Raw genomic sequence first — 72089 nt, 5'->3', positions numbered from 1 at the left:
CCCAGCTGATACTTAAGATGTTTTGAAGCAGTGTTGATGGAATGTTTCAAGTGCCTTCAGATGTCGTCAGTATGTTGTCCAGGAGCGTTGGGATTACCACTGCTTTGTACACTAACATTTTGGTGTCTGCTCAGATGTCACAATCATTAAAGACTCTTGTTCGGAGATGTCGAAAGGCTGTTCCAGTGCATTTAAGACGATGTTGGATCTCATCGTTAAGGTCGATATTGGAGGAGAGGTGCCTTCCAAGATATGGAAGGTGGTCCACGTTTTCCAGGGTTGTTCCGCCAAGTTGAGTTGATGGTTCTATCCGATTTGTCTCAATTTGTGATGGTTGATGGATGATCTGAGTCTTGTTGGAATTGATGGTAAGTCCAAGTTTCGTGTATGCACGGTTGAAGGCAGTAGTTCATTTGTAATGTGATGTGCCATATGATATGGGCAACCACGGACTTTCTATAACCATGATTGTTCTGGGCAATTTTTCTGCAGAAGTGGTTTGCCATTGCCTCCTTCAGGGCAGTGTCTTTACAAGCTGGGTGACCCCAGCCACTATCAATACTCTTCAGAGATTGTCAGTGGTCACATAACCAGGATTTGCGATATGCACCAGCTACTCATACGAACATCCACCACCTGCTCCCATGGCCTCACCTGACCCTGATCGGGGAGGGCTAATCAGGGGCTACACCTTGTCCGAGGGTGACCTGCAAGCTAGCAGAGAGAAGGGGTGCCTTACACCTCCTTTGATAGAAACATATCTCCACCCCGCCACCCAAGTCAGCAGTATGGAAGGCAAATGCAATGTTAATGTTCATTTCCAGAGGACTAGAACATGAAATCAAGGGTATGATACTGAAGTTGTACTTGGTGTTGGTTGGACCATATTTGAACATTGTGAGCAATTTTAACCCCCTTATCTAAGGAAGCATATGCTGCAGAGAGTCCAGACAAGGTTCACATAATGATCCCAGGAACGAAAGGGTTAATGCATTAGGAGAGTCCTCATTCTCCTTTCCACTTGTGTACAGGAAATGACATTAAACAATCTTGAATCTTGAATGTATGTTGTCTCTGGGCCTGCACTCAATGGAGTTCAGTAGGATGAGGGGAATCCGGTTGAAACCTACCAGCCTGGATAGAGTGGACATGGAGAGGATGTTTCCATTGGTAGCAGAGTCTAGGATTTGCGAGCATAACCTCAGAAAAAATGGATATCCCTTTAAAACTGAGATGAGGAGGAATTTCTTTAGCCAGAGAGTGGTGAATTTGTGAAATTTGTTGCCACAGAGGGCTGTGCAAGGCACATCATTGGGTTTATTAAGGCAGAGGTTAATAGGTTCTTGATTAGTAAGGAAGGTAGAAGGCTGGGGCATGAGGTTGAAAAAAATCAGCCATGATTCAATAGCAGAGCAGACTTGAGGGGCTGAATAACCTAATTCTGCTCCTATATTTTACAGTTTTTAGGTATACTTACTGTTATTCCTTGTTGATACAGCTGATGGGGTTGTTTTGTACTGGGTTAGGAGTTATGGATTTAGCATCAGGTTTTTATGCTTTCTTTCCCCATAATTTTGTCGATAGAGTAGAATCAGTGCAGTGCTTGTGAGTCTGTGTGCAGTCGGCTAATTCCAGCCAAAGACTAGACCATTAATGGGCACTCAGTAAAAATTAAACCTACTTACAGACATCCCAATCAGAATCAGGTCACCAACATATGTCTTGAAATTTGTTAACTTTGCAACAGGAGTACAATGCAATATATAATAATAAAAACTATAAATTACAATAAAAAGTATAGGGAAAGTCTGAGACACATATATATAGCTCGGGTGCCTAAGACTTTTGCACAGTATTGTGTTTGTCAATGTGGAGTGGAGAGTGAGTTTGTAAATCTGGTGGGAGCAAAGGATGTTGGGAATGGTGAGGGTGGAGCACCATGGGAAGGGTGTGGGATAGGTGGCAGAGGAGTGCCAGGGGCAGGGTGATGTGGGTGCAGACACACCCAGCCCTCAGACACCAGGCAAGGTCATTTGATTCCAAACCATTGGTTTATTGATTATTACAGAATGTCTCTCTGGTGCTTCCCACTCCCTCCCCTTTCCCTTCCCCTTTTCCCAGCCATGATTCCCCTCTCCCTGCCCCCTTCCCACTCTCAGTCCACAAAAGAGACACATATCAGAATCAGATTTATCATCACTCACATATGTCATGTGTTTTTGCAGCAGCAGCAGTACAGTGCAATACATAACATTACTATAATACTGTGCAAAAGTCTTGGGCATCCCAGCTATGTATATGTGCTAGAGTACCTTTTACACCGGACTATATGTATATAAAAATTAAAAATAAATTAGTAGTGAAAAAAGAGAGGAAAAATAGTGAGCTATTGTACATTGATTCATTATCCATTCAGAAATCTGATGGCACAAGAGAAGCAACTGTTCATGAAACATTTTGTGTGTGTGTGTGTGTGTGTGTAGGCTCCTGCACCTCCTCCTTGATGATAGCAATGAGAAGAGGCCACGCACTGAGTGATGGATGTCACCTTTTTGATGCTTCGACTTTTGAAGGTGTCTGGGATGCTGTGGAGGCTAGTGTCCATGATGGAGCTGGCTGAGCTGACAGCTTTCTGCAGCTTTTTCTGATTCTGTGCAGTGGCCCCTCCATACCAGGTGGTGATGAAACTAGTTGGAATGCTCTCCATGGTAGATCTGTAGAAATTTGTGAGTACCTTTAGTCATAAAAATTCTCTCAAACTCCAAAAGAAGTATAGCCTCTGACACACCTTTTTTGTAATTGCATCAGTATGTTGGGCCCAGGCTAGATCCTCAGAGATGCTGACATCCAGGAACTTGAAACTGCTCCCCCTTTCCACTGATGATCCCTCAACAAGGACTGGTGTGTGTTACCTTGACTTCCCCTTCCTGAAGTCCACAATCAATTCCTTGGTCTTACTGACGTTGAGTGCAAGGTTGTTGCTGCAGCACCACTCAACCAGCTGATCTATCTTGCTCCTGTACGCCTCCTTATCAGCATCTGAAATCCTGCCAACTACCTATTGACAGACACTTAGTTGAAAGCTTCCCTGCCAAACACCAAAATCATAAGGACGGATTTTGCAGAATGTTAACACAAAATGAAAGAGCCCAACGTTATGAATTTTCTGGACCACCCTAACTTCTCAGTGAATTTAGCTTTCATTAAGCACCACAAGTTAAGTTATTTCAAGTTAGTGTTGAGCAGGGAATACACGTGACCTATCAACGGTGGCACTCTGCCCAAGAAATACTCAGGTAGTGCTAATGTCTGATTCAGCTTTAGATTTATTTATCACATTGTGATGGAGAGCGCTCGTTAATGCACTCTGTGCGCATGCGCATTTTGCAGACACACAAACATTGCCTTGTCATTCTGCTGTTGTTGCTGAGTATATAATTGCAATGTCTTCACAAGTATATTCTCATAATAGGTCCTAAACTGAGCCGATATGGTCAGGTTGGCGTTATGGTGCCTTTCCCTCTATACATGGTGGAATAACCCATTTCTTTAGTAAAGAGGATGTGTAAGTGTCGTAAATGCTGTTTGTATTCTATATTTAAGGTAGTTACTTCTGTTCATTTTGTAATATGATTGAAGCTACACTGAATCCGATTCCTGCAACTTCTGAAGTCAACTTCATGGGTAATTAAAGATAGTATGTCCTGGTGCCTAAAAATTGCGGCGGATTGCTCTCACAGATCGAGCTGCCAGGAAGTCACAGCAGATCTGGCTTGTAACTATAATTGTGTTTTCTGGTAGATATCTTTTTGTAAATATTGACTGTTTCCTTTTCGTTACTTTCACTAATTTTTGTAAGTTTGATTTTTGATACACCGAATATACACCCTTGCACTAAAATGCTGAGCAACTCCAGCCATCTTTCCTTTGGTCAAAGCCCACGTATGTAACACACATGTACATTGAAACATACTGTGAAGATCATAGTTGTATTAACAACGTCAGGGTGTGCTGTGGGGAGCCTTCAAGTGTTGCTACACATTCCAGTGCCAACATACCATGCCCACAATACTCAGCAAAACAACACGGAACACAACAGGCAAAAATACAACAACAGCAAGACAAGCCATAAACACAAGAGATTCTGCAGATGCTGGAATTCCAGAGTAACACACACAAAATGCTGGGGGGTCTCAGCAGGTCAGACAGCAACTATGGAAATGAATAGACAGTTGATGTTTTGGCACCTGATGTAAAGTTTCAGCCTGAAACTTTTGAAGTTCAAAATAAATTTATTATCAAGGTACAGTATGTCACTATATACACCCCTGAGATTCATTTCTTGTGGGCATACTCAATAAATCTATAGAATAATAACCATAACAGAATCTATGAAATACTGCACCAACTTGGGTGTTCAACCAGACTGCAGCAGACAACAAACAATGCAAATACAAAAAGAAGAATTAATAATAATATTAAATAAATAAATAGTAAATATCAAGAACATGAGATGAAGCATTCTTGAAAGTGAGTCCATAGGTTGTGGGAACATTTCAATGATGGGACAAGTGAGATTGTGTGAAGTTATCCCTTTTGGTCCATGAGCCTTGTTGGCTGAGGGGAAATAACTGTTTCTGAAGCTAGTGGTGTCAGTCCTGGGGCTCCTGTACCTCCTCCTGGTGGCAGCAGTGAGAAGAGAGCATGTCCTGGGTGGTGGGGGTCACTGATGATGGATGCTGCTTTCCTGTGACAGCAGACCATGTAGATGTGCTCAATGGTGGGGAGGGCTTTACCTGTGACGCACTGGGTCATGTGCACTACGTTTTGTACTATTTATTCCTTTCAATAGATGCTTCCTGTCCTGCTGAGTTCCTTCAGCAATTTGTATGTGCTACCCTAGCAAAACAAGCCCCTTCCCTCCCTCTTAACCTCCCTCCCACCCACCCGAATACATGGACAGTCCTCCAACTCTAAGACAGACTTGCAGCCTCCAGTCTCCAGTCTTCTTCTTACTTAGTGTGATGGCCGTTCTTACTGAAGACTCTCCAGTCATGCTGAGGCAGGGGACTTGGGAGATAATAGGTGCAAATGTGCTTCATCCCATGGTTCCTGGTCCCAGCCTGCGGTACACGGGAGACCCAAGTGACCATGGATGCTGGAATCTACAGCAAAACAGACTACTGGAAGAACCCAGTGGTTCTCTTTCAGTAGGAGTTTGAGGAGATTTGGTATTTCACCACAGGCTCTGGAAAATTTCTGCAGGTGTACCATGGAGAACACTCTGACTGGTTGCATCACTGTCTGGTAAAGAGGTCCCAATGCACAGGATCAAAAAGAGCTGCGGAGGGTTGTAAACTCAGCCGGCTTCATCGCAGGCACATCGCTCCTAATGACTGAGGGCATCTTCAAGAAGGTGGCATCCTTCCTGACGGACCCTCAGGGAGGGGGTACAGAAGCCTGATGACACATACTCAACATTTGAGGAACAGTTTCTTCCTACTTTGCCATCAGATTTTTGAGTGGACAATGACAATGAGCCCGTGAATGTTACCTCACTATTTGTCTTTTGCACTACTTATCTACCTATTTATTTGTTTGTTTGTTTGTTTTCTGTAACTCACAGTAATTCTCATGCATTGCACTGCACTGCTGCCTGGTGTGCATCTCAAACAGCCCCTGACGACCAAGACCAGCTCCCGGCCTTCACCTCTTTCTACTGACAGGAGAAGGAGCAAAGACAGGTGTCACGTGATCAGCAACAATGACTATATCCAGTCAGGATTTATAAACAAACGAGCATTTATTAAACCCTGATAAACAATTTAAAAAAATGAAAACCCTAAACAGAAGTAAACGGCTATGTGGCCATTCAGTAAACTGCTACTCAGTACTGGTACTTAAGTGATAAATGCGAAACCAGTTCTTAAAGCGATAAATTCAAACACAGTTCCTCGAATGGTACATTTTAAAGTCCAAGAGACTTATATAGTCAATTAGGAGAGACTTTCATGAAGTAATGAATTCCTCGAAGACATGACGTCACTGCCACTCCCTGCCAGATCCTGCCTTGTCTGCAGGATTCACGATGACAGAAATAAAATGGTTTTAAAGGCACTGACCTCTTCCTCCATAGAATAGATCCTGCACAGCCTTTTCTACCACTTTTAGCAGAGGCTATCTCATGCAAATCACTCTTTCTTGAACGAATTCAATAATGGTCGATCCTTTCCGAACCTGTCGAACGTCTCCTTCAGGGTCCCGTCTTCACTCTCCAATGTTACTGAAAAGATACATTAACAAACCTGACAGTGATTGGTCAAACTGCCGGCCTAGACTTCTGTACCTAACAATAAAACATAAAACTCAGTTTAAAATCAAAACTGTGTCATAATGCAAATACGCAGTGGAGCGGAGTATCTCATTGATGTTCTAACTGGAAAACTAACTGCATCACCAGGGATCTTCCATTTTATACCCGTGGTGAACATGTCATCACGTGACCTCACATCGGCGGGAAAATTACATCAGGTGACTGCCAAAAGACCATTACATCATTCTCACAAGAAAGTCACAAGATCTCCATGAGGTATGTAACACAGGCTACTGGTGCCCTAAAGCCTTTCATTTTGGGCAGATGGGATTCGTCTTCTGTTCATCTAGGAAAAGGAAAATTTGGATCTCGAATCTCCACTGCCTTGCAGCTATACCCACTCATGGGGAAGGCTTCGGGAGTAAAAACCCCGAGGAAAAGTCCGGAGCTGGAGTCCCTAAGGTAGCCCTACAATGAGTTTAATGCTGACTGGCAACACCTGCGACACCGCTGATACCGAACTGTATCGGTCTCTGACATTATTCATCAGCTGCGTGGAGAGGGAGAGCCTACCACACAGGCAACAGCTTGCTCTCCATAACACACTGCCCTGGCTTGCATATCATGTAGACAGCTGGAACACAACATCCATGGTCAACCCTGACCAACGGTGGGCCCTATGGTGCCATTAAACAAATTCCGCAACCACATGAATTGAAATAAACCTGAGAAAAAATAGTTAAGTCTTCATGCTGACTGCTCCCTGTTACTGACAGGGTGGAGATTAGCTTCATCTGATGTCAATAACTCCTTTTATGAATTCCTATAATGAACTATAATTTCCTGGAATGATTCCATGTACAATAATCTTTTCCTTCTGCAAGAATTCTTTTTGGGGGTAAAAAGATTAGGTTAGAATGCTTTTTCCTTTCTCCAAAAATTTATAAAAAGAAGTAAGAAAAAATATGTGTGTGCATGAGTGTGAATGTGTGTGTGTTTGTGTGTGTGTGTGTCTGTGTCTGTGTCTCTGTGGCTGTGTGTGTGTATGTGGATGTATGTGACTGTGTGTGTGTGCGCACGTCTGTGCATGTATGTGTATGTAAATGAGTGTGGGTGTGTATGTGTGTGTGTGTGTGTATATATGTGTGTGTGTGTGTGTGTGTGTGTGTACGCGTGCATGCACGCGCATGTCTGTGCATGTATGTGTATGTAAATGAGTGTGTGTGTGTATGTGTGCGCGCCCATGTACAGTGTCATGCAAAAGTTTGGGCACCCCTGGTCAAAATTCCTGTTACTGTGAATAGTTAAGTGAGTAGAAGGTGAACTGATCTCTGAAAGTCATAAAGTTAAAGATGAAACATTCTTTTCAACATTTTAAGCAAGTTTGTGTATTATTTTTGCTTTTGTACAACCTTAGACTGAAAAAAAGGAAAGGAGCACCATGCAAAAGTTTGGGCACCCCCAAGAGATTTGAGCTCTCAGATAACGTTTACCAAGGTCTCAGACCTTAATTAGCTTCTTAGGGCTATGGCTTGTTCACAGTCATCGTTCGGAAAGGCCAGGTGATGCATATTTCAAAGCTTTATAAATATTCTGACTCCTCAAACCTTGTCCCAACAATCAGCAGCCATGGGCTCCTCTAAGCAGCTACCTAGCACTCTGAAAATTAAAATAAATGTTCCCACAAAGCAGGAGAAGGCTATAAGAAGATAGCAAAGCATTTTCAGGTAGCCATTTCCTCAGTTCATAATGTAATTAAGGCAGTTAACAGGAACAGTGGATGTCAAGCTGAGGTCTGGAAGACCAAGAAAACTTTCCAAGAGAACTCATAAGATTGCTAGAAAGGCAAATCAAAATCCCTGTTTGAGGGCAAAAGACCTTCAGGAAGATTTAGCAGACTCTGGAGTGGGGGTGCACTGTTCTACTGTGCAGTGACACCTGCACAAATATAACCTTCATGGAAGAGTCATCAGGAGAAAACCTTTCCTACATCCTCACCACAAAATTTAGTGTCAGAAGTTTGCAAAGGAACATCTAAACAAGCCTGATGCATTTTGGAAATAAGTCCTGTGGACTGATAAAGTTAAAATAGAACTTTTTGGCTGCAATGAGGAAAAGTATGTTTGGAGAAAAAAGAGTGCAGAATTTCATGAAAGGAACATCTCTCCAACTGTTAAGCACGGGGGTGGATCGATCATGCTTTGGGCTTGTGTTGCAGCCAGTGGCACGGGGAACATTTCACTGGTAGAGGGAAGAATGAATTCAATTAAATACCAGCAATTCTGGAAGCAAACATCACACCATCCTTAAAAAAGCTGAAGATGAAAAGAGGATGGTTTCTACAACAGGATAATGATCCTAAACACACCTCAAAATCGACAATGAACTACCTCAAGAGGCACAAGCTGAAGGTTTTGCCATGGCCCTCACAGTCCCCTGACCTAAACATCATCGAAAATCTGTGGATAGACCTCAAAAGAGCAGTGCATGCAAAACGGCCCAAGAATCTCACAGAACTAGAAGCCTTTTGCAAGGAAGAATGGGTGAAAATCCCCCAAACAAGAATTGAAAGACTCTTAGCTGGCTACAGAAAGCGTTTATATGCTGTGATACTTGCCGAAGGGGGTGTTACTAAGTACTGACCATGCAGGGTGTCCAAACTTTTGCTTTGGGCCCTTTTCCTTCTTTGTTATTTTGAAACTGTAAAAGATGGAAGTAAAAAAGTAATCTTGCCTAAAATATTAAAGAAATGTGTCATCTTTAACTTTATGCCTTTTGGAAATCAGGTCATCTTTTACTCACTTAGCTATTCACAGTAACAGAAATTTTGTCCAGGGGTGCCCAAACTTTTGCATACCACTGTTATGTGTATGTGTATGTGTATGTGAATGAATGTGTGTGTGTGTGTGTGTGTGTGTGTGTGTGTGTGTGCGCGCACGTGTTAGTGAGTGTTGGTGTGTGTGTGCATGTGAATGTGTTTGTGTGTGAGTGCGGGTGTGTGCACGCGTGTGTGTGAGTGTGAACATCTGTGTGTCTGTACCAGAAGTTACAGGAGCACAGGTCACACGTGTAGCACAGAGAACTGGCAAGGCATAGGATACCCAGTGTCTGCACTCCATTACCCCAAGGTGGGGCTTTTGTGGAGGGTGTAGAGGTGGCTCGTCAGGGTGATCCTGCAGATGCAAACCAGCACCCAAATGAAGGACATTGGCCCAAAACGCTGACTTCTTATTCTCCTCCACGGATGCTGCCTGCTGCATTCTTCCAGCATTCTGATTCTGCCTGGATTGGTGGGCATGAGCTATAACAGGTGGTTCAGGCTCACATTCACTTTCAGATTTACTTATCACTTGTACCCTGCAACATACAGTGAATCGTGTCGTTTGTGTTAACCACCAGCACAACCTAACAATGTGAGGGGCGGCCTGCAAGTGTCAGCACACTTTCCGGTACCAACGCAGCACGTCCACAATGATCAACAAAACGACAACACAACAGAACAACACAAACAACAACCACACAACAAATGAACAACAGATAAACAAGCTCCTTTCCCATCTTCACACACCTCACACACACTGGCCTTAAAAGCTGGACTTATTTCCCTGGAGGTTTTCAGGAAACCTGACAGAACTTGATAAAATTGGTTGGTAAGTTGATGGAAAAGATCCTCAGAGACAGGATTTATGAGCATTTGGAGAGGCATAATATGATTAGGAATAGTCAGCATGGCTTTTTCAAAGGCAGGTTGTGCCTTACAAGCCTGATTCAATTTTTTGAGGATGTGACTAAACACATTGATAACGGTAGAGCAGTAGATGTAGTGTATATGGATCTCAGCAAGGCATTTGACAAGGTACCCCATGTAAAGCTTATTGAGAAAATAAGGAGGCATGGGATCCAAGGGGACCTTGCTTTGTGGATCCAGAATTGGCTTGCCCAGAGAAGGCGGAGTGGTTGTAGATGGGTCATATTCTGCATGGAGGCTGGTGACCAGTGGTGTGCCTCAGGGATCTGCTCTGGGACCCCTTCTCTTTGTGATTTTTATAAATGACCTGGATGAGGAAGTGGAGGGTTGGGTTAGTAAATTTGCCGATGACACAAAGGTTGGGAGTGTTGTGGATAGTGTGGAGGGCTGTCAGAGGTTACATCAGGACATTGATAGGATACAAAACTGGGCTGAGAAGTGGCAGATGGAGTTCAACCAAGATAAGTATGAGGTGGTTCACTTTGGTAGGTCAAATATCATGGCAGAATATAGTATTAATGATAAGACTTTTGGCTGTGTGGAGGATCAGAGGGATTTTGGGGTCCGAGTCCATAGGACACTCAAAGCTGCTGCGCAGGTTGACTCTGTGGTTAAGAAAGCATATTGTGCATTGGCCTTCATCAATCATGGGATTGAGTTCAGGAGCCGAGAGGTAATGTTGCAGCTATGAGCCTGGTCAGATTCCTGGAGTACTGTACTCAGTTTTGGTCACCTCACTATAGGAAGGATGTGGAAACCATAGAAAGGGTGCAGAGGAGATTTATAAGAATGTTGCCTGGATTGGGGAGCATGCCTTATGAGAATAGGTTGAGTGAACTCGGTCTTTTTTCCTTGGAGCCGCTGAGGATAAGAGGTGACCTGATAGAGGTGTATGAGATGATTGGAAGCATTGATCGTGTGGATAGTCAGAGACTTTTTACCAGGGCTGAAATGGCTAACACGGGAGGGCACAGTTTTAAGGTGCTTGGAAGTAGGTACAGAGGAGATGTCAGGGGTAAGTTTTTTACGCAGAGAGTGGTGAGTGTGTGGAATGGGCTGCTGGCAACGGTGGTGGAGGCGGATACGATAGGGTCTTTTAAGAGACTTTTGGATAGGTACATGGAGCTTAGAAAAATAGAGGGCTATGGGTAACCCTAGGTAATTTCTCAAGAAAGTACATGTTCAGCACAGCATTGTGGGCCAAAGGGCCTGTACTGTGCTGTAGGTTTTCTGTGTTTCTATGTTTTGAAAATTCATCATCATCGTCATGACATGCTGTGTGATGTGACGTAGGTGATCAGGGTCTTTGACCGGCTGCTCATCCATCCACCACCTGCTCCCAAGGCTTCATGTGACCCTGATCGGGGGTCTAAGCAGGAGCTACACCTCACCCAAGGGTGACCTGCAGGCTAATGGAGGGAAGGAGTGCATTACACCTCCTTTGCTAGAGATGTATCTCCATCCCACCAGCCTTTATAAAATTATGAGAGAAAAAGAAAGGTAAAGAGTCCCAATCATTTTCTCAGTGGGTATGAGACATTCGTAGAAGGCATGGGGGAAATGTTTAAAGGATATGTGCGGGGTAAGATTTTTACACATAGAATGGTCAGTGCCTGGAGTGTGCTGTCAGATCTGGTGATGGAAGCAGATACGATAGTTGTGTTTAAGAGGCACTTAGACAGACAAATGAACAGGTGAGGAATGAAAGGATATGGACCACATGAAGGCAGATTGGATTAGTTTGGACTAGCATCAATGATGGGCTGAAAGGCCTATTCCTGTGCTGTAGTGTTCTGTGTACTAAAGCCAGAGAAATGGAGGATGGAGGTACAAACTGGGGAATTTGGGAATGGAAATAGGAATTTTTTCTGTAATTCAAGGAAGGTTGGATATTGGCTGGTGGCACCGGGAAAGGTAAGGCCTTGTGTTGAGAGCAGTAACCTAGGAGAGACATCGGCTTTGTCTGCAGCCTGCTCTAGCCTGGACATCTAGAGTAGATCCTTCCCGGATAACCCCAGGTCCTTTCCCGGATAACCCCAGATCCTTCCCGGATAACCCCAGATCCTTTCCCGGATAACCCCAGGTCCTTTCCCAGATAACCCCAGACTTCCAGAGCAAGCTCAAATTCAGAATTACTATCACTGACAAAGGTCCTGAAATTTATTTTCGTGATACAGTGTGGAGTTGACCCTTCGAGCTGCATTGGCCCCAGCAACCCCACAACCCTGACTTACCCTAACCTAATCACGGAACAATTTACTACGACCAATTAACCTACCTGCTACATCTGGAGCACCCGAGGCAAACCCATAAGGAAGATGTACAGAGACTCCTTACTGAAAGCATCAGAAATGAACTCTGAATTCTGGAATGGCCTGAGCTATAATAGTGTTGTGCTAATTTCTACACTGCCGTGGTGCTGCTGTATCATATTGGTTGTTCTGGTATAGAGTTATAGGCATCCGTTAGTCTCAAGAGACCATGGATTTGCGCTTTGGAAGGTTTCCAGGGCGCAGGCCTGGGCAAGGTTGTATGGAAGACCAGCAGTTGCCCATGCTGCAAGTCTCCCCTCCCCACGCCACCGATGTTGTCCAAGGGAAGGGCATTAGGACCCATACAGCTTGACACCGGTGTCGTTGCAGAGCAATGTGTGGTTAAGTGCCTTGCTCACACGCTGCCTCAGCCAAGGCTCGAACTAGCGACCTTCAGATCACTAGACGAACGCCTTAACCACTTGGCCACATGCCAACACAAGGTATAGAGTAATGCATACAATATACTACATGACAGAGCTGGAAGAGTTTACAACCCTCTACAGCTTTTTCCCGTTCTGTGCGGTGGCCTCTCCATATCAGACAGTAATGCAACCAGTCAGAATGCTCTCCACAGTACACCTGCAGGAATTTGTTAGAGTCTTTGGTGACATACCAAATCTCCTGAAACACCTAATGAAATATAGCCACTGGTGTGCCTCACTCATAATTTCATTAATATGTTGGGTCCAGGCTAAATTTTCAGAGATCTTGACATTTTGGACTTGTAGGTGTTCACCTTTCCACTTTAGATCCCACAATGAGGTCTGGTGTGTGATCTCCCAATTTCCTCTTCATGATGTCCACAATCAATTCCTTGGGGTCTTGCTGACATTGAGTGCGAGTTTATTGTTGCAACATGTGTGAACTGGGATAGCTGCCATCACAGTTCTTGGAATTCCTTCACTGCATTGTGACTGGGGTGGAGAGGGCCATCTGGAGAAGTGTACAGGGTCGGTGGGATCTCCTGGGGGAGCTCTTCTCATGTAGACCATAATGGGAATTCTCAACAACTTTCTCCAATGGACCTGGACTTTCTCCATACCTTATGCAGACAATCTCTGTTTCTGGTGGGTCGGAAGTGTTGAAGTAGTGACAGCAGTTATGTGGGTGGGGCTGAAAGATGTCCAGGGTTCCCCCACCGCTCTTCGCTCGAAGATCACTGAGAACTCATGGAATGACAGAACTGCTGGATGGGCTGAATGGCCTTCTTCCATTTCTAACTTTATCTGGATCCAGCATAAAACATACAGAACAGAGAGCAGCACAAGAAGGGCGCCAGCAGCCCAAGATGTTCTGCCAAACTCATTAAACTAATGACAACTAATTAAACTAAATCTCTTCTGCTTGGGCTTGGTCCATATCCCTCCGTTCTCTGCATATTCATGTCAAGTCAAGTCTTGTCATTTAACTATACTGTACACACGTATACCATCAAATGAGACAACATTTCTCCAGAACAGTTTTCAAAGCACAGTAGTACTGCTAACACATATTAACTTTGGAAAGTAAGAATTAAATCTACAAATGAATTACTCATGGATAAACAAAGTAGGGTAGATAGATTAAATTTTATAGGGGACAGTACAAATTATCTGGTGACACTTTGAATGCGATGCAGCAGGGAAATAATCATAGTAGTCATAGTCATAGTCATAGTCATACTTTACAGAAGCCTAACGGCCTGAGGGCCATTAGGTTGTTTCCCATCCTGACCATTCTTGTTTTTATGCATCAGAGTCTCCTGCCACCTACCTGGCTTGATTGTCTCCTGGATTGTTGGGTGAGATCCTTGATAACAAGCAGTGCTGCTGATAAATGCCCCCAATGGATGGTAGGGAAATTCTTATGTTCCTCTCGGCCGTTCTCTCAGTCCTTTGTAGGGACTACCAGTCCGATACTCGGATGCTCCCATAGCAGATGAAGAATCAGCTTGTCAGGACGCTGTCAATGGTGCTGCTGTAAAATACAGCTAAGATTGGGGGTGCCTATCTGACAGTCTCTTAAACGTCTTGATTCCATTTTGTTTATTTATTTATCTATACAGGGGTTCCCGACCATTTTTTATGCCATGAACCCCTACCATTAACCGAGAGGTCCATGGACCCCAGGTTCAGAACCCCTGCACTATCACATATACATTGAAAGATACAGTGAAATGAGTAACGCAAGAGATTCTGCAGAAGATGGAAATCCAGAGCAGCACTCACAAAAAAGGGAGGGTTAGATGGCGACGCGACGCAGTGCACACGGCCGTTCCAAATTGATATTGATATGTGTTAACTAGGGGGCCATGCACAATCCGGATTTGATGGAGACAGCTGTGAGAAGCATGGAGGAACACCTGGAGAAACTTCTGAAATGCCTGCTTCGCTGCCGCTGCTACTGTGCGATTGAGAATCTCCGGAGGGGAAGGCCCCAAATCCTCGGCTTTGCCTATTGCCTGTTGCCGGGGCTGCGGTCGAAGCGCTCGGCAGAGATGGTGCTCGCTGTCGGAGGGCTGGTCGGAGGCTCGGAGTTTTCGGACGGACTCGGAGTCGGACTGTGGTCGGATGCTTCCAGGATGCTGCATCGGCAAGTTGGCGGCGCTGGAGGTTCACCGTCTGCATGAGATGATGGGACTTTCAAGAGACTTTGAGACTTTTACTGTGCCACGGTCTGAACTTATCAAATTACGGTATTGTTTTGCACTGTTGTAACTATATGTTATAATTATGTGGTTTTTGTTAGTTTTTCAGTTGGTTTGTCATGTTTCTCTGTGATATCATTCTGGAAAAACATTGCATCATTTCTTAATGCATGCATTACTAAATGACAACAAAAGAGGACTGCGTGTCCTCATAATCTAAATCTAAATGCTGGAGGAACTCAGCAAGCCAGGCTTCGTCTATGGAGGGGAATAACCAGCCGACATTTCAGGTCAAGACCCTTCATCAGGACTGAGAAGGAAAGGGGAAGACTCCAGAATAAAGAGGTGGGGGGGGGGGAGAGGAAGGATAGCTGGAAGGTGATAGGTGAAGCCAGGTGGGTGGTAAAGGTCTAGGGCTGAAGAAAGAGGAACCTGAATGGAGAAGAGAGGGGACCATAGGAGAAAGGGAAGAAGGTGGGGACCCAATAGGAATTGATAGGCAGGTGAGACGAGGTAAAATCAAAGTGGGATATAGTGGAAGAGGGAGGGAGAGAGTTTTTTTTTACCAGCAGAAGAAACCAATTTTCGTGCCATCAGGTTGGAGACTATCCAGATGGAATATAAGGTGTTGCTCCTCCACCCCAAGGGTGGCCTCGCCTTGGCACCAGAGGAGGCCATGGATCGACACGTGAGAATGGGAATCGGAATCAGAATAAATCAGTTTGCCACCAAGAAGTCCCTCTTTGGCGGAGGTGTTCGATGAAACGGTTCCCTCAATTTAAGACAGGTCTCAGCAATGCAGCAGAGGCATCATCAGGATCACTGGACACAATGGATGAGCCTAGCAGATTCGTAGGTGAAGAGTCTCGTCATCTGGAAGGTCTGTTTGGAACCCTGAATGGAGGTGAGGGAGGAGGTGTAGGGGCAGATGTAGTACCTGGGCGGCTTGCAGGGACAGGTGCCAGGAGGAAGATTAGTGGGGAGGGAGCGACGTGATTGTTTGTGTTACCAACCAACACAACCTGAGGATATGCAGGGGGCTACACATTCTAGCACCAACACAGCATGCCCTCAACTGACTAGCCTTTCCGTGTATGTCTTCGGAATGTGACAGGAAGCTGGAGCAGCCACAGGAAACCCAGATGGTCACGGGGAAAGCACGCAGACTCCTTACAGACAGTGGCAGGAATTGAGCCCCCATCTTACCGATGGGGCTGTAAAGAGTTACACTAAACGTCACGCTACCGTACTGCCCAATGTGCGTGGTGGGTTCCAAGATCAAATAACTGCTGGACAGACTAGTGACTGAGAGAAGGATTTGGACCGAGTGGTTGAAATTGGAATTAGTATAATGAGTGCTCAGGTGGTGGGGTGGGGATACGTCTCTACCAAAGGAGGTGCAAGGTGCTCCTTCCCTCCACTAGCCTGTAGGTCATCCTTGGGCAAGGTGTAGCACCTGCTGAGCCCCCTGATCAGGGTCACGTGCAACCATGGGCGCAGGTAATTGATGGTCATATGAGCAGCTGGTGTACATCACAAGTCCTGGTTATGCAACCACTGACATCAGACAGACAATCTCTGAAGAGCATTGATAATGGCTGGGGTCATCTGTCTTGTAAAGACACTGCCCAGCAGAAACCACTTCTGTAGAAAAATTTGCCAAGAACAATCATGGTCATGGAAAAACCATGACTGCCCACATCATATGACTGAGCATATAATGAGTACTTGATGGTCGGCATTGACTTGATGGGCTGAAAGGCCTGCCTGTGCCAATGACAAAGCAAACTTGAGATTTCAGGGACAAATTGTTGCTCGACTTTCAGGGGCATAGGTATTTTGGAAAGGGGATGTGTGAAGGAAGCTGGTGGATGAAATTACTAACAAGTGACTTAATCCAAGATTGTGCTGACTGGATTAACGAGCCATCGAGACAGTTTCTAAAGTGAAGATAAAAGTCTCAAATGTCCTGTCTGCAGTTCCCTGCATGCATCCTTAAAATAGAGCCCAACATAGCCAGAATGCTCAACAAGCTTCATAAAAATTCCTTCCAATTGCATGTTCATTCCTTTGGGATTTAGCCTGACCTTGGCAGTGTTTCAGTAGAGATGTCTATAACTTATCCAGTGTTTCAGAACAACCAGCCAGTTGATGCAACATGGCAGGCTCCCAATCTTCTTCAGCTGTGGATGGGATCATGGATTTGGCATTCCTGGCTGTCAAATGAGATAGATCAAGTCCTGCAGGACCAGTGCTCTGGAATCCAACTGCACACCCTTTGGGTTGGACTGAGTCAGGGAGCATTATTCCCCGGGGCTCTTTCATTTTGTTCATGTCCCTGCTCTCCTGTTCCAACTTTACGTGCCACTCCTGACACTGAATTGAATTCAGTTTGTCAACCATCTCAGCTGTGTTTCCTACTCATCCCTCTCCCTCTGACACTGTGCCAAGCACTCTGTTCAGTCAGAAGTAAAAGAAAAGATAGATTTATAGATTTATATGTCATGTCAATATTGAAGCATTGAAACACACACTCAATGGTCAGTTTATTATGTACACCTGTATACCTGACTGTTGATGCAAATGCCTAATCATGTGGCAGCAACTCAATGCATAAAGCATGCAGACATGGTCAAGAGATTCAGTTGTTGTTCAGATCAAACATCAGAATGGGGAAGAAATGTGATCTAAGTGACTTTGACTGTGGAATGATTGTTTGTACCAGCTGGGATGGTTTGAATATCTCAGAAACTGCTGATCTCCTGGGATTTTCATGCATTACAGTCTCTGGAGTTTACAGAAAACGGTGTGAGAAACAAAAACATCCAGTGAGCGGCAGTTCTGTGGGTGAAAAAGGCTTGTTAACGAGAGAGGTCAGAGGAGAATGGCCAGACTGGTACAAGCAGACAGGAAGGTGACAGTAACTCAAATAACCACACGTTACAACAGTGGTGTGCAGAAGAGTATCTCTGAATGCACAACACATCGAATGTTGAAGTGGATGGACTACAGCAGCAGAAAACTACAAACAAACACTCAGCGGTCACTTTATTAGGTACCTCCTGTGTACAGTGAAATGTTTCATTTGTGTCAACGACTAACACAGTCCGAGATTATGCTGGGGGCAGCTCACAAGTGTTGCCGTACTTCCAGCACCAACATTGCATGCCGACAGCTGACCCTCTTCCTTTGCAGTCCTGCTGAAGAGATTGGCCCAAAACATCAACTGTTTATTCCTCTCCATAAATGCTGTCTGACCTGCTGAATTCCTCCAGTATCTTGTGTTTATGATCTGTGCAGGGAAATGGATAGTTGGTGTTTTGAGTAGGGATCCTTCATTTGAGCTAGCAACAAAATTTTATTCCCTTTACACTTCTCATTTTGTATTTTGCACACTCTTTTCAGCCCCCCCCCCCCGGATTCCCAGCAACTTCGTATATCAGAGGCAGTTTACCTACCCCACTCATCTTTGGCCCATCAAAACTGCTCCATCATCATGGCTGATCCAATTTTCCTTTCAGCCTCAATCTCTTTCTTTCTCCCTGTACCCCTTCATGTCTTGACTAATCAAGAATTTATCAACCTCTGATTAAATATACATATAGACTCAACCTCTACAGCTACCTGTGGCAAAGAATTCCACAGATTCACCACTCTCTGGCTAAAGAAATTCCTCCTCATATCCATTCTAAAAGGACGTTCCTCTATTCTGAGGCTGTGTCCTCTGGTCTAATCTGGTTTAACTGCGATGAAGGTACTCTCAAGACCGTAGAGAATGATACCATTAAGAAAGTCTTTGACTACAAGTACCTCGGGTCAAGACTGATGAGTTCAGAGAGGGACATAAAGATACAGAAGGCGCTGGCATGGAGGGCTATGAATGACATGAAGGAAATCTGGAAGTCAAACCTGACCAGAGGGCTTAAAAAGAGGATTTTCATAGCAGTCATAGAGTCCATCCTCATGTACGGATACAAGACGTGGACACTCACCAAGACTATGCGGAAGTCTCTAGGTGGTTGCTATACACAAATGCTCTGGATGGCTCTTGACGTGAGTTGGCAACAGCACATGACGAACGTCAAGCTCTATAACAACCTACCGATGCTCACCACTAAAATCGAGGTGAGAAGACTGCAACTAGCGGGGCACTGTCTACGCCACCCTGAGGTACCTGCCAGCCTAGTCATCATATGGGAGCCCAAGCATGGGAGGATGAACCCTGGGCGCCCTCCCAAGACTATGGTCAACGTGCTCCTAGAAGACAGTGGCACGGCTAATGAACTGAACACACTGATGAGGGAGAGGGAGGAGCGGAGAGTCCGTCATCGTGCCCGACGCCAGCCTCCTAGGCCTGAGTCCATGTAGTAGTAGTCCTCTGGTCTTAGACTCTCCCATCATAGGAAACGTCCTCTCCGCATTCACTCTACCAAGAACTTCCACCATTCAATAGGTTTTAATGATGTCACTCCTTGTTCTTCCGCAGTCTAGTGACTATAGGCTCAGAGCCATCAGAAGCTTTTCATATGACAAGCCATTCGATTTTGGAAGCATTTTCTCGAACCTCCTTTGAAACCTCTCCAGTTTCAGCACATCCTTTCTATGATATGGGGCCCAAAAGTGCTCACAATAGTCCAAGTGAGGCCTCACCAGCGCTTTATAAAGTTTTAACATTACATCTTGCTTTTATATTCTAGTCCTCTTGAAATGAATTCTCACATCGCATTTGCCTTCCTCTCCACTGACTCAACCAGCAAGTTAACTGTTGGGGAATCCTGCACAAGGACTCCCAAGTCCCTTTGTGCCTCAGTTTTTTTTTTGTATTTTCTCTCCATTTAGAAAAAAGTCAACCCTTTCATTTCTTCTACCAAAGTGTATGACCGTACACTTCCCAACACTGTATTCCATCTGCCACTTCTTTGCCCATTCTCCTAATCTGTTTAAGTCCTTCTATAGCCTCTCCACTTCTTCAGATCTACCTGCCCCTCCACCTACCTTTGTATCACCTGTAAATTTTGCAACAAAGCCATCAATTCCATCATCCAGATCACTGACATGTAATGTAAAAAGGATCAGTCCAAACTCAGACCCCCGTGGAGTACCACTAGTCACCAGCAGCCAACCAGAAAAGGCTCTCTTTATTCCCACTCTTTGCTTCCTGCCATTCAGCCACTGCTTTATCCATGCTAGAACCATTCCTGTAATATCATGGGCTTATAGCTTGTTAAGCAGCCTCATGTGTGGCACCTTGTCAAAGGCATTCTGAAAATCCAAGTACACAACATCAACCAATTCTCCTTTGTTAATCTTGCTTGTTATTTCTTCAAAAAATTCCAACAGACTTGTCAGGCAAGATTATCCCTTCAGGAAACCATGCTGACTAGGGCCTATTTTATCATGTGCCTCCAAGTCCCCTGAGCCTTGATAATTGACTCAATATTTTCCCAGCCACTGAGGTCTGAGGTCCCAACCACTGTGGCCTATAGTTTCCTTTATTCTGCCTCTCTCTCTTCTTGAAAAGTGGAGTGACATTTGCAATGTTCCAGTCTTCCAGAATCCAGTGATTCTTGAAAGATCTTTACTAATGCCTCCATGATCTCTTCAGCCACCTCTTTCAGAACTCTGGGTGTAGTCCATCTGGCCCCCTGACACCTGGAACTTCCACCATACTGCTGTTGGCTTCCACAGTGAAGACTGACATTTGTCCGCCATTTTGTGGTCTCCCATTACTACCTCTCGAGCATCGTTTTCCAGCAGTTTGATATTCATTCTCACCTCTCTTTTACACTTTATGTATCTGAAGAAACTTTTGGCATCTGCTTTAATATTATTGGCTAGCTTATTTTTGTATTCTATCTTTACCTTTTTAATTTTTTTTTTAGTTTCCTTCTGTGGTTTTTTAAGGCTTCTCAATTCTCTAACATTCCCTCTAATTTTTGCTCTATTATATGCCCTCTCTTGGCTTTTATGTTGGCTTTGTCTTCTCTTGTTAGCCATGGTTTGTGTCATCTTTCTTTAAAATACTTCTTCCTCTTTGGGATGTATATATCCTGTGCCTTCCAAATTGCTTCCAGAAGTTCCAGCCGTCGCTACTCCTCTGTCATCCCTGCTAGTGTTCTTTCCCAATCAATTCTGGTCAACTCCTCTCTCATGCCTTTGTAATTCCCTTTACTCTGCTGTAAAACTGATATATCTGAATTTATCTTCTCAAATTTCAGGGTGAATTCAGTCATATTATGATCACTTGCCCCTAAGTGTTCTTTTACCTGAAGGTCTCTAATCAATTCCAGTTCATTGCACAACACCCAATCCAGAATAGGTTATCCCCTCATGGACTCAACCATGAGCTGCTCTAAAAAGCCATCTTGTGGGCACTCTAGAAATTACTCTTCCTGGAATTCAACACCAACCTGATTTTCCCAATCTACCTGCATATTGAAATCCCCCATGACTATTCTAACATTGCTCTTTTGGCATGTATTTTCAATCTCCCATTGTAATTTGTAGACCACATCCTTACTACTGTTTCAGGGTCTTTTTACCCTTGCAGTTCCTTAGATCTATCCACGATGATTCAACATCTTTTGACCTTATGTCGCCTCTTTCTGATGATTTGGGCTTATATTTTACTAACAGAGCAACACCATTCCCTCTGCTTTCCTGCCTATTCTCTTGATGCAATGTGTATCATCAGATATTAAGCTCCCAGCTATAATCTTCTTTCAGCTTTGATTCAATGATACCTACAACATCATACATGCCAATCTGCAAATGTGCTACAAGTTCATATACCTTATTCCATATACTGCACGCATTCCAATGTAACACCTTCAGTCCCATATTCACCCTTTTTGAGCTTGACTGCCCTTTACATTGCAACTCATCTTGTTGACTGTAATTTTGCCCTGTCATCAGCCTCTCCTCACTACACATTGCTTCTGTTTGTAAACCAGATACCTCATCTTCAGTACTATTATCCACATTTCCTATGATACTTCTTGCATTGAAATATTCACAGCTCAGGAGACTAGTCACACCCTACTCAACCTTCTGATTCCTGACTTTGATTGAGTTCTTACCAACATCTGCCTCCACAACATTTTCAATAACTGTTCTGGCACTTTGGTACCCGTCTCCCTGCAACTCTGGTTAAACTGCACTGTGCAGCGTTAACAAATCTTCCTGCTCGGATATTAGTCCCCCTACAATTCAGGTGCAAACTGTCCCTTCTGTACAGGTCCTACCTTCCCTGGAAGAGAGCCCAATGATCCAAAAATCTTATGTCCTCCCTCCTACACCAACTCCTTAGCCACATATTAACCTGTATAATCTTCCTAGTTCTGACCTTACTAGCACATGGCATGGGTAGCAATCCTGAGATCACAACCCTGGAGGTCCTGCCCGTTAACTTAGCACTTAACTCCCTGAACTCCCTATGCAGAACCTCGTCACTCATCCTACCCATGTCATTGGGAATTACATAGACCATGACTTCCGGCTGTTCACCCTCCCACTTAAGAATGCTAAGAACTCAGTCCAACAGATCCCGCACCCTGGGACCCAGGAGGCAACATACCATCCGGGAATCTTGTTCTCGCCCACAGAGCCTCTTGTCCAATCCCCTAACTAATGAATCTCCATCTCCACAGTATGCTTCTTTTCTCCCCTTCCCTTCTGAGTCACAGAGATAGATTCATTATTAGAGGCCCAATCGCTTTGACTTTACTTTGTTAGGTCATCCCCCGACAGTTTCCAAAGTGATACACCTGTTGTTGAGGGGAATGGCCACAGGGGTACTCTGCACTGGCTCCTTAACCCCTTTCCCCTTCCTGACTGTCACCCAGTTTCCTGTGTCCTGCACATTGGGTGTAACTACCTCTGTGTGTGCCCTATCTATCACCCCCTCAGCCTTCTGAATGATTCAGAGTTCATCCATTTCCACCTCCAACTCTCTAACACAATTTGTTAGCAGCTGCAGCTGGATGCACTTCTTGCAGTTGTAGTGGTCAGGAACACTGGAGATCTTCCTGCCCTCCCACATCCCGTAGGAGGAGAATTGCACTATCCTGTCTGGCATCTCTACTGTCCTAGCTGAGCAGATATGAAGAAGGGAAGGTAAAAGAAACTTAACTTGAGCTTTTCTTTTCTTTTGCTGTCTCTGAGTGAAACCTCTCTTCGCTGAAGCCTCAAGATCACCACTCTGACTCTGCCCACTCAGATGACGACTGCTACGCTTGCTCCTGCCTCCCTTTAATTTACTCTTGCTAATCAATCCCAAACGCCGACTGGTCACTGGTCAAAGCTCTTTCTCGCTGTAGCGACCCACTGCTGCCTTTTGTACTCAGGCAGTGGCCCAGGTTGCAGTTCCCTCCTCTCAAAGCTTCTGATGTCTGTATTGGCCATTGGTGGAAGCTCTTGGGAGGATGGCAGAGGTAGTTTTTTCACACAGAGTGGTGGGGTGCATGGAAAGCCCCATCAGGGCTGATGGAGCAGTTACATCAGGGGCATTTAAGAAACTCTTAGATAGGTACGTGTATAATACAAAAGTGGAGGGATATATAGGCGGGTTAGATTGATCTTAAAGGTTGGCACACATTGTGGGCCGAAGGGCCTGTACTGTTCTATGTTCTTTGTGAGATAGCACCTCTCCTACCTGTCCGCTTGTTTTTTTGTTACGTGCCACGTCATATGATGTGGGCAATTCAAAGATTCAAAGTACATTTATTATCAAAGTATTTATGCATTACACAACCCTGAGATTCATCTTCCCCCAGGCAGCCAAGAATCAATGAAAATCATGGAACCCATTCAAAGAAAAACATCAAACTCCCTCCAACATGCAAAAAAAAAAGAAACCCACAAACAGCAAAATAAAAACAAGTGCAAAACACAGAATATGAGATCCCAAATCACAAAGGCATCAGAGGAGTCCAGGCATATTCAGATTAGCTCATTTCAGTTCAATCTAGTGCTGTGTCGTTTGTTAACTTCAGGCTGGAGATTCAGCAGTTCCTGTCTGCTCCTTTCCATAACCATAATTATTCTTGGCAAACTTTCCTACACAAGTGGTTTGCCACTGCCTCCTTTTGGGCAGTGTCTTTACAAGACGGGTGACTCCAGACATTATCACCACTCTTCAGAGATTGTCTGCCTGGTGTCAGTGGTCGCATAACCAGGACCTGTGATCTGCACCAGCTGCTCATCCGACCATCCACCACCTGCTCCCATGGCTTCCCATGACCCTGATCGGGGGCTAAGCAGGTGCTGCACCTTGCACAAAGGTGAACTGCAGGCTAGTGGAGGGAAGGAAAACGTTACCCCTCCTTTGGTAGAGGCGTATCTCCACCTCACCATCCAAATCCATAGGGTAATACTTCTGTAAACTGGGTAAAAGAGAAGCAATCGAGTTTGTTACAGAGGTTGGAAGGATGGAATGAGTCGCCTGAAGTTTGCTTCAATTATGGATCCAAGGTCCACAAATGAGGCAGAATTGAGAGCGGACGTCCTGCACCCCATGGGTAGTAATATCAACAGGAGGGGAATGCCAATCTAAACGAATCCCATCTGCCTGCACATGATCCTTATTCCTCCATTCCCTGTGTGTGTACGTCTGAGTGCCTGGTGTCTGATGGATTTGTGCGTGGCTGTCTGTGTATATGTGTGGGAGAGAGAGACAACATGTGCGTCTGTGTTTGCATGTGCATGCACGCATGCATGTGTGTGTATAGTGTGTGTGAGCAACTGTGCATATTGGTTTGCACGTGTGTGTGAACAACTGTGTGTGCATCCACTTTTATGTGTGTGTCTTGTGTGACTATGTGTGTAAGTGTATGTCTATGTGTATTATGGACATGAGTATATATCTGTTTGTGTGAGCGTCTATGTATTTGTGAGTGTGTGAGGGTGTATGTGCATGTGAGTGAATATATGTGTGTGTCTGAGTGTGTGCTTGTGAACGCGTTTGAGTGTGTATGCGTGTCTGAGTGTGTGTCAGTGTACGTTTTAGGAAAGTGCACACGGGTTTCTATAGCAGACGGTTTAATTGTGACGTTCACTGAATTACTAATTGAACAATTTATTACACTGGTGATTGGATGAGTTGTAGCAAGCATACAGTATCTCACCTCAATTTATAAACCCACATTTTATAACACCTCAGCTCAGCCTTGGGTCTGAGGAATTGATTTCCTGTTTTGGGGAGAGTGTGTAGCAACTGTTGGAAGTGAATAATTTCTGTTTGACTCTGGGTTTATTGGCAATTCATCAGCTGATTCATTTAGCGGGTGGTTCTGGGCAGGCCTGGCTCTAATCGAACTGCCCACACAGCTAGCTCGCTCCTTAATCACCTTCTCCTCTGCAGATCCTTCCTACTGGGGGCACAGGGATGGCTGATCCCAATTTCCCATCAGCAGCTGTGGAGTCTACCCATCAGACCATAAGACACAGAGGGAAATTATGCTATTCAGCCCATCAATTCTGCTCATGGCGATTTATTATCCCTCTCAACCCCGTTCTCCTGTCTACTTCCTTAACCTTTGACAACCTGGCTAATCAAGGACCTATAAACCTTTGCTTTAAATGCACCCAATGACTTGGCCTCCACAGATGCCTGTGGCAATGAATTCCACAGATTTACCACCCTCTGGCTTAAGAAGTTCCTCTTCATCTCTGTTCTAAACGGATGTCCCTCAATTCTGACACTGTGTCCTCTGATCTTTGACTCCCCCTCCACAGGAAATGTCCTCTCTACATCCACTCGATCTAGGCCTTTCAATATTTGATAGGATTCAATGAGCTCTCCCTTCATTCTTCTAAACTCCAGTGAATACAGGCCCAGAACCATCAAATGTTAACCCTTTAATTCCCAGGATAATTCTCCATTAACTTCCTCTGGACCCTCTTCCCTCCCTTCCTCCACATTCCTACATCCCTTGTCCTTCTTCAACATCCACCCATCTCCCCTCCTCCCACCACACACTGGGGTGGAGAGATCACTGGGCCAAGATGGCTCACATTACTAATATAGAAATAGAACCTCCTTCCCTTCGTTAGTCTGCAGGTCACCCTTGGGCAAGGTGTAGCACCTGCTTAGCCCCCGATCAGGGTCACGTGAAGCCATGGGAGCAGGTGGTGGATGGTCGTTTGAGCAGCTGGTGCCCATCACACGTCCTTGTTATGTGACCTCTAATGCCAGGCAGACAATTTCTGAAGAGCATTGTTAATGGCAGGGAGCACCATCTTGTAAAGGCACTGCCCAGGTTCTTGATTAGTAAGGGTATCAAAGGTTACAGGGAGAAGGCAGAAGAATGGGGTTGAGAGGGATAATAAATCAGCTTTGATGGTGAAGCAGACTTAATGAGCTGAATGACCTAATTCTTCTCCTCTGTCTTATTCTCTTGTGTTCTATGGTCTTAAGTTGCAGAGAGTTGTGAACACAGCCCAGCCCATCATGTAAGCCAGTCTCGACTCCATTGACACTGACTACACTTCCCACTGTCTCAAGAGAGCAGCCAACATAATCGAAGTCTCTTCCCACCCCAGGCGTTTTCTCTTCTCCCCCATCCACTGTGTGGAAAAAACAGAAACTTGAGTACCAACAAACTCAAGGACAGCTTCTACCCCGCTGTTATCAGACTCCTGAGTACCACCAGGCCCAGGGACAGCTTCTACCCCGCTGTTATCAGACTCCTGAGTACCACCAGGCCCAGGGACAGCTTCTACCCCGCTGTTATTAGATTCCTGAGTACCACCAAACTCAAGGAGAGCTTCCACCTCACTGTTACCAGATTCTTTAATGGACCTTTCATTTGCTGAAAGATGAACTCTTGAAGTTTCGCTCTTCCAATGTTCTTCATATTTTATTTGTCTGCTTGCAGTGCACATTTTCTAACTGCAACACTCTGTTCCGCAGTCTGTTTTCTTTGTGCTACCTCAAAGTACGGAACAATCTGTGTGGATAGGATGCAAACTAAAGGTTTCCACTGTATCTGCTCCGTGCCGTTCTCTGTTGTATCTGAGCACACATGACAACAATACCAGGTGAATCAACCAAGACCCCTCAAACTTGAGCTCCCTGTCTAAAACAGCACTTCTCCACAGAGAAACATAGAAACATAGAAACATAGAAAATAGGTGCAGGAGTAGGCCATTCGGCCCTTCGAGCCTGCATCGCCATTTATTATGATCATGGCTGATCATCCAACTCAGAACCCCGCCCCAGCCTTCCCTCCATACCCCCTGACCCCCGTAGCCACAAGGGCCATATCTAACTCCCTCTTAAATATAGCCAATGAACTGGCCTCAACTGTTTCCTGTGGCAGAGAATTCCACAGATTCACCACTCTCCATGTGAAGAAGTTTTTCCTAATCTCAGTCCTAAAAGGCTTCCCCTCTATCCTCAAACTGTGACCCCTCGTTCTGGACTTCCCCAACATCGGGAACAATCTTCCTGCATCTAGCCTGTCCAATCCCTTTAGGATCTTATACGTTTCAATCAGATCCCCCCTCAATCTTCTAAATTCCAACGAGTACAAGCCCAGTTCATCCAGTCTTTCTTCATATGAAAGTCCTGCCATCCCAGGAATCAATCTGGTGAACCTTCTTTGTACTCTCTCTATGGCAAGGATGTCTTTCCTCAGATTAGGGGACCAAAACTGCACACAATACTCCAGGTGCGGTCTCACCAAGGCCTTGTACAACTGCAGTAGTACCTCCCTGCTCCTGTACTCAAATCCTCTCGCTATAAATGCCAGCATACCATTCGCCTTTTTCACCGCCTGCTGTACCTGCATGCCCACTTTCAATGACTGGTGTATAATGACACCCAGGTCACGTTGCACCTCCCCTTTTCCTAATCGGCCACCATTCAGATAATAATCTGTTTCCCTATTTTTGCCACCAAAGTGGATAACTTCACATTTATCCACATTAAATTGCAACTGCCATGAATTTGCCCACTCACCCAACCTATCCAAGTCACCCTGCATCCTCTTAGCATCCTCCTCACAGCTAACACTGCCACCCAGCTTCGTGTCATCCGCAAACTTGGAGATGCTGCATTTAATTCCCTCATCCAAGTCATTAATATATATTGTAAACAACTGGGGTCCCAGCACTGAGCCTTGCGGTACCCCACTAGTCACCGCCTGCCATTCTGAAAAGGTCCCGTTTATTCCCACTCTTTGCTTCCTGTCTGCTAACCAACTCTCCACCCACACCAATACCTTACCCCCAATACCGTGTGCTTTAAGTTTGCACACTAATCTCCTGTGTGGTACCTTGTCAAAAGCCTTCTGAAAATCCAAATATACCAGAGAATTCCCTCTCCTCCAGGTCACATGCAGTCTAGCTTTGGAAATACATCTCCATTCCTTTGTTGATGATGGGTTTAAATTCTGGAACTCATCCATCCTTGGTGCATCATGGCCGCTTGGAACACAACGGTTAAATCTAAACATTCCCTATCAGGGAAATGGGTAACAGTGCACATTTACAATGAGTGAACAGCTTCTGGGCCCAACACAGTGATGCAATCATTAGGAAGGCAACCCCAGCGTCTATACTTCATTGGGAGTTTGAGAAGATTTATGACACCAAAGACTCTAACAAATTTTGACAGATTTACCGTGGAGAGTATTCCAACTGGCTGCATCACCATCTGGTATGGAGGCTCCAGTGCATAGATTTGAAAGGGGATCTAGAGAGTTCTACACTCAGTCAGCTCCATTATGGGCACTAGACCCCCGCCATTGAGAACATCTTGAAAAGGCTGTGCCCCAGGAAGACGGTATCCATCATTAAGGACCCTCACCATCTTATTGCTACCATCGGGGTTGAGGGACAGGAGCCTGAAGACCCACACTCAATGCTTTAGGAACAGCTTCTTCCCCTTCACCATCAAGTTTCTGAACCCAAGACCTCTTCCTGAATTCTCCCCCTTTTTTCCCACTATTCAGTAATTTAATGTGACTTACAGTAATTTTTCTGTATTGCATTGTCCTGCTGCCACAAAACAACAAATTTCACGACCTGTGTTAGTGACAATAAACCTGAGTCTGATTGCGATGTAGTGGTTGAACAGGTCTCCTGTTTCCATGCAGGACCCTCCCCTCGAGGCCACCTCTGCTCTCTGCACCAGTGTTTCATCCGATGCTGGAGATGGCAAGATGTAAGAGGGCTGACCGTAATCGACTTGCTAGTTTATTTTTACTTGTTCTCTAATATGAAGTAGCAGCTTAAAGGCTGTATTGATTTTCTTAATGGTTTCCACAACCAAGCAAATAAAAAACCATTGTCTCGGCTAACAAGCCAGATAACAAACAGGTTAAAAAAAAGAATTCTATGCACAAAATCAGAATCAGAATCAGAATCAGGTTTAATGACATCAGCATATGCTGTGAAATTTCTTAACTTTGTGGCAGCAGTACAATGAAATAAGATGATAAATATAGAAAAACAAATAAATAGACTACAGTAAATACAGTGGCATGCAAAAGTTTGGGCACCCCGGTCAAAATTTCTGTTACTGTGAATAGTTAAGTGAGTAGAAGGTGAACTGATCTCTGAAAGTCATGAAGTTAAAGATGAAACATTCTTTTCAACATTTTAAGCAAGATTGTGTATTATTTTTGCTTTTGTACAGACTGAGAAAAAGGAAAGGAGCACCATGCAAAAGTTTGGGCACCCCCAAGAGATTTGAGCTCTCAGATAACGTTTACCAAGGTCTCAGACCTTAATTAGCTTCTTAGGGCTATGGCTTGTTCACAGTCATCGTTCGGAAAGGCCAGGTGATGCATATTTCAAAGCTTTATAAATATTCTGACTCCTCAAACCTTGTCCCAACAATCAGCAGCCATGGGCTCCTCTAAGCAGCTACCTAGCACTCTGAAAATTAAAATAAATGTTCCCACAAAGCAGGAGAAGGCTATAAGAAGATAACAAAGTGTTTTCAGGTAGCCATTTCCTCAGTTCATAATGTAATTAAGGCAGTTAACAGGAACAGTGGATGTCAAGCTGAGGTCTGGAAGACCAAGAAAACTTTCCAAGAGAACTCATAGGATTGCTAGAAAGGCAAATCAAAATCCCTGTTTGAGGGCAAAAGACCTTCAGGAAGATTTAGCAGACTCTGGAGTGGTGGTGCACTGTTCTACTGTGCAGCGACACCTGCACAAATATAACCTTCATGGAAGAGTCATCAGGAGAAAACCTTTCCTACATCCTCACCACAAAATTTAGTGTCAGAAGTTTGCAAAGGAACATCTAAACAAGCCTGATGCATTTTGGAAACAAGTCCTGTGGACTGATGAAGTTAAAATAGAACTTTTTGGCCACAATGAGCAAAGGTATGTTTAGAGGAAAAAGGGTGCAGAATTTCATGAAAAGAACACCTCTCCAACTGTTAAGCACGGGGGTGGATCGATCATGCTTTGGGCTTATGTTGCAGCCATTGGCCCGGGGAACATTTCACTGGTAAAGGGAAGAATGAATTCAATTAAATACCAGCAAATTCTGGAAGCAAACATCACACCGTCTGTAAAGAAGCTGAAGATTAAAAGAGGATGGCTTCTACAACAGGATAATGATCCTAAACACACCTCAAAATCGACAATGAACTACCTCAAGAGGTGCAAGCTGAAGGTTTTGCCATGGCCCTCACAGTCCCCTACCTAAACATCATCGGAAATCTGTGGATAGACCTCAAAAGAGCAGTGCATGCAAGACGGCCCAAGAATCTCACAGAACTAGAAGCCTTTTGCAAGGAAGAATGGGTGAAAATCCCCCAAACAAGAATTGAAAGACTCTTAGCTGGCTACAGAAAGTGTTTACAAGCTGCGATACTTGCCCAAGGGAGTGTTCCTAAGTACTGACCATGCAGGGTGCCCAAACTTTTGCTTTGGGCCTTTTCCTTTTTCGTTATTTTGAAACACTAAAAGATGGAAATAAAAAAGTAATCTTGCTTAAAATATTAAAGAAATGCGTCATCTTTAACTTCATGCATTTTGGAAATCAGGTAATCTTTTACTCGCTTAGCTATTCACAGTAACAGAAATTTTGACCGGGGTGCCCAAACTTTTGTATGCCACTGTATATGCATATTAAATAGTTAAATTTTAAAATATCAGTGCAAACACAGAGTAATAAAAAAAAGTGAGGTAGTGTCCAAGGGTTCAATGTCTATTTAGGAATCGGATAGCAGAGGGGAAGAAGCTGTTCCTGAATCGCTGAGTGTGTGCCTTCAGGCTTCAGCACCTCCTTCCTGATGGTAACAATGAGGAGAGGGCATGTCCTGGTGATGGGGATCCTTAATAATGGATGCTGCCTTTCTGAGGCACTGCTCCTTGAAGATGTCTTGGATGCTATGGAGGGTAGTGCCATTAAGGAGATGACTAATTTTCAACTTTCTGTAGCTTCTTTCAGCCCTGTGCGGTAGCACCCCCCGCCCCTCATACCAGACAGTGATGCAGCCTGTCAGAATGGTACATCTGTAAATGTTTCAGCTGATAAACCAAATCTCCTCAAACCCCGAATGAAATACAGCCGCTGTCTTGCCTTCTGCATTGATATGTTAGGACCAGGTTAGATCCTCAGAGATATTGACACCCAGGAACTTGAAATTGCTCACTCTCTCCACTTCTGATCCCTCAATGAGGATTGGTTTCTATTCCCTAATCTCACACTTCGGAAGTCCACAATCAGTTCTTTGGTCTTACTGATGTTGAGGGCAAGGTAGTTGCTGCAGCACCACTCACCCAGCTGGTACACCTTGCTCCAGTAGGCCCTCTTGTCTCCATCTGAGATTTTAGTGATCTGAGTTCACTAAAGCACCGCTGTCTCTACATGTCAAAGACAACTTGCCGCTCAATACATCGCAGGTGCATCTGCTCCCGCTACCGACTGGAGGCTCTGCTGTCATCAATGATCCCCCCCCTACCCCCCCGTCTGGGACATGCCATCTTCTCGCAGCCTTCATCGGGCAGGAGGTACAGAAGCCTGAAGTGCCAAACCACCAGCTTCAAGGACAACTACTTCCTTTCAAACATTCAGTTCTTGAACTAGCCAGCAAAACCTTAATCACTACAGTTCAGCAACATGATGACCACTTTCTGCTCAAATTTACCTTTTTGTTCTAACTGTATATATTTTCTTGGTGTATGTTTAATATTTAATTTATGAATGCTGCTTTCTCATTCTTTGTGCCTGTGATGCAACTGGAAGTAATCTTTGTACACCGGTACTTGTGTAAATGACAATAGACTCCACTTTGACTACTTGCCAGGTTTAGACCATCCTGGTGGGATGTGATGATAGGTGAGATCAGGTCAGAAGGAAGATGGGTGCATGGGGGAGAGGGAATGATGTAAGAAGCTGGGATGTGATAAGTCATAAGACATAGGAGCAGAATTAGGCCATTCAGCCCTTCAAGTAGGCTCTGCTATTACATTACGGTTGATCCATTTCCTTCTCAGCCCCAACCTCCACCCTTTTCCTTGTAAGCCTTCATGCCCTGACTAATCAAGAATCTATCAACCTCTGCCTTAAATATACCCAGTGACTTGGCTCCACAGCCGCCTGTGGCAATGAATTCCACAGATTCACCACCCTCTGGCTAAAGAGATTCCTTGTCATCTCTGTTCTAAATGGGCATCCCTCTATTCTGCAGCTGTACCCTCTGGTCCTAAACTTCCAGAAGAATAGGTGGAAGAGATAAAGGACTGAAGAAGAAGGGATCTGACAGGAGAGGTCAGTGGACCATGAAAGAAAAGGATGGAGGAAGGGCACCAGGGTGAGGTGACAGGCAGGCAAAGAGAAAGGATGAGATGGAAACCAGAGTGGGGAATGGAAAAGGAGCGAAAGGGTGGGGGGCAAACTTACTGGAAGTTAAAGAAATTAATGTTTATGCCATCAGTTTGGAAGCTACACAGATGGAATATGAGGTGTTGCTCTCCAGCCTGAGAGTGGCTTCATCATGGCATTGGAGGAGGACCTGGACTGGGAATGAAAGTAGCATTAAAATGAGTGGCCATGGGGAAAACCTGCCTTGTGTGGCAGATGGAGCAAAGGTGTTCGACAGAGCACATTATTCCTGGGAGTTCAGGTTAGCTGGAATCAAACCCACTGATAACCCATGCCTGTCAAATTCCCATTGCAGAGAGATTTGATTCCTTATTGTGCTAGATATTAGAAGGATTTGAAATTGGGCCATAATTTTCAAGAGTCATTTCAGAATCCATTATGGAAAAGGTTCAGAGTTATTCATTTATAAAGTGGTGTTTCTGATTCTTGGATTGTGGATCAATACATCAGTGTCAAGGTCTCTGCCATGACTGGCTCAAACTAGATTAAAATCTTTTCGTGAAATACCTTGTAGCATTTTGAATTCACTTTCTATATATATGCAGCACAGAGCTTATATTTTCTTAAACTGCTTAATTCTGTGAGGGCCCTGACACCATGATTTATATCCAGGGAGTCAAATGCTATTTTTCAGTGTTTCCTTGGCTGAGGATGTAGCTGTCTGACTTGGTTCTCAACTATCAAGTGGGGGCAGTGATTGTCCACCAAAACCATTCTCGCCCCAGATATTACCAGCTTGGTTGTCATCATTCACTGTGACTGAAGCACAGAGCAGGAGAGGAGGAGATCTGTAGCCAGTCCACTGGATCATAGCCCATCTTCAATTGACCCTATCTATCCATCTCCCCAAACGGACAAACCTATCTGCCTATCTATCCATTAACCCCATCTGTCCATTAACATCTGTCCATTAACCCCATCTGTCCATTAACCCCATCTGTCCATTAATCCCATCTGTCCATTAACCCCATCTGTCCATTAACATCTGTCCATTAACCCCATCTGTCTATTAACCCCACCTGTCAATTAACATCTGTCCATTAACCCCACCTGTCAATTAACATCTGTCTATTAACCCCATCTGTCCAATAGCGTCTGTCCATTAATCCCATCTGTCCATTAACAACTGGCCATTAACCCCATCTGTCCACTAACCCATTAAGTAAAAGCAGACGTTTTCCCCTGAGGTTGGGTGAGACTAGAACTAGGTTAATGGTGAAAGATAAAACATTTAAGGAGAACTTGAGGGGGAACTTCATCATTCAGGGGGTGGTGAGAGTGTGGAATGAGCTGTCAGTGGAAATTGGATGAAGGTTTGATTTCAACGTTTAAGAGGAGTTTGGGTAAGTACATTGACGGGAGCTGTGTAGAGGGTAATGGTTCAGGTGCAGGCCAATGGGACTATGCAGAGTAACAGTTTGTCATGGATAAGGTAAGCTGGTCAGCCTTTCTGAACAGCAGTGTCCTATAACTATGACTCCTGGGTTCATGAACGATTCAGATATCTGATGGCAGAGGGGAAATAGCTGTTCCCTGCATTGTTCAGTGTGAGTCTTTAGGCTCCTGTACCTCCTCCCTGATGGCAGTAACAAGAAGAGGGCATGTCCTGGATGGTAAGGATCTTTAGCAATGGATGCATCATAGCTTGGTATTGCAACTGGTCTACCTGTGACCATAAGAAACTGCAGAGGGTTGTGGACACAGCTCGTCACTTCATGAAAACCAGACTCCCTTCCATGGACTCTGACTGCACTTCCTACTGCCTTGGGAAAGCAGCCAACATAATCACCCCAGACATCCTCTGTCCTCCCCCTTGCATCAGACAGAATAGAGAAATGTTTAAGAGCATGTCCCACCAGACTCGGGGACAGCTTCTATCCGAGCTGGAATGGAAGTTGCAGAAGTTGCAGAACCGGGGCCTTTGTACCTCCCTCTGCAATTGGATCCTTGACTTCCTAACCAGAAGATCACAATCTGTGTGGATTGGTGATAACATATCCTCCTCACTGACGATCAACACTGGCGCACCTCAGGAGTGTGTGTTTAGCCCACTGCTCTACTCTCTATATACACATGACTGTGTGGCTAGGCATAGCTCAAATACCATCTATAAATCTGCTGATGATACAACCATTGTTGGTAGAGTCTCAGGTGGTGACGAGGGCACATGCAGGAGTGAGATATGCCAACTAGTGGAGTGGTGCCACAGCAACAACCTGGCACTCAAAGTCAGTAAGACGAAAGAGCTGATTGTGGACTTCAGGAAGGATAAGACGAAGGAACATATACTAATCTTCATAGAGGGATCAGAAGTGGAGAGAGCGAGCAGCTTCAGGTTCCTGGGTGTCAAGATCTCTGAGGATATAACCTGGTCCCAACATATTGATGTAGTTATAAAGAAGGCAAGACAGCAGCTATACTTTATTAGGAGTTTGAAGAGATTTGGCAAGTCAACAAATACACTCAAGAACTTCTATAGTTATACGATGGAGAGCATTTTGACAGGCTGCATCACTGTCTGGTATGGAGAGGCTACTGCACAGGACCAAAAGAAGCTGCAGAAGATTGTAAATCTAGTCAGCTCCATCTTGGGTACTAGCCTACAAAGTACCCAGGACATCTTTAGGAAGCGGTGTCTCAGAAAGGCAGCATCCATTATTAAGGACCTCCAGCACCCAGGGCATGCCCTTTTCTCACTGTTACCATCAGGTTGGAGGTACAGAAGACTGAAGGCACACACTCATCAACTCAGGAACAGCTTCTTCCCCTCTGCCAACCGATTCCTAAATGGACATTGAATCTTTGGACACTACCTCACCTTTCTTTAATGTACAGTATTTCTGTTTTTGCACATTTTTTAAATCTACGTAATTGATCTGCTTGTTTATTTATTATTATTATTACTATTATTTTACTTTTTTTCTCTCTGCTAGTTTATGTATTGCATTGAACTGCTGCTGTTAAGTTAACAAATTTCACGTCACATGTTGGTGATAATAAACCTGATTCTGATTCTGATTCTGGACCTCTCATATGTCAAAAGGTGACCTCTTGATCTCCCAATCTACCTCGTTGTGGCCCTTACACTTTACTAGTCTAGACACGCACTTCTCCGTAATTGCAACACTATAATCTGCATTATGTGTTTTAATATCTCAATATAATTATGCATGGAAAATGCATGCATATGCATACATCATTTATATGGTACATACATATCATATACATGATCTGTATATGATGCATAATGAATTACACACATCACATGCATGATACTTACTGTACTTATTATGTATGTGCTTCTTTAAGGTTGTTATAGCTGGGGGTGATAGAGCAGATGAATTCCCATTACCTATTACATGCTACCAATGGTGTGTACCTCAGATAGCTTCTGACAACCAGTCCAGCTCCTGGCCTTCATGATTGGCTTGGCTACTAAGCCCAGTGGAACCATTTCTACTGACAGGAGAAAGGGCAAAGGTGAGTTTCTGGCACCTTAAAACCAGTTGCTTCAGGCAGATAGTGCTCATCTACTCATCTAGGAGGAGAAAACTCTGATCTCAAACCTTGCAGCTATACTCACTTATGGGGAAGGCTTTGGGAGTAAACCCCGAGGGAAAAACAGAGCTGGAGGCCCTAAGGCAATCCCACATTGAGCTCAATGCTGACTGGCAACTTCTGTAATGCTGCTGGTATCAAACTGTATCAGTCTTCTCAAGAAAGATCTGTTTATTTGCACCATGCCTCAATCAAAACAACTCTCAGAGGAGCTGAGGAGAAGAGTTGTAGAGATGCATGAAGTTGAAAAAGGCCACAAAAACATTTCTAAAGATTTGAGCATTCGTCAGTAAGAGAAACTGTCTACAAATGGAGAAAACTCAGTACTCTTGCAACTCTTCTTAGGAGTGGGCATCCTGCAAGGATCATACCAAGAGCACAATGTGCAGTGCTGAAGGAGGTGAAAAAAAACCCAAAGGTAACAGCAAAAGGCCTGCAGAAATCTCTGGAACTTTCTAAAGTTTCTGTTTATGAGTCTCTGTTTATGAAAAAAAACACTGAACATGGAAGGAAACCACAGAGGATGAATGCTCTCCAAAATAAAACATTGCTGCATGTCTCAAGTTTGCAAAAGTCCACCTGGATGTTCTACAACACTTCTGGGACAATGTTCTGTGGACAGATGAGACAAAAGTTGAACTTCTTGACAAAGATGCACATTGCTATGTTTGAAGGAAGAAGGGCACTGCACATCAACACCAAAACCTCATCTCAACTGTGAAGCATGGTGGAAGGAGCATCATGGTTTGGGGCTGATTTGCTGCCCCAGGGCCTGAGCAGCCTGCAATTGTTGAGGGAACAATGAATACAAAATTGTATCAGAACATTTTACAGGAGAATGTTAGGGTAGCAGTCCATCAGCTGAAGCTTAATAGAAGTTGGATAATGCAACAAGACAATGATCTGAAAGACAAGAGTAAATCAACAACAGAATGGTTTAAAAAGAAGACAATTCCTGTTTTGGAATGGCCAAGTCTAAGTCCTGACTTCAATCCTATAGAAATGTTGTGGAAGGACCTGAAGCTAGAAGTTCATGCAAAGAAACCCACCAACATCCCAGAGTTGAAGCAGTTTTGTATGGAGGAATGACCTGAAATTCCTCCAAACCAATGTGCAGGACTGATCAACAGTTACTGGAAATGTTTGATTGAAGTTACTGCTGTACAAGAGGGTCACACCAGTTACCGAAAGGTTCACATACTTTTTCTAACTAATACATGTAATATTTTGGATCATTTTTCTCAATAAATAAATGAACAAGTATAATGTTTTTGTGTTATTTACTTAATTGTGTTCTCTTTATCTGGAAACATAGAAAACCTACAGAATGAGACAGGCCCTTTAGCCCACAAAGCTGTGCTGAACAGGTCCTTACTTTAGAAATTACCTAGGATTACCCATAGCCCTCTGTTTTCCTAAGCTCCCTGCACCTATCCAGGAATCTCTTAAAAGACCCTATCATATTCTCCTCCACCACCGTCGCCGGCAGCCCAGGTTAGGCAGGGAAGTGGAGGGGGAGGCTGGTTGACATTCTCAGAGCTGCAGTTCAATCCTTTGTTAAAAGGAAATGTAGATGCAATCACCTTATATTCTGTCTGGGTAGCGTCCTACCCGACGGCATGAACAGAATGAGGCCACTCTCAGGTTGGAGGAGCAATACCTCATATTCTGCCTGGATAGCCGTCCAGCCTGACAGTATGAACATCGATTTCTCCAACTTCTGGCAACTTCTCTCCCTCCCTTTCTCTCTTTATTCATTCCCCATTTATCTCCTCTCTCACCTCTACTCCTCCTCATCGGTCCATCATCTCCCTCTGGTGCCTCCTCCTCCTCCCCTTCCTCCCATTGTCCACTCTCTTCCATCAGATTCCTTCTTCGTCAGCCCTTTACCTTTTCCACCTCTCATCTCCCAGCTTCCCATTTCATCCCACCCACCTACCTTCTCCTTCACCTGGCTTCTAGTTTGTACTCCTTCCCTTCCACCCCCCGATCACCTTCTTATTCTGGCTTCCTTCCCCCTTCCTTTTCTGATACAGGGATTCTGGCCGAAATGTCGAATCTTTAGTCCTCTCCTGCTCAGTTCCTCCAGCATTTTGTGTGTGTTGCTCTGAACTTCCAGCATCTGCAGAATCTCTTGTGTTTAAGGTCAACTCATATACCAAATGGGTAGACTCCAACCTGATGGCACGAACATTGATTTCTGTAACTTCTGGCAATTTCTTCCCTCTCTTTCCATTCCACGTTCTGGCTTCCCTCTTACCCTGTCCCTTCTCCACAGCTGCCTATCAACTCCCTCTCGCCCCCCTCCTCCTTTCTTTTCTCCCATTGTCCTCTTTCCTCACCTATCAGATTCCTTCTTCTTCAGCCCTTTACCTCTTCCACCAATCACCTTCCAGCTTCTTACTTCATCATCCCTCCAATCAGATTCCTTCTTCAGATTCATTTATCTATCACATGTACATCGAAACATACAGCGAAATACGTTGTTTGTGTTAACGACCAAGACAATCTGGGGATCTGCTGGGGAGGGCGGGGGCTGCCTGTAAATGCTGCCACACGTTCCTGTGTCATGCCCACAATGTTCAGCACCACCACAGAAAAACAAGCTCATTTCCCCACTCCCATCTACCCACCCACCCATCCACACAGAGAGTCCTCCAGCCCCAAGACAGGCTGTCTCCGGGCCTCCAGCTTCTACTGGACTTGACAACTCTCAGGGATCGAGCCTCCAGCTGGACTGGCAGACTCAGAAACTCGAGGCTTCGTCCGTTGGGCCTCAAGATGGTGGGTATATGGAATGAACTGCCAGAGGAAGTGATAGAGGTGGATTCTCCAGTAAACCCTTAGTACAATTTGGACAGGCTCATGGGTGGGAAAGCTGTAGAGGGATATGGGCCAAACAGAGGCCATTGAAACTAGCATAGATGGGAATCTTGTCTAGCATGAACGAGTTGGGCCAAAGGGCAGCTTCTGCACTGTATGAGTGTACAACTCTAGATGGAGCCTTAGCCTGACTTATCCTAAATGCATCTCCACTGATGGTACGGCTCTCCCTTGGTGCTGGTCACAAGCACCGACTCTGTTACAGGGTCTACGTGCCCCTGCGGACAAGCTGCATAGCGGCTTCGACAATTGCGCTTGTTGGTATGCATGTTCCAGCTAATTGCTGTCTCATTATGGTGGCATAAAACTCCCTTTTTTGTTTAGTCTTGTTGAGACTTGACCAAAAGCACAGTAACATTTAATCTCCCTGCTTACCCTTGTCCATACCTGGGGAGGAGGACTACCGTTTTGCAGACCCTGGAAAGGAGCGATATTCATTTAGAAACATAGAAACATAGAAAACCTACAGCACAATACAGGCCCTTTGGCCTACAAAGCTGCGCCGAACATGTACTTACTTCAGAAATTACCTTGGGTTACCCATAGCCCTCTTTTTCTAAGCTCCATGTACCTATCCAGGAGTCTCTTAAAAGATCCTATCGTATCGGCCTCCACCACCGTCACTGGCAGCCCATGCCACACACTCACCACTCTCTGCGTAAAAAACTTACCCCTGATATCTCCTCTGTACCTACTTCCCAACACCTTAAAACTGTGCCCTCTCGTGCTAGCCATTTCAGCCCTGGGAAAAGCCTCTGACTATCCACACGATCAATGCCTCTCATTATCTTATACACCTCTATCAGGTCACCTCTCATCCTCCGTCACTCCAAGAAGAAAAGGCCGAGTTCACTCAACCTATTCTCATAAGGCATGTTCCCCAATCCAGGCAACATCCTTGTAAGTCTCCTCTGCACCCGTTCTATAGTTTCCACATCCTTCCTGTAGTGAGGTGACCAGAACTGAGCACAGTTCTCCAAGTGGGGTCTGACCAGGGTCCTATATAGCTGTAACATTATCTCTCAGCTCTTGAACTCAATCCCATGATTGATGAAGGCCAATACACCGTATGCCTTCTTAACCACAGAGTTAACCTGCACAGCTGGTTTGAGTGTCCTATGGACTCGGACCCCAAGATCCCTCTGATCCTCCACACTGCCAAGAGCCTTACAATTAATACTATATTCTGCCATCATATTTGACCTACCAAAGTGAACCACCTCACACTTACCTGGGCTGAACTCCATCTGCCAGTTGTCAGCCCAGTTTTGCATCCTATCAATGTCCCGCTGTAACCTCTGACAGCCCTCCATACTATCCACAACACCCCCAACCTTAGTGTCATCAGCAAATTTACTAACCTATCCCTCATCCAGGTCATTTATAAAAATCACAAAGAGTAGGGGTCCCAGAACAGATCCCTGAGGCACACCACTGGTCACCGACCTCCATGCAGACTAAAACCTATCTATAACCACTCTTTGCCTTCTGTGGGCAAGCCAGTTCTGGATCCACAAAGCGATGTCATATAATCATATAACAACTACAGCATGGAAACAGGCCATCTCAGCCCTTCTAGTCGTGCTGAACTCTTACTCTCACCTAGTCCCACCGACCTGCACTCAGCCCATAACCCTCCATTCCTTTCCTGTCCATATAGCTGTCCAATTTAACTTTAAATGACAACATCGAACCTGCCTCAACCACTTCTGCTGGAAGCTCTTTCCACACAGTTACCACTCTCTGAGTAAAGAAGTTCCCCCTCATGTTACCTCTAAACTTTTGCCCTTTAACTCTCAACTCATGTCCTCTTGTTTGAATCTCCCCCATTCTCAATGGAAAAAGCCTATCCACGTCAACTCTATCTATCCCCCTCATAATTTTAAATACCTCTATCAAGTCCCCCCTCAACCTACTATGTTCCAAAGAATAAAGACCCAACTTGTTCAACCTATCTCTGTAACTTAGGTGATGAAACCCAGGTAACATTCTAATAAATCTTCTCTGTACTCTCTCTATTTTGTTAACATCTTTCCTATAATTCAGTGATCAAAACTGTACACAATACTGTAAATTTGGCCTCACCAATGCCTCATACAATTTCAACATTACATCCCAACTCCTAGACTCAATATTCTGATTTACAAAGGCCAGCAAACCAAAAACTTTTTTCACCACTCTATCCACATGAGATTCCATCTTCAGGGAACTATGCACCATTATTCCAAGATCCCTCTGTTCTACTGCGTTCTTCAATGCCCTACCATTTACCATGTATATCCTATTTTGATTAGTCCTACCAAAATGTAGCACCTCACATTTATCAGCATTAAACTCCATCTGCCATCTTACAGCCCACTCTTCTAACTGGCCTAAATCTCTCTGCAACCTTTGAAAACCTACTTCATTATCCACAACTCCACCTATCTTAGTATTATTTGCATACTTACTAATCCAATTTACCACCCTATCATCCAGATCATTAATGTATATGACAAACAACACTGGACCCAGTACAGATCCCTGAGGCACACCACTAGTCACTGGCCTCCAATCTGACAAACAGTTACCCACCACCACTCTCTGGCATCTCCCATCCAGCCACTGGTGAATCCATTTTACTACTTCAATATTAATACCTAACGATTGAACCTTCCTAACCAACCTTCCGTGAGGAACCTTATTAAAGGTCTTACTGAAGTCCATATAGACAGCATCCACTGCTTTACCCTTGTCAACTTTCCTACTAACTTCTTCAAAAAATCCGATAAGATTTGTCAAACATGACCTTGCATGCACAAATCCATGTCCCCTTGGATCCCAATGCTTCCTTACTTTCTCAATAAGCCTTGCATGGGGTACCTTGTCAAATGCCTTGCTAAAATCTACATCTACTGCTCTACCTTCATCAATGTGTTTAGTCACATCCTCAAAAAATTCAGTCAGGTTCGTAAGGCATGACCTGCCTTTGACAAATCCATGCTGACTATTCCTAATCATATTATGCCTCTCCAAATGTTCATAAATCCTGCCTCTCAGGATCTTCTCCATTAGCTTACCAACCACTGAAGTAAGACTCACTGGTCTATAATTTCCTGGGCTATCTCTACTCCCTTTCTTGAAAAAGGGAATAACATCTGCAACCCTCCAATCCTCCGGAACCTCTCCCATCCCCACTGATGATGCAAAGACCATCGCCAGAGGCTCAGCAATCTCCTCCCTCACCTCACACAGTAGCCTGGGGTACATCTCGGCCGGTTCCAGTGACTTGATGTTTTCCAAAAGCTCCAGCACATCCTCTTCCTTAATAGCTCTATGCTCAAGCTTTTCAGTCCAACTTTCATGAAAAGCTGATTACTTTTTAGGTCATACTTATGCAGAAATAGTGAAAATTGTACTGGGTACACAAACTTCCTAGCATCACTGTATGCATGCATCATATACATGACACATACATAGTGTATGTAGTGGCCTCTACTGGTCAGGGCTGACCGTGGATGTTGTGCCCTAGTTGTGTAGATACACAAGCCAGGGCTGTACAATATGAAAGAGCAAGCTGTTGTCCATGTAGCAAGTTCACCCCCCCCCCACTCAGCTGATGAACACAAAGAAATGGCACAGACTGGGCAAGTGTCATATATATCAATGGTTTTTAACTGTATCTCTTTATATGTGACAATAAGCTGACAAAAAAAATTAATTATGAAATTCTGTTGTCTCTCTGTCAAAATTCTTACCCATTTGAAATGGGGAGGAGCGTTTCATGCCATCATCCTGAAATTTAAAGAAAAAGATAAAGGTTAGCCTCACATGTACAGTGTATCACAATGTTAAAACATACTGTGAAAAGCGTCGTTTCTGGCAACGACCAACACAGTCCGAGGATATGCTGGGGGAAGCCCGTAAGTAGCTGATAGAAGCGGGGAAGAAGCTGTTCTTGAGTCTAGTCATCTGGGCTTTCTAGCTTCTGCATCTTCTCCCAGAAGAAACAAGAGAGAAAAGAGGGCTTGTCCCGGATGGTAAGGTTCTTCAGTGATGGATGCCGCTTTCTTCAGGCACCGCATCTTGAAGATATTCTCAGTGGCGGGGAGAGATGTTACTGAGGCTACAATCTTCTGCAGCCACTTGTGATCCTCAGCACTGGAGCCTTCATACCTGGCTGGGATGCAACCATTGCACATCCATCGAAATCTGTAAGTCTTTGATGACGTACCAGTTCTCCTCAATTCATTTTATCCCATTAGTTGCTGCTCGACCTGCAGCGTTCAGCCTGTGGCTGCATGCTGCATGTCCATAAGCAAGATTTGTGCTTTTCACATCTTTACCTGGGAGCAGAGATCAGACCTGGATCCCAGAGTCCCACCTGTCAGAGTAGCTTTGAACAGATTCCTCTTGAGGTTGACGCTGGAACACTTCCTTGTGTTCTCCAGTTCACTCACCAGCCTTTAACGTCCAGGAATCCCATTAGAGCTTAAGACACGGCAAGATCTAGCTGTATAACACAAAAGTGACAGCTAGGAATGGAACAATCGATATGTCTTTTCCAGAGAAGATCCCTTGACTTACATTAGTGTTCTTTATTCTTATTTTTGATTTCTATTTAGAGATACAGCATGGTAACTGGCCCTTCTAGCCCAAAAAGCCTGTGCTGCCCAATTACACCCATGTGACCAATTAACCTTGGACGTTATATTGAAGATGTAAAAGACATTGGTGAGGCCTAATTTGGAGCATTGTGTGCAGTTTTGGTCATCTACCTACAGGAAAGATATAAATAAGATTTAAAAAGTGCAGAGAAAATTTACGAGGATGATGCCAGGACTGGAGGATCTAAGTTATAAAGAAAGATTGAGTAGATTGGAACTTTATTCTCTCAAATTTTAGAAGATTGAGGGGAGATTTGATAGAGGTATACAAACTTATGGGGAGTATTGATTGGGTAAATGCAAGCAGCCTTTTTCCACTGAGGTTGGGTGAGACTACAACTACAGGTCATGGGTTAAGGGTGAAAGGTGAAATATTTAAAGTGCACATGAGAGGAAATTTCTTCACTCAGAGGGTGGTGATGATGTGGAACGAGCTGCCAGCAGAAGTGGTGGATGCGGGTTCAATTTCAACATTTGAGAGAAGTTAAGATAGAAATGTGGATGGGAGGGATATGGAGGGAAATGGAGGGCTATGGTCTAGGGATGGGTCAATGGGACCAGACAAGGGTTTAGATAGGTACGTGGATGTGAGGGGAATGCAGGGCTATGGTCCAGGTCCAGGTCAATGGGTCTAGGCAATTTAAATGATTTGGCATGGACTAGATGGACTGAGGTGCTACACATGCCCTTACACTTCCTCCCTTACCACCATTCAGGGCCCCAGACAGTCCTTCCAGGTGAGGCAACACTTCACCTGTGAGTCGACTGGGGTGATATACTGCGTCCGGTGCTCCCGATGTGGCCTTCTATATATTGGCGAGACCTGACACAGACTGGGAGACCGCTTTGCTGAACACCTACGCTCTGTCCGCCAGAGAAAGCAGGATCTCCCAGTGGCCACACATTTCAATTCTACGTCCCGTTCCCATTCTGACATGTCTATCCACGGCCTCCTCTACTGTAAAGATGAAGCCACACTCAGGTTGGAGGAACAACACTTTATATTCCGTCTGGGTAGCCTCCAACCTGATGGCATGAACATTGACTTCTCTAACTTCCGCTAATGCCCCACCTCCCCCTCGTACACCATCTGTTATTTATTTTTATACACACATTCTTTCTCTCACTCTGCTTTTTCTCCCTCTGTCCCTCTCACTATACCCCTTGCCCATCCTCTGGGTTCCCCCACCCCCTTTTCTTTCTCCCTAGGCCTCCTGTCCCATGATCCTCTCGTATCCCTTTTGCCAATCAACTGTCCAGCTCTTGGCTCCATCCCTCCCCCTCCTGTCTTCTCCTATCATTTTGGATCTCCCCCTCCCCCTCCCACTTTCAAATCTCTTACTCACTTTTCCTTCAGTTAGTCCTGACAAAGGGTCTCGGCCCGAAACATCGACTGTACCTCTTCCTAGAGATGCTGCCTGGCCTGCTGCGTTCACCAACAACTTTAATGTGTGTTGCTTGAATTTCCAGCATCTGAAGAATTCCTGTTGTTTGGTCTTTTTGAATCACTGATTTTGTGAATCATTGAGCCTTGGAAGGAAATTTGCACCCAAAAAGTGAACTGATGAAGGCAGGAAAAAGAACAGTAGAAACTGCACATTTTTGGTTTAAATGACCGGAAGGGTACACTTGCCTTTGCTGAAATACAGAAAGTTCAGTTGCTGGGATATGGATGTTGTTGTGTTGGAAGTGATGGAGTAGAGTGGCTGCTAATCCTCTGAGCTCAGAAGGAGCAGAGTTTATCTCACTGGGGTGTGCACACTGCTTCAGAGGGCTGGAAATGGGCTGTTTCTCTTGGCTGGTGAGCTAACTGAAAGATTAGTCTTAAACACAAAATACTCTGCAGATGCTGGGGTCAAAGCAACACTCATAACACGCTGGAGGAACTCAGCAGGTTGGGCAGCATCCATGGAAACATTCAGTCAATGTTTCAGGCCGGACCCTCCATCAGGACTGAAGAGGGAAGGGGCAGAGGCCCTATAAAGAAGGTGGGGGGAGGGTGGGAAGGAGAAGGCTGGTAGGTTCCAGGTGAAAAACCAGTAAGGGGAAAGATAAAGGGGTGGGGGAAGGGAGGCAGGGAGGTGATAGGCAGGAAAGGTGAAGAAGGAATAGAGGAAAACACAATGGGTAGTAGAAGGAGGCGGAACAATGAGAGAGGTGATAGGCAGCTGGGGGAGGGGGCAGAGTGAAATAGGGATAGAGGAAGGGAGGGGGAGGGAATTACCGGAAGTTGGAGAAATCTATGTTCATACCAAGGGGCTGGAGACTACCTGGACGGTATATGAGGTGTTGCTCCTCCAACCTGAGTTTAGCCTCATCATGGCAGTAGAGGAGGCCATGTATGGACATATCTGAATGAGAATGGGAAGCAGAGTTGAAGTGGGTGGCTACCAGGAGATCCTGTCTGTTGTGGCAGACGGAGCGGAGGTGCTCAACGAAGCGGTCCCCCAGTCTGCATTGGGTTTTACCGATGTAGAGGAGGCCGCACCAGGAGCACCGAATGCAATAGATGACCCTAACAGACTCACAAGTGAAGTGTTGCCTCACCTGGAAGGACTGTTTGGGGCCCTGAATGGTGGCAAGAGAGGAGGTGTAGGGACAGGTATAGGACTTACGCTTACAGGGATAAGTGCCGGGTGGGAGATCCATGGGGAGGGACGTGTGGATCAGGGAGTCATGGAGGGACCTATCCTTGCGGAAAGCAGAGAGAGGTGGAGAGGAAAAGATGCCCTTAGTGGTGGGGTCCTGTTGAAGGTGGCGGAAGTTGCGGAGGATGATGTGCTGGATCCGGAGGCTGGTGGGGTTGTAGGTGAGGGCAAGGGGAACTCTGTCCCTGTTGTGATGGCGGGAGGATGGGGTGAGAGCCAAAGTGCAGGAAATGGAGGAGATGCGGGTGAGGGCATCATTGATGACGGTAGAAGGGAAACCACGATCCTTAAAGAAAGAGGACATTTGAGGTGTCCTGTAACGGAAAGCCTCATCCTGGGAGCAGATGCGGCAGAGATGGAGGAATTGGGAATTGGGAATGGTATTTTTGCATGTGGCAGGGTGGGAAAAGGTATAGTCGAGGTAGTTATGAGAGCTAGTGGGCTTGTGGAAGATGTCAGTGGACAGTCTGTCTCCAGAGATGGAGACCGAGAGATCGAGAAAGGGGAGAGAAGTATCTGAGATAGACCAAGTGAATTTGAGGGCTGGGTAGAAGTTTGAAGTTAAAGTCGATGAAATTGACGAGCTCAGCATGGGTGCAGGAAGCAGCACCAATGTAGTTGTCAATGTAGCGAAGGAAAAGTTGGGGAGCAGTACCAGAATAGGTTTGGAGCACAGACTGTTCCACATAACCAATGAAGAGGCAGGCATAGCTAGGGCCCATGCAAGTGCCCATAGCTACACCCTTGGTCTGAAGAAAGTGGGAAGAGTCAAAAGAGAAGTTATTAAGTGTGAGTACTAGTTCCGCCAACCGGAGGAGGGTAGTGGTGGTGGGGAACTGGTGAGGTCTATTGACCAGAAAGTAGCGGAGGGCTTTGAGGCCTTCTTGATGGGGAATGGAGGTGTATAAGGATTGGACATCCATATTGAAAATGAAGCGGTCGGGACTGGGGAACTGGAAGTTATTGAAGAGGTGGAGGGCATGGGATGTATCCCGGATGTAGGTGGGGAGAGACTGAACTATGGGTGACAAAATGGAGTCCAGGTAGGCAGATACAAGTTCGGTGGGGCAGGAGCAGGCAGAAACTATGGGTCAACCGGGACAGTCAGGCTTGTGGATCTTGGGGAGGAGGTAAAACCGAGCAGTGCGGGGTGTGGGAATTATGAGCTTAGTGGCTGAGGGTGGAAGGTCTCCGGAGTTCATAAGGGCGGTGATGGTGAAGGCGACAATGGTTTGATGTTTTTTGGTGGGGTCCCGTTCCAGTGGTAAGTAAGAGGGGGTGTCAGAGAGCTGACGTTTGGCCTCAGTGAGGTAGAGGTCCGTCCACCAGACTACTACAGCACCACCTTTGTCTGCGGGTTTGATGGTGAGGTTGGGATTAGTGTGGAGAGAGTGGAGGGCAGTGCGTTCAGAGGGAGTGAGGTTGGAACAGGACAGAGGAGTGGTGAAGCTGAGATGGTTGATGTCTCAGCGACAGTTGGAGATAAAAAGATCGAGTGCAGGTAGAAGGCCCGGGCGGGGTGTCCAGGAGGAGGAGGAGGGTTGAAGACGGGAGAAGGGGTCATTAGTAGGGGGAGGGGAACCCTTGCCAAAGAAACAGGCTCGGAGACGTAGGCGACGGAAGAAGAGTTCAGCATCATGGCGGGCACGAAACTCACTGAGGTGTGGACGGAGGGGGACAAAAGTGAAGCCCTTGCTAAGGACAGAACGTTCTGCCTCAGAGAGGGGAAGGTCAGAGAGGATGGTGAAGACACGGCAAGGAGTGGGGCCGGGGTCAGAGGAGGGTAAAGAGTGGGAGGTTTCAGGAGGGAGGAAGGGGTTGGGATATTCAGGGAGAGCGGGGTTAGAGGAGGATGAGGGATCAGAGGAATGGAGGGGCAATGAGGGGTAGAGGAAAAGTTGGGAGTCACGGGGAGGAAAGAGGGTAGTGGAATTCTCTACCTTCCAGTAATTCCCTCCCCCTCCCTTCCCCTATCCCCATTTCACTCTGCCTCCTCCCCCAGCTGCCTATCACCTCCCTCATGGTTCCACCTCCTTCTACTACCCATTGTGTTTTCCCCTATTCCTTCTTCACCTTTTCTGCCTATCACCTCCCTGCTTCCCCTCTCCCACCCCTTTATCTTTCTCCTTACTGGTTTTTCACCTGGAACCTACTAGCCTTCTCCTTCCCACCCCCCCCCCACCTTCTTTATAGGGTCTCTGCCCCTTCCCTCTTCAGTCCTGATGAAGGGTTCCGGCCCAAAACGTTGACTGATCATTTCCACGGATGCTGCCCAACCTGCTGAGTTCCTCCAGCGTATTGTGAGTTTTGCTGAAAGGTTAGTCTGAAGGGTAGAGATGGGAACACATTTCTCCATTCAGTGATACCTGAATCCTCAGTACACCCCCTCCCAGACAACTCGAGCATCAAGATTTGACCATGTTCAACACTGATATCCATGGACTCTTAGAAATTTGGGGTTCAAGGAGAAAGTGGAATTGGCACAGTGGTTAGCACAATGCTGCAGTGCTCTATAACTCTGCAATGGAGATTTTCAAAGATCCATTATACTTCAAGTGAAGACACATCTCCTCATTTTATCTCAAATATCCAACCCTTCATCATAACCTCTACCTTTTGGTAACTTTCCCACAATATGATCGTGACTGGGAACACTGTCTCGATGCCAAAAAATAGCAACGTGGAGCAATTTCTTGGCACTGGATTGTTTTTTTCTGCTGCTGTCTCCAGCCAGTATCGTATCATCCTTCAGAAAGCAAGAGAGCAGATTCCTAAAAACTGTTTCTGGGGTTCCATGTGGAGAGTAATTAATGGAGATGAATTCAAAGCCAAAGAGGGGAACACAGTCTGCCTTGTCTGACGAGACTAGCAGGAGTCTGACTGAGTGATTCAGGGATAAAATCAAAACATGTCAATCACTTCATCTACCTTCGGTTTTCCCTACAGAATTCTGCTTCTCATTAAACTGATTTTATTTGTTATTACTGACTGCCTTTATCGACTTCAACCACAACAGCAAAACTTGGAAAGGTCAATTGACTTTTGGAATTTCAAACAAATTTTGCCATCCAGTATTCTGGATAACTTCACTCACCTCGACACTGAACTGATTCCACAAACACCTTCAAAGATTTGACAACTCATGAACTCAGGTTTTTTTTGTGTTTGCAGTTTGTCTTCCTTGCACATTGGCTGTATGTCTGCTTTTGTTTGGTCTGTAGTTTTTCATTGATTCAATTGCATTTCTTTGTTCTACTGTGAATGCCTGCAAGCAAATGAATGTCAGGGTGGTATATATTACAGTATACGTTATCGTCATTGTCGTCATGCGCCATGTCATATGGCGTAGATGATCATGGTCTCATGACCATGATGTTTATGGCAATTTTTTTCGACAGAAGTGGTTTGCCATCGCCTTCTTCTGGGCAGTGTCTTTACAAGACTGGTGACCCCAGCCATTATCAATACTCTTCAGGATTGTCTGCCTGGTGTCATTGGTCACATAACCAGGACTTGTGATCTGCACCAGCTGCTCATACGACCATCCACCACCTGCTCCCATGGGTTCATGTGACCCTGATGGGGGGTGAGGCGCTGAGCAGGTGCTACACCTCACCCGAGGGTGACCTGCAGGCTAGATGAGGGAAGGAGTGCCTTACCCCTCCTTTGGTAGAGACATATCTCCACGCTCCCCCTCCCCACCAACAGGATATGTACGTTGATAATAAAACTACTTTGAACTGTCAGCCATTTCAATTTTTTAGATTTATTTTTGTGGATACAAAGATCCCTGGTAAAGCCAGTGTTTATTTACACACACTTGCTGCTCTTGTCTGCCCACCGCTGAGCACACCTACAAGGAGCGCAACGGCAAACAAGCAGAATCCATCGTCAAGACCCCACCATCCAAGACATGCTCTCTTCTCACTGCCTCCATCAGGAGGGAGATACAGAAGCTTTGGATCCCGCTTCACCAGGTTCACTCAACCATCAGACTCTTAAATCAGAGCGGATAACCTTACTTACCTCAGCTCTGACCACACTCACCATCCCTAGTTGCCCCTGAACTGAGTCAGACTGGAGGGGTAGACTGCCTCTCAGCACAGCGGGATGCCAGTGTACCGACAGTGACGCTGATTGCTGAGGAAGATTGAAAGTGATGGGGATGTTGTCTGTGGACACTTTACAACCCTCATTAAAGTATACGCTCAAATGGATTTCAAAAATCAGGATTTAAAAGGAGATAATTGCTGGCCAGTCAGCGGTAGCAGTATTTACAGCTGGTTCATTTCAGGCTTCCAAATAATACTTGCTTTTGATTAATGCTACTAATCTTCGAAGCGTAGCTCACATTTGAAGCCCCAAGCCATTAGACTTGCAGCAAACCTGCACAACAGTTGTTAGTGGAATTCCATCAACATCGAGGTCAGATTCAATCCTTCAAAAGGTGAACCCATTACATTGGAAATTAATGCTCACCACTGTTTTGATATTCTGATGCTTGTCCATTCGTTCACCCTCAGGGGGCGCTGCGTGATGGTGGAAACAAAGAAATCTCACATATGGAAAAGATCCATCTGCCAGGGCTTTAGAGTTAGTACAGCACAGAAACAGGCCTTTCGGCCCATCTAGTCCATACCAAACCATTTAAACTGCCTACCCCTATCAACCTGCAGTTGGTTCAAAATAGAATATACAATATAGAACATTACAGCACAGTCCAGGCCATTCAGCCCACAACGTTGTGCCGACCTTTTAATCTACTCTAAGATCAACCTAACCCTTCCCTCACATATAGCTTCCATTTTTTTATCATCCACGTGCCTAAGGGTTTTTTAATTGTCCCTAATGGATCTGATTTTACCACCACCCTGACATCATATTCCATGCACCCAGCACCCTCCGTGTTGAGAACTACCTCTGACATTTCCCCTATACTTTCCTCCAATCAGCTTAAAATTATGCCCTCTCCCCATACCTACCCCGGGGAAAAGCCTCGGTCTATGCCTCTTGTCATCTTACACATAAGACCATTATTTATAGGAGCAGAATTAGGCCATTTGATCCACCGTTTCATCATGGCTGATCCATTTTCCCTCTCAGTCCCAACCTCCTTCTCCCCATAACCCTTCATGCCCTAATTAAGAATCTATCAACCTCTGCCTTAAATATATCCAATGACTAGGCCTCCACAGCAGCCTGTGGCAATGAATTTCACAGATTCACCACCTCTAGCTCAAGATACAAGTCACCTCAAAGAGAAAAGCCTTCACTCACTCAACCTTTCCTCATAAGATATATTCTCTAATCCAGGCAGCATCCTGGTAAATCTCCGCTGTACCGTCTCTAAAGCTTTTACATTCTTCCAATAATGAAGCAACCAGAACGGAACTCAATATTTCAAGTGTGGTCTAACCAGGATTTTATAGAGCTGCAACATTATTTGGTGGCTCTTAAATTCAATTCCCCAACTAATGCAGGCCAGCATACCATAGGCCTCATTAGCAACTCTATCAATTTGCATGGCAAATAGGTCAATGCCTTGAAATCCAAAGAGTGGACAATATGCTCTGTGCCTGGAATGGATGCGAGGCAGGAGCAGCAGGTGAGGGGGAGAGAAGGGAAGGGGTGTAGGTGGTACCAGAGGGCAGATCTTTCAGATACTAATCTGCTAGGATGTGGGAGAGTCAGAAATCAGGCTGGAGTCTAGGCCTCCGCTCCGTGCTCTGGGTTTGAAGGCCAGTGATGCCCATGGATGAATGCCAGGTCAGCAGGCAATGTGCACAAGGCCTGGCGAGGATAAGGGTTGGTGACTCCCCAGAATCAGAGATACATACATGACGGAGGAACAAGGGCCAGTGACCTTCTAGGTTGGCAAGTTGGAATCTGAGGCCTGAAATTCAAGGTCTCATCATTGCTGAGTCCTGGAGTCAATACCATACCTCAAAGACATAAGTTGAAGGGCTGGAAGTTGAGGCCCAATGGCCAAAGCCTTGGGTCTCCAGGTTCACAAGTTCATTGGGAAAGTCAGGCACCCGATGTCTGTGAGTCCATGAAACCACTGGAGGCTGGAGACCCAGAGGCGGCCCATCCTAGTGCCGGTGGTCTGTCTGAGTATATGAAGGTGGGTGGGTGGGAGGGAGGAAAAGGGCTAGTTTTGCTGTTGCTGTTATTGCTTGTGGACATGCTATGTTGGCACTGGTATGTGTGGTGACACTTGTGGGCTGCCCTCAGCACATCTGTAGATTGTGTTGGTTGTTAACACAAACGACACATTTCGCGCATGTTTTGTTGGAATCTGAATCTGAAGAGAAAGGGAGGAAGGGGGGGAAGAGTGATGAAAGGAGGGGTTAGGCAAGAAGAGAGAATGGGGTCACCCCGGCTGAGGTGGTAGTTTGAAAGTTTACTTTGACGAGGATTGTCAAGTGTCAAAGACTGCCATCATTCAGCCTAGATGAATTGGTGACAGAGACAGTGACACTCTTTAGTCATTCTTAAACCTTCACAGCGTTGAAACAGGCCGGTGGGTTTATTTAGTATTCTCCTCAGTCTGTACAACATATTTCAAAAGCAAACACTGCAAAAGGTGTCATCCTATCTTCAAGATTCAACTTATTATTTGCTGACACTTATCAAGTTTGTATTTATCGAGGGCAGCTCTTTGTTGACTTTGAAGTATAATTCAGTATCAGGGTTAAGACCAAGGGGCTTGTGGAATTAACCCGTGTGTTATTCAGTCTCCTCACACTCAGTTCTTCCTTCGCTTTCATGTCACCAGCTCCGTGGCTCGCTGTGAATACAGAGCATTTGAAGATCCACGCAGGTTTTTAAAGTAACACTGATGAAAATCTTCCAGCTTTATCAGCCAAAAAAAGAGCCCTTTCTTCCAATCTTTACATCGAAGTGTAATCAATAAGACGGCTGAGCGCTTCGAGTTCCCAGGCATAAGCATCACCAATAGCTTGTTCTGGTCCAACCATGTAGAAAACTACGGCCCAGAAAGCACACCAGTACCTCTACTTCCTCCAAAGGCTAAGAAAATTTGATATGTCCCTTGTTGACCTTCACTAATTTTTATCGATGCACTGTAGAATGCACCACAGCTTGGTACAGCAACTGTTCTGCCCAAGACCATAAGAAACTGCAGAGAGTTGTGAACACATGAAAACCAATCTCCCCTCTATAGACTCTGCCTACACTTCTCACTTCCTTGGGAAAGCAACCAGTGTAATTAAAGATCCCCTTCCACCTTGAGCAGTCTCCCTTCTCCCCATCCCATTGAACAGAGTGTACAAAAGCCTGAAAGTACGTACCACCAGAGTCAAAGACAGCTTCTCTTCCATTGTTATCAGACTTAATGTATGACTCAATGAACTCTTAACCTTACAATCTATCTGATCATGACCCTCACACCTAAACGTTTACCTGCACTGCACTTTCTCTGTAACTATTGCACTTTATTCTGCACTCTATTATGGCTTTTGGGTGGTGGGGTGGAGGTACGTCTCTACCAAAGGACATATGAGGTGCTCCTTCCCTCCGTTAGCCTGCAGGTCACCCTTGGGCAAGGTGTAGCACCTGCTTAGCCCCTGATCATGGTCACATGAAGCTATGGGAGCAGGTGGTGGATGGTCGTATGAGCAGCTGGTGTATATCACAAGTCCTGGTTATGTGACCACTGACACCAGGGAGACAATCTCTGAAGAGTATTGATAATGGCTGAGGTCACCTGCCTTGTAAAGACACTGCCTGGAAGAAGGCAATGTAGAAAAATTTACCAAAAACTATCATGGTCATAGACCACGATCGGCCACATCATACGACATGGGACATAGTGATGATGATGATGACTGTTTCCCCTTGTCTTACCTCAATTCACTGTTGTAATGTAATGATCTGTATGGATGGTCGGTAACCACAAAGTTTTTCTCTGCACCTTGGTACAGGTGACAATAATATACCAATTTAACACAAGCAAAATGCTGGAGGAACTAAACAGGCCTGGCGGCATCTATGGAAATGAATAAGCAATCGATGTTTCAGGCCGAAACCCTTCTTCAGGAATAAACCAATTTACCAATTGCCAGTCAAACATTGGTCATCTGTCCACTCCTGAAGTAAAATTGTCTTTGTCACACTGGGTTCTACTCTTTGAGCCGAAGATTGTTATCATCTCAGTACCACATCCACTTGCACCTAATCAGATTTGACCAGAGTGCATTTGTACAGAGACAGACACTGGGAATCAGTAGCAAGGGAAGCAAGAAGAAAGGTGAGTGGGGAGAGGGGAATATCCCCTTTCTACATGCTGAGTCATTGTGGTCTGGGCTGTACCATGCCTGAAACTAGATCCAACAGGAATTTTCAGCTGGACATTGCTCAAGTTCAGCTGTATACATGTATACCAAGCTAAACAGCATTTCTCCAGACCAAGTTGCACAACACAATACCTATAGCTCACACACAACACATAAAGTAATACTATCTCAAATAAGAGTGGGCACGTGGCCAAGTGGTTAAGGCATTGGACTAGTGACCTGAAGGTCGTGAGTTCGAGCCCCAGCTGAGGCAACATGTGTTGTGTCCTTGAGCAAGGCACTTAATCACATATTGCTCTGCGACGACACTGGTACCAAGCTGTATGGGTCCTAATGCCCTTCCCTTGGACGACATTGGTGTCGTAGAGAGGGGAGACTTGCAGCTGCAGGTCTTCCATACAACCTTGCCCAGGTGCAGATCCATGGTCTCGCAAGACTAACGGATGCCTTAATCACAAATAAATTAACAAATAATAAAATATGTTCCAGAAGGTTGACATTTAGCACCAGGTGAACCTTTGAGGTGCATTTACAACACAAGTTAAACCGTAAAGAGTATAACGCTACTGGTGCCTCATACATGATGAGACCTGGGCGGTGGCGGGGAGTTCAGTAGTCTGACGGTGGAGTTGGATCAGTTTCAGATTTATCACATTACATCGTAACATACAGTGAAATACGCCATAACGAACACTCCCAGCAATGTGCAAGTGGAGCTATACATCCGGGCACCAACAGAACGTCCCCAGAATGCTCAGCAGAACAACACAGAACACAACAAAACTAAACACACCCCAATCGAAAAGCAACGACAGCAAATCAGACCCCACTCCTCACTTTCTCCTTGCTAACCCACCACATGCACAGCCCAGAACAAGCAATCTCCTTCGGTCTGCAGCCTCCAGCAGGAAGGGTCTAAAGCTCACCGATGCCTCTATTTCCTCAGTGGCCGAAAGACAATTGACATATCCCCTTTGACCCTTTACCAGTTGTTATTGAGGCTCCACAGGGAGCATTCTATCCGGATACATAACAGCTTGGTCCAGCCACTGCTCTGCTTGTGACCACAGGAAGCCGCAGATAGTTATGGACACAGCTCAGCACAGCCTGGCCTCTGTCTGCACTTCTTGCTGCCTCCATAAAGCAGCCAGCAAAATTAAAACCCACACCCACCCCGGACAGTCTCCCTTCTCCCCTTTCCCACCGGGCAGAAGATAAAAAAGCATGAACCATCAGGACAGCTTCTACCCCACTGTTAGCAAACTTGCTGGTATGGATCTTAGATTTGCTCCTACCAGGAAGGAGGTACAGGAGCATGAAGAACTACATTCAACAATTCACAAACTGCTTCTTCCCCTCTGCCATCCAATTTCTGAACAGTCCATGAACAATACCTTTTTATTCCTTTATTTGCTTCACCAATTTTTGAAGAGATTTTTATGTCTTTGCCATATACTGTTGCTGTAAGACAATAGATCTTAAATCATCTAAGTGATAATTCTAATTCACTGTAAAAAAAAACTTTGCCTCAGTTCTCCCGCGGATTCTTCTAATCTCCATTCTTGAGTGGTTTGATTCCCTTTTCACCGGAGAAGGTTCTGTCTTCTCATGAAAAAAGATCGTGGTGATCAATCTCCAGCCGTCAATCAGTTGAGGATGAATTTGCACCGCGGGTCACGAACCTACTCACTCAGACAGCATGCCCTGCGAGGTCAGTTTCCAAAGGGTATCCACTCAGCAATATCGAAAGATGAATTTTCTGAAAATCTTCCTGCGTTTCACATTCCGGACAGTGCTGAGGGACAAGTGAGGCCGGGGAGGAATCACACTACAGTAGTCCCTGCTGTAGGAAGTGTGTGGAATTGACTGATTGGATACAGCAGGTATGTTGGTAATATTTAACACTGCAGTTTATCATCTTGTCTCTAGTTGGCAATGTGGTGAGTGGCAGATTTAGCGGCTATTTCTGTATGGCAATGATTCAAATAGAGAACATTTCAACGGACTGAGGTATCTAATGTGTGAAATACAGCACACATGATGGAAGTGTCATCACGTATATACACACACACACACACACGGCCCTCTGTTAGTCAAGATTAACCATGGATATTCCGTCCTGCTGTGCCTGTGATACACAAGCCAGGGCAGCTCGACATGGAGAGTAAGCTGTTGTCCCTGCAGAAAGCTCCCCCTCTCCACCCAGCTGATGAATCCAAAGAAACCCGAAAGCAGAGACTGATACAATTTGGAACCAGCAGTGTCGCTGGGGTTGCCAGTCAGCGTTGAACTCAATGTGGACTGTGGTAGGGACTCCATTGCCTGATCTTCCCTGGGGTTTACTCTCGAAGCCTTCCCCATGAGTAGGTATAGGAGCCAGGCAATGGAGGTTTGAGATCAGAGTTTTCCTTCTCCTAGATGAGCTGCCAAGCACAGCTGACGAGCCTCATCTGCCTGAAGTGACTGGTTTTAAGGCTCCAGTAACCCATCTTTGCCCCTTCTCCTGTCATTAGAAACTGTTCCTCTGGCCTGAGTAGTTAAGCCACACGTGAAGGGCAGAATGGGGCCTCAATAATAAGCAAATGCTTTGAGAGGCTGGTTAAGGATTACATCTGCAGCATGCTACCACCCAACCTGGAGCCCTACAATTCACCCACCGACACAACTGATCGACAGATGATGCAATAGCCACTGCTCTACACAGTGTCCATACACATCTGGAGAAGAAGGATGCTTATGTGAGAATGCTGTTCTTGGACTACAGTTCAGCATTCAACACCATAATTCCCTCCAGGCTCAACAAGAAGCTCAGAGACCTCAACCTTCACCCTGCCTCATGTAGCTGGATCCTGGACTTCCTGTCAGATTGTCAGCAGGTGGTAAGAGTGGGCTCCCTCACCTCTACCCAACTGACCCTCAACACAGGAGCCTGCCAAAGCTGTGTCCTAAGCCCTCTCCTTACTCTCTGTATACCCATGACTGTGTCACCACCCACAGCTCCAATCTGCTAATTAAATTTTCTGATGACACTACACTGATTGGCCTAATCTCAGATAATAATGAGGCAGCCTACAGAGAAGAAGTCATCACCCTGACACAGTGGTGTCAAGAAAACAACCTCTCCCTCAATGTCACAAAGACAAAGGAGCTGGTTGTGGAGTACAGGAGAAATGGAGACAGGTTAGCCCCTATTGACATCAATCGATCTGGGGTTGAGAGAGTGAACAGTTTTAAGTTCCTTGGCATAAACATCACCGAGGATCTCACGTGGTCTGGACTTTATACTTGATACTTTCTTGTTGCCAAACAGTTGGTACTAGAACGTACAATCATCACAGCGATATTTGATTCTGCGCTTTAGGGGACAGGCTAAATTTCTTTAATTTTCTCAGGAAGAAAAGGCACTGGTGGACCTTCTTGGCAGTGGACTCTGCTTGGTTGGACCAACTCAGGTTATTTGTGATATTGGCCCCGAGGAAGTTAAAGCTTTTGACCCGTTCCACTTGCGCACCACCGATGTAAATTGGGTCGTGTGGTCCGCTACTCCTTCTGAAATCAACAACCAATTCCTTCATCTTGCTGACGTTGAGGGATAGCTTATTGTCTTCGCACCATGCCACCAGGTTCTTAATTTCCTCTCTGTACTCAAACTCATCATTACCCGAGATACGGCCTACAATTGTTGTGTCATCAGCAAACTTATATATTGAGTTTGATGGAAACTTGGCTACACAATCATGGGTGCACAGTGAGTACAGCAAGGGGCTGAGTACACAGCCTTGTGGGGCACTGGTGCTCAGTGTGATTGTAGAGGAGAGCTTGTCCCCTATTTTTACAGCCTGGGACCTGTCTGTGAGGAAGTTGAAGATCCAGCTGCAGATCTGAGTGCTAAAGCCCAGGTTCCGGAGATTAGGAATCAGTTTATTTGGAATGATGGTATTAAAGGCAGAGCTGTAGTCAATGAAAAGGAGCTTTATGTATGCGTCTTTATTCTCCAGGTGTTCTAAGGAGGAATGTAGGGCCAGAGAGATGGCATCTGCCATTGACCTGTTGCTCCGGTAGGCGAATTGCGAAGCGTCGAGGTTGACCGGTAGGCTGTGGTTGATGTGTGCCATAACCAATCGCTCGAAGCACTTCATAGCAATTGATGTCAGAGCCACAGGTCTATAGTCATTCAGGCATGCCACCTTGCTCTTCTTCGGCACTGGGATTATCGTTGCCTTCTTAAAACACGAGGGGATCTTAGACTGAAGCAAGGAGCAGTTGAAGATGTCAGCAAACACTCCAGCTAGCTCGCTTGCACAGGCCCGGAGAACCCGTCCTGGGACGCCATCTGGGCCCGTCGCCTTCCTTGGATTTATCTTCAGGAAGGCCCTTCTAACATCCTCCTCAGTGAAGATGAATCTCGATGCCACCAGGTCCGGTTCATCCAGAGGGAGCGGGATGCTCCTCTTCTGTTCGAATCTCGTGTAGAATACGTTAAGTTCTTCAAGAAGAGAAGCACCACAGTTATTGATATTCCCAGCCTTTTCTTTGCACCCAGTGATCTCATTTAGACCCTGCCATAGTCTACTGGTATCCCTTTGGTCAGCCTGGGCTTCCTACTTGGCTCGATATTGCCTCTTGGCGTCCTTAATGGCTTTCCGGAGTTCACGCCTGAATTCCGCGTACATACTGGCTGTGTGGTGAAAAAGGCACATCAGCACCTCTTTCACCTCAGATGGTTGAAGAAGTTCGGTATGGGCCCTGAAATCCTAAGGGCTTTATATCGGGGCACAACTGAGAGCATCCTGACTGGCTGAATCACTGCCTGGTATGGGAATCGTACTTCCCTTAATCGCAGGACTCTGCAGAGAGTGGTGTGGACAGCCCAGCGCATCTGTAGATGTGAACTTCCCACTATTCAGGACGTTTACAGAGACAGGTGTGTAAAAAGGGCCCAAAGAATCATTGGGGACCTGAGTCACCCCAACCACAAACTGTTCCAGGGTTACCATCCAGGAAATGGTACCGCAGCATAAAAGCCAGGACCAACAGGCTCCGGGACAGCTTCTTCCACCAGGACATCAGACTGATTAATTCACGCTTACACAATTGTATTTCTATGCTATATTGACTATCCTGTTGTACATTATTATAAATTACTATGAATTGCACATTGCACACTTAGATGGAGACGTAATGTAAATATTTTTGCTCATGTATGTGAAGGATGTAAGAAATAGTCAATTCAATTCCTCATTTTGAGGGGATGAAAAATATAAAAACAAGGATATAACGCTGAGGTTTTATAAGCGATTTGTAAGGGCTCACTTGGAGTATTGGGATTGGTTTTGGAATCTTTGTTTCAGAAAGGATGTGCTGGTATTGGAGAGGGTTCAAAGAAGTTTCATGGCATGAGAACAATTCCAGGATTGAAAGGCTTGTCATATGAGGAAGTTCTTGATAGCTCTGGAATTCAGAAATGAGGGGCGATCTCATTGAAACCTATTTAATGTTGAAAGGCCTAGATAGAGTGAATGTGGAGAGGATGTTTCCTATAGTAGAAGAGTCTAGGACCAGAGGGAACAACCTCAGAATAGAGGGATGTCCATTTAGAACGGAGATGAGGAATTTCTTTAGCCAGAGGCTGACACAACTGTATTTCTAGGTTATATTGACTATCCTGTTGTACATTCTATTTATTATAAATTACTATAAATTGCACATTGCACATTTAGACGGAGATGTAATGTAAAGATTTTTACTCCTCATAGTAATTTCTAAGGTAGGGACATGCTCGGCACAACTTTGTGGGCCGAAGGGCCTGTATTGCACTGTAGGTTTTCTATGTTTCTATGTAAAATTTGAAGAATGTAAGTAATAAAGTCAATTCAATTCAAAGGTTATGTGTGTGGGAGCATTTCAGTTACTGTGTGGCCGTGCATGCACACAGCTTAGGGAGAACAGAGCTCACAAACTGAAATGACATACCAACAAGCTGCAGGCAAACAAGCCGTCCATTGCCAGAACCAAAGGCTGAGGAATGAATTTCAGATCTTCTTTCTGTCTCCCCTCTCCATATTTCTACCATTCTCCTTGTCATTCTGAACAAACCTAACTACTTTCTATCATCCCTGCAAGCAGGTAAGGTGCTTCACCTGCCCATACACCTCCTCCCCCACCTCCATTCAGATCTCCAAACATTCCTTCCAGGTGAGGCAACACTTCACCTGCGAATCTACTGGGGCCGTCTATTGCGCCTGGAGTTCCTGGTGCAGCCCCCTCTACACTGGTGAGATCTGTCAGGGGACCACTTCGTCGTGCACCTCTGCCAAAAGCAGAACTTCCCGATGGCCAAACATTTTAATTTGTATTCGCACGCCTGTTCAGATATGTTGGTCCATGGCCTCCTCTTGTGGCAAGGTGAGCCCATCCTCAGAGTGGAGGACCAACACCTTATATTCTGTCTAAGTAGCCTTTAACCTGATGGCATGAACATCGATTTCTCCTTCCAGTTAAAAAAAATCCCTCCCCCGCCCCTCTTCTATTCCCCACTCTGGTGTCTAACCTCTTCTCAGCTGCCTATCACCTCCCCCTGGTGCCTCTCCTCTTCCCTTTCTCCTCTGGTCCACTCTCCTCTTCTATCAGATTCCTTCCTCTCCAGCCCTTGACCTTTCCCACCCAACTGGCTTCACCTATCACCTTCTTGCTAGTCGTCCTTCCACTACCCCCTTTTTATTCTGGCCCCTTGCCTCGTTGACATCACTGGTAGGTCACAAACAAGAGAAAATCTACAGATGCTGGAAATCCGAGCAACACACACACACAATGCTGGAGGAACTCAGCAGGCCAGGCAGCATCTATGGAAAAGAGTACAGTTGACACTTTGGGCCGAAACCCTTCACCAGGTCTGGAGGAAAGAAGAAGAACTTAACTGGCATGTGATGTTTTTCAGTTAGATCCGTCAGGCCACATGAATATCATGTTCAATTAGGTCAAAGTGAACCTCATTGGTTAAATCACGGGCCAAAGAGAACCTTACTGTTCACATGTTTATGACAAAAGGCTGAACAAGAAATATTAGTTAAAAGTTTAACTTTGTCAAAAACATCTCTTTGATGTCTGGAAAGGTCATGCTGCTCAGCTAGGAAGCTGAGATTAGAAATAAACCCTTGGTCCCTGGAAAGTGATTTGTAGAACAGCTAGTTCTCTTCTTCTGTAGTTCCTTTATCTATGAACCTCTGCCATGACAGCATAAATCAAGACTATCCTTGTTGTCTCACAGCCAGTTCTTATCACAAAATAATCCCTTATCTGTTGAACTTGGACCAGTTTTCAGTATAAAGAAAGACCATGAGCCATGTCCTTTGTTAGAGTGGGTTGGTTACGTTAGAGTCAATTCCCTGCTTAGAATTAGAATCAGGTTTATTTTCACTGACATACGTTGTGAAGTTTGTTGTTATGCTACAGCAGTACAGTTCAATATATAAAGTGTACTATAAAATGTAATTATATACAGCAAGGTGCAAAAGTCTAAGACACATATATATAGCCAGGGTGCCTAAGACTTTTGCACAGTACTGTAGTAATTTTATGTTTTGCACTGTACTGCTGCTGCAACAAAAAAAACACAAATTTCATGATGTGAGTGATGACAAACCTGATTCTGATATGGGTCTCTATTGTGGAAGGAAAGTGGGAAGGGAGTCAGGGAGAGGAGAATTGTGGTTGGGAAAAGAGAATGGGAAAGGGGAAGGGAGCAGGATGCACCAGAGAGACATTCCCTAATGATCAATAAACCAGTTGTTTGGAATCAAATGACCTTGCCTGGTGTCTCAGGGCTGGGTGTGTCTGCCCCCGCGTCACCCCCTGCCCCGGCACTCCTGCTCTGCCACCTGCCCCACACCCCTCCCTCAGCACTGCACCTTGAGTGAGGCCCCATCATAGCATTAGAGGCCATGGACCGACATGTCAGAATGGGAATGGGGAATGTAATTAAAATGGCTGGCTACCAGGAAATCTTCCCTGTTGTAGACGAAGAGAAGGTACTCAATCAAAAAATAGTGAGGTGCAGGTCTGTTCTGAAATGTGATGGAGGAGAAGAAGCTGTGAATAGCAGTAAAGAGCAGTTTATAGTTATTTAATGTATTTGTAATGAATATCTAGTATTACGGCTATAACCATACAACCTGTGCCTCATTCTTGACTTCTGGACAATATCTCCAGATCCAACACTGGTGAATGGAAATGGTGAACGTCTCGTTCAAATTGAAGATAACACAGGTAACTTGTTTACTGAAAATTTTTGAGGCACCTCTGCGGGGTCAAAGAATTGATGGCTGATTGCTCCTCCTCATATATTCCTTTGTCCCAGCCTCTCTCATGTCATTAGACCATGAATCACTGGGCCATAAATCTTCATTCCAACATACGGCAGAGGAGGACCTGAAACAAGATCACAGAACGATTCAGATTCAGATACAGACACAGATTTAGATTTACAAGTTCAGATTCAGACTCAGACTCGGGTTCAGGTTCAAATTCAGACTGATTTGTCACATATACATCGAAACATATAGTGAAATGCGCTGCTTGCATTAACAACCAACACAACCTTAGCATGTGCTGGTGGCAGACCAGAAGTGTCACCAGTGCCAACATAAGCCACAACAGCAAAAATGAAACAAAACACTGAAACAAGCCCCTTTCCCACCCACTCACCCTCACACACACACTGACAGACCGCCGCCAGGACTCCAACTGAAACAAGCCCCTTTCCCACCCACTCACCCTCACACACACTGACAGACCGCCAGGACTCCAACTGAAACAAGCCCCTTTCCCACCCACTCACCCTCACACACACACTGACAGACCGCCGCCAGGATTCCAACTGAAACAAGCCCCTTTCCCACCCACTCACCCTCACACACACACTGACAGACCACCGCCAGGACTCCAACTGAAACAAGCCCCTTTCCCACCCACTCACCCTCACACACACACTGACAGACCGCCAGGACTCCAACTGAAACAAGCCCCTTTCCCACCCACTCACCCTCACACACACTGACAGACCGCCAGGACTCCAACTGAAACAAGCCCCTTTCCCACCCACTCACCCTCACACACACACTGACAGACCGCCGCCAGGACTCCAACTGAAACAAGCCCATTTCCCACCCACTCACCCTCACACACACACTGACAGACCGCCGCAAGGACTCCAACTGAAACAAGCCCCTTTCCCACCCACTCACCCTCACACACACTGACAGACCGCCAGGACTCCAACCGAAACAAGCCCCTTTCCCACCCACTCACCCTCACACACACACTGACAGACCGCCGCCAGGACTCCAACTGAAACAAGCCCCTTTCCCACCCACTCACCCTCACACACACACTGACAGACCACCGCCAGGACTCCAACTGAAACAAGCCCCTTTCCTACCCACTCGCCCTCACACACACACTGACAGACCGCCGCCAGGACTCCAACTGAAACAAGCCCCTTTCCCACCCACTCACCCTCACACACACACTGACAGACCGCCAGGACTCCAACTGAAACAAGCCCCTTTCCCACCCACTCACCCTCACACACACACTGACAGACCGCCAGGACTCCAACTGAAACAAGCCCCTTTCCCACCCACTCACCCTCACACACACACACTGACAGACCGCCGCCAGGACTCCAACTGAAACAAGCCCCTTTCCCACCCACTCACCCTCACACACACTGACAGACCGCCGCCAGGACTCCAACTGAAACAAGCCCCTTTCCCACCCACTCACCCTCACACACACTGACAGACCACCGCCAGGACTCCAACTGAAACAAGCCCCTTTCCCACCCACTCACCCTCACACACACTGACAGACCGCCAGGACTCCAACTGAAACAAGCCCCTTTCCCACCCACTCACCCTCACACACACACTGACAGACCGCCAGGACTCCAACTGAAACAAGCCCCTTTCCCACCCACTCACCCTCACACACACACTGACAGACCGCCAGGACTCCAACTGAAACAAGCCCCTTTCCCACCCACTCACCCTCACACACACACTGACAGACCGCCAGGACTCCAACTGAAACAAGCCCCTTTCCCACCCACTCACCCTCACACACACACTGACAGACCGCCAGGACTCCAACTGAAACAAGCCCCTTTCCCACCCACTCACCCTCACACACACACTGACAGACCACCGCCAGGACTCCAACTGAAACAAGCCCCTTTCCCACCCACTCACCCTCACACACACACTGACAGACCGCCAGGACTCCAACTGAAACAAGCCCCTTTCCCACCCACTCACCCTCACACACACACTGACAGACCGCCAGGACTCCAACTGAAACAAGCCCCTTTCCCACCCACTCACCCTCACACACACACCAACAGACCGCCAGGACTCCAACTGAAACAAGCCCCTTTCCCACCCACTCACCCTCACACACACACACTGACAGACCGCCAGGACTCCAACTGAAACAAGCCCCTTTCCCACCCACTCACCCTCACACACACACTGACAGACCGCCGCCAGAACTCCAACTGAAACAAGCCCCTTTCCCACCCACTCACCCTCACACACACACTGACAGACCGCCAGGACTCCAACTGAAACAAGCCCCTTTCCCACCCACTCACCCTCACACACACACTGACAGACCGCCAGGACTCCAACTGAAACAAGCCCCTTTCCCACCCACTCACCCTCACACACACTGACAGACCGCCAGGACTCCAACTGAAACAAGCCCCTTTCCCACCCACTCACCCTCACACACACTGACAGACCGCCAGGACTCCAACTGAAACAAGCCCCTTTCCCACCCACTCACCCTCACACACACACTGACAGACCGCCAGGACTCCAACTGAAACAAGCCCCTTTCCCACCCACTCACCCTCACACACACACTGACAGACCACCGCCAGGACTCCAACTGAAACAAGCCCCTTTCCCACCCAGTCACCCTCACACACACTGACAGACCGCCAGGACTCCAACTGAAACAAGCCCCTTTCCCACCCACTCACCCTCACACACACACTGACAGACCGCCAGGACTCCAACTGAAACAAGCCCCTTTCCCACCCACTCACCCTCACACACACACTGACAGACCACCGCCAGGACTCCAACTGAAACAAGCCCCTTTCCCACCCACTCACCCTCACACACACACTGACAGACCGCCAGGACTCCAACTGAAACAAGCCCCTTTCCCACCCACTCACCCTCACACACACACTGACAGACCGCCAGGACTCCAACTGAAACAAGCCCCTTTCCCACCCACAAACCCTCACACACACACTAACAGACCGCCAGGACTCCAACTGAAACAAGCCCCTTTCCCACCCACTCACCCTCACACACACACTGACAGACCGCCAGGACTCCAACTGAAACAAGCCCCTTTCCCACCCACTCACCCTCACACACACACTGACAGACCGCCGCCAGAACTCCAACTGAAACAAGCCCCTTTCCCACCCACTCACCCTCACACACACACTGACAGACCGCCAGGACTCCAACTGAAACAAGCCCCTTTCCCACCCACTCACCCTCACACACACACTGACAGACCGCCAGGACTCCAACTGAAACAAGCCCCTTTCCCACCCACTCACCCTCACACACACTGACAGACCGCCAGGACTCCAACTGAAACAAGCCCCTTTCCCACCCACTCACCCTCACACACACACAAACAGACCACCAGGACTCCAACTGAAACAAGCCCCTTTCCCACCCACTCACCCTCACACACACACTGACAGACCGCCGCCAGGACTCCAACTGAAACAAGCCCCTTTCCCACCCACTCACCCTCACACACACACACTGACAGACCGCCAGGACTCCAACTGAAACAAGCCCCTTTCCCACCCACTCACCCTCACACACACACTGACAGACCGCCGCCAGGACTCCAACTGAAACAACCCCCTTTCCCACCCACTCGCCCTCACACACACTGACAGACCGCCGCCAGAACTCCAACTGAAACAAGCCCCTTTCCCACCCACTCACCCTCACACACACACTGACAGACCGCCAGGACTCCAACTGAAACAAGCCCCTTTCCCACCCACTCACCCTCACACACACACTGACAGACCGCCAGGACTCCAACTGAAACAAGCCCCTTTCCCACCCACTCACCCTCACACACACTGACAGACCGCCAGGACTCCAACTGAAACAAGCCCCTTTCCCACCCACTCACCCTCACACACACTGACAGACCGCCAGGACTCCAACTGAAACAAGCCCCTTTCCCACCCACTCACCCTCACACACACACTGACAGACCGCCAGGACTCCAACTGAAACAAGCCCCTTTCCCACCCACTCACCCTCACACACACACTGACAGACCACCGCCAGGACTCCAACTGAAACAAGCCCCTTTCCCACCCAGTCACCCTCACACACACTGACAGACCGCCAGGACTCCAACTGAAACAAGCCCCTTTCCCACCCACTCACCCTCACACACACACTGACAGACCGCCAGGACTCCAACTGAAACAAGCCCCTTTCCCACCCACTCACCCTCACACACACACTGACAGACCACCGCCAGGACTCCAACTGAAACAAGCCCCTTTCCCACCCACTCACCCTCACACACACACTGACAGACCGCCAGGACTCCAACTGAAACAAGCCCCTTTCCCACCCACTCACCCTCACACACACACTGACAGACCGCCAGGACTCCAACTGAAACAAGCCCCTTTCCCACCCACTCACCCTCACACACACACTAACAGACCGCCAGGACTCCAACTGAAACAAGCCCCTTTCCCACCCACTCACCCTCACACACACACTGACAGACCGCCAGGACTTCAACTGAAACAAGCCCCTTTCCCACCCACTCACCCTCACACACACACTGACAGACCGCCGCCAGAACTCCAACTGAAACAAGCCCCTTTCCCACCCACTCACCCTCACACACACACTGACAGACCGCCAGGACTCCAACTGAAACAAGCCCCTTTCCCACCCACTCACCCTCACACACACACTGACAGACCGCCAGGACTCCAACTGAAACAAGCCCCTTTCCCACCCACTCACCCTCACACACACTGACAGACCGCCAGGACTCCAACTGAAACAAGCCCCTTTCCCACCCACTCACCCTCACACACACACAAACAGACCACCAGGACTCCAACTGAAACAAGCCCCTTTCCCACCCACTCACCCTCACACACACACTGACAGACCGCCGCCAGGACTCCAACTGAAACAAGCCCCTTTCCCACCCACTCACCCTCACACACACACACTGACAGACCGCCAGGACTCCAACTGAAACAAGCCCCTTTCCCACCCACTCACCCTCACACACACACTGACAGACCGCCGCCAGGACTCCAACTGAAACAACCCCCTTTCCCACCCACTCGCCCTCACACACACTGACAGACCACCGCCAGGACTCCAACTGAAACAAGCCCCTTTCCCACCCACTCACCCTCACACACACACACTGACAGACCGCCGCCAGGACTCCAACTGAAACAAGCCCCTTTCCCACCCACTCACCCTCACACACACACTGACAGACCGCCGCCAGGACTCCAACTGAAACAAGCCCCTTTCCCACCCACTCACCCTCACACACACACTGACAGATCGCCGCCAGGACTCCAACTGAAACAAGCCCCTTTCCCACCCACTCACCCTCACACACACACTGACAGACCGCCAGGACTCCAACTGAAACAAGCCCCTTTCCCACCCACTCACCCTCACACACACACTGACAGACCGCCAGGACTCCAACTGAAACAAGCCCCTTTCCCACCCACTCACCCTCACACACACACTGACAGACCACCAGGACTCCAACTGAAACAAGCCCCTTTCCCACCCACTCACCCTCACACACACTGACAGACCGCTGGGACTCCAACTGAAACAAGCCCCTTTCCCACCCACTCACCCTCACACACACACTGACAGACCGCCAGGACTCCAACTGAAACAAGCCCCTTTCCCACCCACTCGCCCTCACACACACTGACAGACCGCCGCCAGGACTCCAACTGAAACAAGCCCCTTTCCCACCCACTCACCCTCACACACACACTGACAGACCGCCAGGACTCCAACTGAAACAAGCCCCTTTCCCACCCACTCACCCTCACACACACACTGACAGACCGCCGCCAGGACTCCAACTGAAACAAGCCCCTTTCCCACCCATTCACCCTCACACACACACACTGACAGACCGCCGCCAGGACTCCAACTGAAACAAGACCCTTTCCCATCCACTCACCCTCACACACACTGACAGACCGCTGGGACTCCAACTGAAACAAGCCCCTTTCCCACCCACTCACCCTCACACACACACTGACAGACCGCCAGGACTCCAACTGAAACAAGCCCCTTTCCCACCCACTCGCCCTCACACACACTGACAGACCGCCGCCAGGACTCCAACTGAAACAAGCCCCTTTCCCACCCACTCACCCTCACACACACACTGACAGACCGCCAGGACTCCAACTGAAACAAGCCCCTTTCCCACCCACTCACCCTCACACACACACTGACAGACCGCCGCCAGGACTCCAACTGAAACAAGCCCCTTTCCCACCCATTCACCCTCACACACACACACTGACAGACCGCCGCCAGGACTCCAACTGAAACAAGACCCTTTCCCATCCACTCACCCTCACACACACTGACAGACCGCCAGGACTCCAGCTGAAACAAGCCCCTTTCCCACCCACTCACCCTCACACACACACTGACAGACCACCGCCAGGACTCCAACTGAAACAAGCCCCTTTCCCACCCACTCACCCTCACACACACTGACAGACCGCCAGGACTCCAACTGAAACAAGCCCCTTTCCCACCCACTCACCCTCACACACACACTGACAGACCGCCAGGACTCCAACTGAAACAAGCCCCTTTCCCACCCACTCACCCTCACACACACACTGACAGACCGCCAGGACTCCAACTGAAACAAGCCCCTTTCCCACCCACTCACCCTCACACACACACTAACAGACCGCCAGGACTCCAACTGAAACAAGCCCCTTTCCCACCCACTCACCCTCACACACACACTGACAGACCGCCAGGACTCCAACTGAAACAAGCCCCTTTCCCACCCACTCACCCTCACACACACACTGACAGACCGCCGCCAGAACTCCAACTGAAACAAGCCCCTTTCCCACCCACTCACCCTCACACACTCTGACAGACCGCCAGGACTCCAACTGAAACAAGCCCCTTTCCCACCCACTCACCCTCACACACACACTGACAGACCGCCAGGACTCCAACTGAAACAAGCCCCTTTCCCACCCACTCACCCTCACACACACTGACAGACCGCCAGGACTCCAACTGAAACAAGCCCCTTTCCCACCCACTCACCCTCACACACACACAAACAGACCACCAGGACTCCAACTGAAACAAGCCCCTTTCCCACCCACTCACCCTCACACACACACTGACAGACCGCAGCCAGGACTCCAACTGAAACAAGCCCCTTTCCCACCCACTCACCCTCACACACACACACTGACAGACCGCCAGGACTCCAACTGAAACAAGCCCCTTTCCCACCCACTCACCCTCACACACACACTGACAGACCGCCGCCAGGACTCCAACTGAAACAACCCCCTTTCCCACCCACTCGCCCTCACACACACTGACAGACCACCGCCAGGACTCCAACTGAAACAAGCCCCTTTCCCACCCACTCACCCTCACACACACACACTGACAGACCGCCGCCAGGACTCCAACTGAAACAAGCCCCTTTCCCACCCACTCACCCTCACACACACACTGACAGACCGCCAGGACTCCAACTGAAACAAGCCCCTTTCCCACCCACTCACCCTCACACACACTGACAGACCGCCAGGACTCCAACTGAAACAAGCCCCTTTCCCACCCACTCACCCTCACACACACACAAACAGACCACCAGGACTCCAACTGAAACAAGCCCCTTTCCCACCCACTCACCCTCACACACACACTGACAGACCGCAGCCAGGACTCCAACTGAAACAAGCCCCTTTCCCACCCACTCACCCTCACACACACACACTGACAGACCGCCAGGACTCCAACTGAAACAAGCCCCTTTCCCACCCACTCACCCTCACACACACACTGACAGACCGCCGCCAGGACTCCAACTGAAACAACCCCCTTTCCCACCCACTCGCCCTCACACACACTGACAGACCACCGCCAGGACTCCAACTGAAACAAGCCCCTTTCCCACCCACTCACCCTCACACACACACACTGACAGACCGCCGCCAGGACTCCAACTGAAACAAGCCCCTTTCCCACCCACTCACCCTCACACACACACTGACAGACCGCCGCCAGGACTCCAACTGAAACAAGCCCCTTTCCCACCCACTCACCCTCACACACACACTGACAGACCGCCGCCAGGACTCCAACTGAAACAAGCCCCTTTCCCACCCACTCACCCTCACACACACACTGACAGACCGCCAGGACTCCAACTGAAACAAGCCCCTTTCCCACCCACTCACCCTCACACACACACTGACAGACCGCCAGGACTCCAACTGAAACAAGCCCCTTTCCCACCCACTCACCCTCACACACACACTGACAGACCACCAGGACTCCAACTGAAATAAGCCCCTTTCCCACCCACTCACCCTCACACACACTGACAGACCGCTGGGACTCCAACTGAAACAAGCCCCTTTCCCACCCACTCACCCTCACACACACACTGACAGACCGCCAGGACTCCAACTGAAACAAGCCCCTTTCCCACCCACTCGCCCTCACACACACTGACAGACCGCCGCCAGGACTCCAACTGAAACAAGCCCCTTTCCCACCCACTCACCCTCACACACACACTGACAGACCGCCAGGACTCCAACTGAAACAAGCCCCTTTCCCACCCACTCACCCTCACACACACACTGACAGACCGCCGCCAGGACTCCAACTGAAACAAGCCCCTTTCCCACCCATTCACCCTCACACACACACACTGACAGACCGCCGCCAGGACTCCAACTGAAACAAGACCCTTTCCCATCCACTCACCCTCACACACACTGACAGACCGCCAGGACTCCAGCTGAAACAAGCCCCT

At 46.7% G+C, this 72089-nt stretch overlaps 1 long non-coding RNA gene across 1 annotated transcript; it reads right to left on the bottom strand.

The window, feature by feature from the left end:
- Nucleotides 1–18088: 18088 nt before the first annotated feature.
- Nucleotides 18089–63331, bottom strand: LOC140193650 (uncharacterized). The gene is made up of 3 exons (XR_011884908.1): nt 63205–63331; nt 43034–43070; nt 18089–18294 (listed from the first exon to the last, which is right to left on the bottom strand). It is a non-coding gene; the product is annotated as an uncharacterized lncRNA (long non-coding RNA).
- Between the last annotated feature and the right edge of the window lie 8758 nt (nt 63332–72089).

Source organism: Mobula birostris, unplaced genomic scaffold (assembly GCF_030028105.1).
Source record: "Mobula birostris isolate sMobBir1 unplaced genomic scaffold, sMobBir1.hap1 scaffold_673, whole genome shotgun sequence".
Classification (NCBI taxonomy): Eukaryota; Metazoa; Chordata; class Chondrichthyes; order Myliobatiformes; family Myliobatidae; genus Mobula; species Mobula birostris.
The sequence above is the reverse complement of the archived record's forward strand: the minus strand, read 5'-3'. Positions and strand labels throughout refer to the sequence as shown.